This window comes from Anarhichas minor, unplaced genomic scaffold (genome assembly GCF_050575085.1).
Source record: "Anarhichas minor isolate MPS153535 unplaced genomic scaffold, ASM5057508v1 ptg000020l, whole genome shotgun sequence".
NCBI classification, from domain to species: domain Eukaryota; kingdom Metazoa; phylum Chordata; class Actinopteri; order Perciformes; family Anarhichadidae; genus Anarhichas; species Anarhichas minor.
Genome location: NW_027466466.1, coordinates 3,432,039 through 3,504,127, shown reverse-complemented (window position 1 = coordinate 3,504,127; position 72,089 = coordinate 3,432,039). Strand labels below are relative to the sequence as shown.

Below are 72,089 nucleotides of genomic sequence, written 5' to 3'. Positions count from 1 at the left end.
AATGAAATGAAAACAGCTCTGAGGAAATGGGCATGTTGCGCTAAAGCATAGGCACCAGGCAAAAACATAATTTTTCATTCACTGATCAATTTCAAGATTTTGGATCAGCTTCCATAACATGTCTTCTTTCAAATTAGTTCAATGAAAACATTCAGGTGTTTACATTACTACATGTCTGTAGACTTCTCTTAAATTCCCCAATAATAGGCATTAGATGATGTCTCGTTTGCATATTTAAACATACAATTTCAGAAAACAAAATACAACAACAAAAACAGAATACAGAATATATTTTTTAATATATATACTGTAAGTTATCAACTGGAGAAGTTTAATTGTGTTATCTATTAATAATTCGTTTGCTGCAAATGCTGCTGTGGGAAGTGAATGTTGAATAAATGTCACAAACGTACAATACTTGCAGCGGTCAGAACAGCAGTCAGCAGTCAAAAACAGGAAGAAAAAAAATCGGCCTGCTTGATCTATTTATAAAATGACTGTGTTTACCGACCCCTGCCCTTGCGGCCCAACCACAAACCCAGAATCTTCCCGTTTCTCCTGATAATCTACTCCGTCCCTGCAAGGCCACAGTTAATCCAATCCACTGTTGCTTCACTTGTATAAATTAAAAAACGGTGAATGAATCCACGAGAAAACAAATGGAAAACATCTGCGTGTGTGTGTGTTGTTGTGTTCAAGAGCACACAACTTTACTTGAAAGAGAATGTGAATGTGAAGACAAAACTGCTCGCACACTTCCGCATCCCGGGAGCTTCGATACACCCACAGCCAATTGATCAGGGACTGCAAGTGACCTATCGTGAGTTATCCACATTCATCCCCACTTCTCTTGTCATTTTCACCATTTTCTTTCATTTCTGTCTGTTGTTGAGGAAAATCTAGCAAATCTGCCTTGAGGGTAATCAAAAGGACTTTACCCCCTCTTGGTACACTGATTGTTGATGCCACACATGCAATATCATCCAAGGGTTTTATGGTCCTCATGGGATCAACGGACCAACTGTTTTATTTACACATTCAATAATTCAAACATTACAATTACTCTGAACATATAGTAATCTAAATTTGATGATATTAGATTGATGCATTTTTGATGCTCCTCAAATTTAAAAGAAGAAATAAGTGAGTGTATATAATAAAGTTGCTCTCACTTCCTGCATGAGGTCCATTTTCTAGTGTTCGGTGTTGTTTCTTAGTATTGCCTTTGCTTCTTGAAACATGTCTGTTTCTCAGACTTTAAACAGAAGGACCAACATCATTTTAAATCTTTATGTTTTGTGGAACATATTGGGGCCCATTTCCTGTATATCAATCAATTAATTTTATTTGTCACATGTTATCATATAAGAAACAATTCCAGTGTAATTTCATACTGGCAGTACCTTCGATTTGTGCACTTGTAGACGTGTTCCACCATGTCAGTGAAACAAAAAGACCGTTGGAGGATCATGATTGTAATTTGGATGTGTATGATTAAGTTCTCCTTTTGAATGTCAACAGCTCCTCGCTTAATTAAGAATAAATCATTACCCATAGAGCAATGCTTATTTTCCATATTTAATTTGTTTGTTGCTAGTGTGAGCGGCGTCTTGATTATCTGCATCACCTTAATTATGTCCCTCCCCCAGACATCAGAAGAAGCACTTTATTAATCTCTCATTGGGGAAATTCAATTTTTACACTCATGCTTGTAATGAATAACAATGAACATGAGCATGCACAAACAGGACCTGTAGACATGCATTAGTGGAGCTGCCACATCAACACATTCTCACTCCCAACTCGTCTAATAGAGATGCTTGCAGAGTGTCTTCTCAAAATAAACGTCCATACTCTCTCAGTGACGGCATGGGAGTGGGCACTGAAATAACTGAACTCTTGCTTATCCTGTGCAAAACCCCTGGTTATTCAGATTAAGACATTTCACAGGGCACATTACAGTAAATCCAGATTATCAAGGATGTACCGTGATATTATCGATTCCTACGAAAGTTGCTTACAATCACCCTGTAATCTTGCTCATGTGTTTTGGTTATGCCCAAAACCACCTGGGTGTTGGAATAATTTATTTTGCGGTTTTCTCTGAGATATTAGAGCTATTGATTGAACTGTCCCCAAAAATTGTCATTTCTGAGGAAGGCAAGGTAAGAAGAGAGTCCCGATTGTCATAGTCTTCAACCAATCAGATCTTTAGTTTGACATGTTGGGCGTATTCTTTGACGTGCCAGAGCTACCGAGGTAGTCTACAAGTACGTCCCTGATCACGTTTTTTTTGCCGCAGATACTAATTGCTGATCATTGACAATCCATATTGGCAGATACAGATCTCTTTGTTGTTTGATTATAGCAGCTGGTAAGGCTTCGGACCATTTTTTTTCCCACCGTCCCAAAAATAATTTTAACTGCTCTGAAGTCAGTCAATTGTTATCCTTCTACTTTGTTATAGTAAGTTCTGTTTTTTTTCTTCATAAAAACACAATTCAAATGATAAGGAAATAAAAGATTGTATATTTATTGATTTAAACAAATCTTGTCATTAGTAGTTTTTATGATATATCATAATCTGTTCAGAGCTAGTGTAAACAGGTCATAATTCATCTCTAATATCTATTCATGTTTTGTGAAAACATCTCTTTCAAACATCTGTATTTATTTAAGTTTCGCACCAGCACAACATTTGACGAGATTATATTTGAACGCATCATAACGTTAGCATATATCTTCGTCTAATACACATTTTCACTGAACAGAGTCTGAACGCATCATAATGTAACTGAACAGAACTATTTAGCCGTTAGCGATGCCAATTGAAACATGGATTGGTTGTTTACAATGCAACATTATCAGAGAACCTGATCGCATATTTTACTGAATATCGGTGGATAACAATTGTCAGTAAAACTTTATTTCATAGGATGATGGTTACCGTTAAACTTTGTAATTATTCTGCGGCTCGCATGCGTGACAAACTGTGAGGGGGGATTCATACGGATCACTGATCCACAATGGTCCGTTACACCACTACACTATAGCACTACAAACTGTGGAAAGTCATCTCACACGGAGGATATTGTTGGAGTGGGAGTTGGTAAGGGAAGTTTGGGTGTATGGGTTCAAAATATGGGTTCAAACGTTTTTTGTTACGCTAATACATCTGTTACTGTACTGTTGAAAAAAAACTAAACACTTTGGTTTTCACAGGAAACATACAGTTTCAGTTTGTTACATGGATACAAACCCTTTTCAAAATAAACTCAGTATCAGATGCCGAGGTACACTGGCCAAGCGGCAGTATTGGACGAGTATGGACTTAGAACCAGTTTGCCACATTATTGGGCACTTCAAGCATTTGGGGGTTCAGTGCCTTGCTCAAGGGCACATCTGCATTGCCAAGGAGGTGAACTGGCACCTCTCCAGCTACAGGACCAGTGCGAGTCCTTCTGTTCTCAATCTGAGTCCCTACTGATTGAGCTACTGCCACCCTATCAGTGTTGCACAAGAATACACTCAGGTGGTAATTCAATGAGCATGTTGATGGATACAAGTATCTACCTCTGTCACAACACAGAAACTCAAATAACCTGAAAGGTTCATGTAATTACTTACATGGCACACATTCAAATATGAGTTTTGACTCAAGCCGGTCAACGTCATTATGCTCCTCTCGGGAATAGTGTGACAAGTTTGAGCAGTGAGCAAACAACTGAGTCCATAACCTCATTAACACTTACTGTGGGGAAATAAGCTGCATTGATGCATGCATGGATGGTTCTAATGATATAAAAGCTCGAGATTTATTCACAGCTCCTCCTGCTCAGCCAAGAGACACCAGGACCATAAAGATAAATAGTGGTAATGACTCAATATATATGGATGGATGGATCAAACAAATGCAGTACTTTCACCCAGGAGACCCCAGCTTGTGTCCCGTGTAAAACTAGAAGTCAACCATTGACTTATTCACGTTAACTACTTAACTTACGTACTCCTATTTTAACCAAAACCATGATGTTTTCATAAACCTAACCAATTGGATTTGCTGCGTGAACATAACCAAGTAATTTAGTTTGACTACGTTAACTTAATGTTTAGAACTGTGACCGTGCATCCATTTTACGTTTTACATTGACTACTTAAAAGGTGTGTGTGGGGGGGGGGGGGGGATAGAGGTGAACACACAATGGGTTAGACAGGGATCCTGACAATTATAGTGCCTTCCCTCTGGTAATCAGGCCCAATACCTCACTCCACAAAGACAGTTTCTTCCCGTCTGCAGTCAGGCTAATCAACAATACCTTACATCACCAGGACAGTTACATATAATTACACAGCCCTGTACTTTTCACACAATTCATGAAATTGGTCCAGCACCAATTTCATCCCCATTCGTCACCTAGACACCAAAACATGGGAAAATAGGGTCCAGGTTGAAAAATGCTTAATGTTTGTTTTAAGACATTGAAGGTCATATCAAAGTAGTGGGTTTAAACACAGATCTACCAAATGCAGCAGCAGTAGCTTCAGTCCTCCATCAGTGACTAACCAGGATGCATTCAGACACAGTATTGAGTGTAAATCACCGGTGTTTTGCCAGCACTCAGAGCCCTACAACCAATCACTTTAGTTTTTCTTTAATTACATTTTTTGATTCTGCCTGCTCTCACAATCATTTTCCATTTTTGATACCAAAAAAACAGCTTGGAAAAAGAAATAAGACATTTTCTACACTGAATAAAATAATAAAATCAATCGATGATAAGCGGTGTTAAAGCTCTGATGTTCTGTGCTGTCTACCTTGATCACCCATGGCAAACCATAGGCATTCTGCACTGTTTCAGGGTCACCAGTTATTATTGGACTTGTTTTCGTGGCATTTATAGGAGGCCCGGAGGTCGCCGGCCTCTCAGACAGGCGGCTCAATGTTTCCACTTTCACAGCATTCACTCAACTGGCTTTTGTGCAACTGCTGCATGCATAATGAATAACTACGGTCAGATATCATCTCCATTGATCAAAATAACTTTCCCTTTTGCATGCAGAAAGGCAATTGAGGCAATTAGTTTTTCTCGTTTCAAATGTAAATAAAAGGGTTTTTGCAGGCACACAGACAAGATTGTTGGCAGGGATATTGTTAACCCACTATTATGCATGGTATGCAGATTCGAATGGACTGTGAATCAGAGTCCTTGGTTTTTAGCAGTGTAGTCTTTTGAGAGAGAAGACTCTGACGCTCGCTGTCAATTCAAATCATTAAAGCTCAGGTAGCTGCGGTTCAGTCCTGCTTTGTAAATGCCTCAGCCAATTTTTGAAACTCCATTTTCTTGCCGAGATCCGGTAGAAAAGTGTTGCCAATAAGAGATCAAAATGTACAGTCAGGGTTCAGAGCTCACCCCCAAGACTGCTTTCAGTTGCTTATTTTTTCGTCTTTGTTCTCAGCGATGAATTTGGGCATTACTGATCTGTCAATCCATCTTGAAATGTCATCTTAAACACTATATGGGCTCCAGTTGCACACACGGAAAAGCAAACAGTAAGATCAATAAGAGGAGTTGGTTTGTGGCATTAACTTTAGTTTCCCCTCATGATCCTATGTGGCTTATAAATAACATTTATTCAATCCTGTATGACAAAGATCAGTGAAGCTTTGTCTGTGCAGCCTGTTGGCATCTAATACTCAGTTTTGCTTTAAGGCAACACATTGTTCTAAAAACAGCAGGAGTCACTCGCGGAGTTTGGTAAAAAAATAATTTATTTTGAGGGCCAGCGCCTTTTTTAAATTGATCCCAATTTAGAGGAGAAAGCATTTGCGTCCGCCTTGACAAAAAACGCTGCACCCACCATCTTTTATTCAGACTTTTTTGTGAGGCCACTTCAAGCACTTATAGTTTAACATCTCTAAACTAAAGACTGGTGTTGTCACCGACTCTCCTTTTCAGGCAGCCAATTGCATGCCTGGATTTCCACTTGTCATGTTAGCTTACTACAGCCGGCATATGTCTATCACAAAAAATCCTCAAAATTAGAAGATACTTATTGATCCATGCCCTCTCTTAAAAAAAACAATAACTACAAATTAAAGCTGCGAGCAGCGATGAACGGGTCCTCGCATCCTCCCGCACGTCGGGGTTTCACACTCTGACACTGTAAAACGTCACTGATGAGGCATCTCTGGTGGAACGAGGTCTCCTATCTGGTGGACCAGTGCAGCAATAACAATCTGGAACTGAACATCAACAAGACTAAAGAACTTGTGATGGACTTCTGTAAAAAAAACAGGGAGAGCTACTACCAAGGGTCATCAACCACCAGGTGGAAGAGAGAGTGGATCATTTCAAATTCTCTGGACTACAATCTTCACTATCATTGAGAAGAAAGCTCACCAAGGACCACTCTTTGTTTTTAGACAGCTTAGGACATTTGATGTGTAAAAGGTTGCGATGGTAAAGTTTTACAGAGCGGTAATAGAAAGTGTGCTCACTTCTCAGTATGCAATGGCAAATCTACAGCCTACGAGAAAAAAACTCATGGACAGAACTTTAAAAACAGTTGGCTGTGTACGCTCCCCTAGTTCTGAACTATACCATGTCTGCATTCAGCGTAGAGGTTTATGAATTCAAAAGGACTCCTCACACCCAGCAAACCCTCTATGCAGCCTTCAACCTGCAGGTAAAAGACTACGCAGTATTTAGAGAATACCTCGCTTCACTGGTTGTACAATCAAACACATGCACTTCCACTTGTCACTGTAAGGGCGTGAGCCATTCGGCTGCACTATTGTATGCTTACTGTATTGTACTTGTGGCAGTGTGTTTTTGTTCTGTGTGCTATGTGATGATACGTTTTTGTGGTTGAGCGCAACAAAACAAATTCAGAAGGCACTGCGATTGATATGGCAATAAAATACTGAACGTTTTGGATTGGTGTCTGATGAACCATAAAGGTATGAAGCAGTGGAGGCTGGTCAATAGAGGCCGCTAGGGCGCCCCCCCCCCCCCCCCCCCCTTGAGCCACAAAAGATAATAATAATAAAAAAAACTATACAAATTGTCAATATTTGTGTGTTTGAAATATGGAATGCATCCAGTAATATGTGTAAAATATGATATCTGCTCAAAATATCTGCTTTTCCTGCACGTCCTCTCCGCCTGTCTGCATGTCTCAGCAGCGCTGGGGCTCTGGAGGAAGTTCCCACAGGAGGCGGGTCTATGAAGCAGCTTAGCCAATTGCTGATTAAAGATATAAATGTGTGACATACAATTTAGCCAATCGGTGTCCTCAAATAGATTTAACCAATGGGCACAATCTGTATTGCCCCAAACTGCGCATGCTCGTCAGAACTAGTGTCTACAGGCGAGTGCGAGCTCCAAAGACCCATTTGAGAGGAGAACTTTGGCAGAGAAACTACAGTGAAAGAGCTGATCCCAGATCAACCTGACCTCACAATCAGACAGCAGACTATCGGGAAAGGTAAGCGGTACATGCAAAGCTTCTCTAGTAGCTGGTACACCAGACAGGTTTGACTCGCTGGATGCAGTCATGTTAATAACTTATTTAGCTTTTTAAAACAACGGGGACAGATCCAGCATGGACAGTTACGGGAGTGAGGAATATGAAGCACCTGTCTGAGAAATGGATATATAGTTATAAATAAATAATTTTATAAAAATATATATATACATCCATAGATAACTCTGTCAAGCTAGCCATATTCAGCAAAGTGAACATCTTTTCTTCTACAGTTGTCCTCAGTCGCATCTGCTTAACTTGGTCATGGAGGCATCAACATTTAATTGAGATGGTAAATTAACAGTGAAAACTCATCATAGCTTAATTTAACATCAGTATTCATAATTACACTTCATGTTTACTTCTCCTGATCTTTACTTCCCTATAACAAGGTCCATAGGGGCATCTCAATAAATAAACACGTTACTATATTATATTATACATATATGTGTTTGTGTTTTATATTACACTGAATATTATAATATGATATATTTATTATACTGAATATTATTATGTGATATATATATTATTATATTATACCGAATTGCCTGTGAGGGTGACAAAAATAAGATGTCCTGACATGTTTGTCAAAGTGTTATTTACTGCTTTTTTTCGTGTTGGAATAAATGTTAAATATTTAACTGCAAAGTAGTAATGTGTGTTTGATACCTTACTTTTTTGCATTAAATCATACTGGGGTGTTTGCTGAAATTGATTGGATGTGGCACACACTCACTTCCACAAATAAAATGAGAATATTTTCAATGCAGAACATCTGTATGGAGCACTTTAGATTCACACAGTTCACCTGATCAATCAAATATAAATATGTCCAGATCAAAAACAATGTGCACTCACCAAGTCAATGCACAGACAATATCAGTGTGTGGTATGTTATTTCACAGAAACTAACTGCACATCTAAAAATAATAAACCTACCATGAGAAGGAGAGTACAAAGTGAATGTGGCATACACAGAGTGAGTCGATCCGAGCAGCAAAGCCATGTAGCAAAGACAAGGAAGAACCTCAGGCAGGACATTTGGGCAAAATTTTATTTATAGGCTTTATCTTTTCAGAACATCAAATCTCAACAGTCTCCACAGGTTTTGACATGTTCAGTTAACATCCGGACGGACTTGGGTTTGTGACAAAAACAAGGTTAATTGTGAGAGGGGGTATTTCTTCTTTTGGTTTTGGGAAGAAACTCCTTGGCACCTCAGACCTACTTTGCCGCGCGGTACCTTTTCACCATGTTTGGCATGAGGGTTTCGTCCTTAGCCACTGCCCTGTTCACTTGCTTTCCCACTATTTGGGACATCTCCTCGAACGGGATGCCCATTGGGTTGACCACCTTCCCCTTCATCATCGCCGGAGTCAGGGCAGTATTTATGGGGATCAGCTGACTGGCCACCACGGACTGACCGTTGTAGAATGGAAAATAAAAGGTCAGACATTATTATTGTTCTCATGGCAGAGTTGGAAAAAAACAATTCAAAAATGTTTTCTTAAAGGTTGTCTGTCTTTCTAAATAGAAAACTATTGAATTTTACTGTGGCTCACATTTTTGAATATTTTTTTGTGGAGCAAGAATATCTCACCTGGTTGGCTGAACTCATGTGGTCGACACAAAGGACGAAAAGCAAACCGGTTAAAATAACTGACTTCATAGCTGTGGCTGAGACTTAATTAATTAATAATTAATTCATTAGCGGAGAACGAAGTGAAAGCTGTAGCTGAGACTTCTGACAGGACAGGTCCATGTGCTGCATCTAATATACAGTATGTGGGAGGACTTAACCGGCATATCCCGTTTCCTATTGGCCTGAAAGTAGGTCACTGTGTCACACCTCCTTATGCCAATTGTAATGGAAATTTTATATTCTTATAAGTAAAGCATAACTTGTTTTTGTGCAAACTATCACAAGCTTGACAACGGTTCTAATAGATATACAATATTTGGGGTAAAAAGCAAGCTGAGACAGGGGAAAAACTCTCCCAATGCGCCATCCCAAAATCATATGAGAAAAGACAAAATAGATGCCTCTAATGAAGCTCTAGTGCAAGTTCAGTCAAGAAGACTATATTCTTGCATGCCTAAGTCCGTGGTTTAGTTCTCATACATCTGCCAATCACTCCTCACGCATGCACACTTGTTGTTTGGGGCTGTTGATCATGATATCAACTGTCTAGATCAGCTGGTCTCTTCTATCCAATAGCAAAATGTCCCGATGACATTGTTAGCTATTGGAAAAATACAGAATGATGTGTGCAAATTGACCAGCAATCAATTTCAGCAAACACCCCAGTATGATTTAATGCAAAAAAGTAAGGTATCAAACACGCATTACTACTTTGCAGTTAAATCTCATGTGTGAATAGGTTTTTGTCTTCTAAATACTAACCCTAACCACCTAACACCCCATTGACCCCTTAAGGAAATGGATGAGATAAGGGAAAACATTAGTAAAAAATAAAAAAAGACATCCTGTCCCACAGTAAACATATCTATGGTACTGCAAAGATACAATATGTACTATACATCCACTTATTCTTAAATGCTACTGGACACAAGCCAAACTGTGACCATCTGACAGTTATAAGTAATGCTATATGTTGTATTCCTCTGTGACAGCCTGTCAGCAAACACACTGAACCCTAAACGAGACATTGGCCGGAAACGTGGAGCTATTTCCTATTTAGGAAGAAAAGGTTTCCTCACAGTCTGAAGTATATCACCAGCAGGTTGTTGATGCCAAGCAGCAGAAAAAAATAACATTATACTACAGCACAAAAACACACCCATGCTTTAATACGTTACAGTAGGTGTGTGCGGCATGCAACGCACATGATTAATAATGAGCTCCACAACGGAGACGTGCCCACTAAAAGAGTTGAAATTTTGAAGAACATTAACTTTCGTTGTGTGTGTGTGTTTTTGTACTTGCACAGCTAACTTTGTGAGGACCGTAGTTTTAGACCTTCAGAGTGAGGACATGTTTTGGCTGGTCCTCACTTTGGGACTGACCTTCATAGGACATGTTGAGAGTTCAGGTTAAAAGCAAGTTTAGTTTAGGGTCAGGCATTTAGTTATGATGGTTGAGGTTAGGGTAAGGTGCCAGGGAATGCATTGTGTCTAGTGTCCTCACAAAGACATAAGTACAAGGGTGTGTGTGTCAGCGGAGGACCTGCTTTGCTACATTGATCCCAGCAGTGGCAGGTTCATTTTATGCCGAGAAAGAGTCGGTCGCAACATAAAGTCATGGAAATTGGAAACTAGATGATCAGTTCTTAATAATTGAAAGGAAAAAGACTCATTGAGCGGCACTAAAAAGATGAGCAAACTTGAAGCCGCTCCTAGGGTGCTACAGATGTGATGTGTTCTCCAGTGGATGGGTATCCCGTTGGCTGTGAACCTTGAGTTGAAATGATTGGCGATTCATGCGATTGGTCGATTGATAGAAAATGAACCTGTAAATATTTGGATCATCGATCAATCATTGAAGAAAAAAATGTTTCAAGCAGAAATTCCAAAGGTCAGCTTCTGAAATGTGAGAATGTGTTTTTTTGTCTCTACTTCTTGCATGATAGTAAACTGGATATATTTGGGTTTTGGTCTATTTGAATACAGTCACCTTGTGACACAACCAAGTGTGTGGCTCTCGAGATGATGGCATTCTGAAAAAAATATTTAAATAACAGGCATTCATTGAAAAACCCAGAAGGTCTCTTGACAGCACGTGCCACTGTTTTAAAGTGATTTCCAGAATGTTCAAATAAAAAAATCTGTCTTTTTAAAAATGAACATATTTTTTAACGTGTTTCTCAGCAACTGTTTCCTAATCCAAACAAAGATGGTGACAAGAAGTTACATACCCACGGTAAGGGGCAAGGGAATGCATTGTGTCTGGTGTCCTCACAAAGAAATAAGTACAAGATAGTGTGTGTGTGTGTGTGTGTGTGTGTGTGTGTGTGTGTGTGTGTGTGTGTGTGTGTGTGTGTGTGTGTGTGTGTGTGCGTGTGTGTGTCAGCGGAGGACCTGCTTTGCTACATTGATCCCAGCAGTGGCAGCTGCGAAGCAACCATCGGAGTACCATTTCCTCTCTTCCCTGTCCAATGATGATATTTCTTCACACAGACTGGTTCATTAGCGCTGAAGAAGACACGATCTTAACTTCAGCCTCGAACACAATGACACCGAACAGTTGTAACTCTCTAGCTGTTGCCTAACATTATTTATTTGTGCCCGAGTGAGAGAGGAGAAAGTGGAGAAACCCCGACGCACACACACAGACACAAAGAGAGTTCTGGGTGTCAAAGGTACACTCACACAAAAAAGTCTGTCAGAAAGTATACTTCAGATTAAATGCTGATTTTTATCGAGTTGTTGGTCTTTGCACGTTATTTCTGTTCTCAAAGGTGAAACATGAACGGAGAAAATATTAACGGCACCACTAACTGAATGGATGTGCGTCATCGAAGCAGATCCAATAGCGAGCGCTCCTCCGTGTCGTGCCTCATATAAAGAGCTCTTCTCCTCCGACTCTCAGAGACTGAACCTGTGTTACTCCGGCTTGAAGTGAAAGTCAAACAGATGGCCGCTCAGTTTAAACAAACATACTTTCAGTTTCAATATTTCCACATATAGAGCTGAAATGGATTTAAATCTCACACTCTCCGGACGCGATTTGGGCGCGCTGGCGCAGAGACTCTTTGGGAACAACTCGCTGTTTCCATTTGAAAACACCACTAAGACAGATGGGGAAGACTTGGAGGTCAACACGGATGTTTACTCCAGGGTGATAGTCACCGTCATCTACGCTGCTCTGTTCGCCGTGGGCTCTCTGGGGAACTCTGTCACCCTGTACACCCTGCTGACCAAAAAGACGCTGCAGAACCTCCAGAGCACCGTGCATTACCACCTGGCCAGCCTCGCCGTCTCCGACCTGCTGATCCTCGTGCTCTCCATGCCCATCGAGCTCTACAACTTCATCTGGTTCCACCACCCGTGGGTGTTCGGCGACGGCGTGTGCAGGGGCTACTACTTCCTCCGGGACAGCTGCTCCTACGCCACGGCGCTCAACATCACCAGCCTGAGCGTGGAGCGCTACATGGCCATCTGCCACCCGTTCAAAGCCAAGAGCATCATGTCCCGCAGCCGCACCAAGAAGCTCATCAGCGCCATGTGGCTCGCGTCCTTCGCGCTCGCTGCGCCGATGCTCTTCGTCATGGGCCAGGTGATGCGTAAAGGCGAGAAGATATGCACCACCATCGTCTCTCCTGTCACTATTAAGACCGTGCTACAGGTGGGTGTCTTGTTGCTGGTTTTAGTGTTGGATTTGGGACGTTACATAGTTTACATGTCTGCCATAACGCTTGACAAACTACAGTTTTACGCCCGAATGTGTCTCCAAAATCCCGTTTTTTTGCGCACCGATATCTGGTGATTTTTACTGCAAACTACACTAAAATACATCATAGCCTTCACTGAAAGGAGGTCAATGTTATTAAGATATTTAGGTTTTAATACAACATATTAAGATCATTTAGCCACATGTTTGTCACCTCACTGCAGGTTTATTTCTGTCAGGAAACTGGCATTCTCACCAACATCAATAACATGATGCTTCTTTCAGCTAAATGGAGAAATGGAAATTGCAAACTACCAGATGATCAGTTCTTAATAATTGAAAGGAAAAAGAGTCTAAAACTAAAATGCTGAGCTAAATTCGAGCAGCTCGCAGGATGCTGCAGGTGTGATGTGTTCTCCAGTGGATGGGTGTCCTCGTGGCTATGCGGGTAGGGCTGAAATGATTGGCGTTTCATGCAATTCATTGATTGACAGAAAATGAATCTGTAATATGGATCATCGATGACATTTTTTTTTCAAGCAGAAATTCCAAAGGTCAGCTTCTCAAATGTGAGGATGTGTTGCTTTTTTTTTTTTCTTCTTGCATGATGGTAAACTTGATATATTTGGGTTTTGGACTATTTGAATACAGTCACCTTGTGACACAAGACAGTTTGTGACTCTCGTGATGATGACGACATTCTGAAAAATAAAATAATAATAACAGGCATTCATTGAAAATCCTAGAAGGCTTCTTGACAGCACGTGCCACTGTTCTAACGTGATTTCCAGAATGTTCAAATGAAAATAATCTTTTCTTTTGACAACAAATATATATATTTTTAACATGTTTCTTAATCCAAACAAAGATGGTGACCAGAAATTAAATACCTCCTCACTCAATTTGTACAATATGAGCCAAAATTTAAATTCTTATTAATCTTATGTTGGTTTATACTGACGTTACTTTCCAATCTTCTGTCAAGCTAAATTTCACCTCTTTCAAATGTTTCATCACTGATGTGAATGATTTTGTCGTGGGCATTATCATTTAATAAAATGTATTTGATTGCATTTATCTGGGTTCACTTTTTAATGTATCATTGCATTACTGCATCTGCTTTGTTAAAGCACTTTGCAACTATGTTAAGAAAAGTAAAAATAAAGTCATTATTATTAGTATCATAAAAACAAGAGCATTTCATTTCTGGCTGCCTGGATTAGGAAATAAAACAGTTGCAACCTGAGAAACGGGTTAGAAAGGCTTTTATTTTGTAGCAGACTGAACATGTCTTTCCTCCACATGGTCAGAAGAGTCTTTGAGCAATTTTTGGAAATTCCTTTGGAAGCAGCCTTTTTTTTTGTGGAACATTTGATGCTTTCATCTCTTTGACTCGAATGTAATGGGGGAAAAAAAAGCTTAAAGACAGTACTTGCTATGGCAAAATAATTATTTTACTATTTAAACATATCACTGCCTTCATCTGAACATTTAATTGTTAACCAGGCCAGGGGCGTAAAGTGAAGGGGCCCCTTTCTCACTTCCTACCTCTCTACTTCCAGCTTCCTTGCTGGGACCCCACCCACCTTCGACCTAGGCCTTCATTTTGATCTCAACTACACACCCGTAAATCTTCACGATGACATCTTGCACATATGCAAAGCTATTGCCGTGACAGAACATTATAAACAGCTGGTGACTCACAAGGTGAAAGCATTATTACGCTTGTTGAGCTTGCAATAATGATAAAAGCCAAGGCCCTGGGTTCCCAGCTCCAGACCTCCTACCTGCCCATTCTCCACTCTTCTCTGCTCTACCACACCTGAACCAGCTGATGCCCACACCCTAAGCAAAGACACACCGATCTGTGGAATGCGGACGGGAGCTGTCACCCGTGACCAGTCTATTATGGTTTATAATAAGGGCAGGGTCCCTGCAGATACAGACACCTCAGTTTCAAGTGCGTCATGAGTATTGATCGAGAGGGATTGTTACTGTGTGAGCCTATACATCGTTTCTTCGTCATTGTGCCTTAAACGTAAAGAGCCTGAGTGATAAACGCGGAGAGAGTGACACCCATTCTTTCACATTCTGAGCACAGTGGCCCCCTCTAACAACAACAACAAAAAAAACATTTCTCAAGACTTTCCCCGCCGCTCGCCCGAGATAAATGGCTTTGTTCTGCAGGTCGTAGTTCCCGTAAATGATTAGGCCAATCTGCCCGTCTTTGTTTACCGTCCACATACTTAGCACTGCCTCAGAAGCCCCGACTGATGCGATTTGGGTTTTGAGAGAATTGGAAATGATTGGGTGAACTGTTTTGTGGATGCTCTGTCACTCTGGCGCAGCATTACTCAGCATGAGACAAAAGGGAAAAGGAAACGGGATATCAGCTGGTGCGTCTGTCTTCACCTTCTGTGTAATCAGTACAATCACCATCATCTGTCTTCTGTGTGTCTACTGTCTCCTCTCCTTCTGTGTGTCTACTGTCTCCTCACCACACTGATATTTGTTCCGTTTGTCTTTCCATGTCTTGTCTTTTGTTTATTCTTGTTTTTGCCTCTTCTATTAATCACTCCTGTAAGACAGTAACTAACTGAAGCATTGCCATGGCCAACAGTTGTTATCTTCCGTTGCTTTCATTGAGGCTATTGGCATTCGTGAGCCAGGCTCCGGCAACTACTCCGTGTTAATGGAGAAACGTTTTTCCCACACAAGAAGTCTTACCCTATAGGAATCATATAAGACTGTGTAATATTTCCCACTTGATGTAAAAAAGCAGAACAATAAATAAGTTGGGACGTCTGGGGACGTCGTGTGACGCACACCGACACGGGGGGAACCATCAAATTGCTCCCATTACGTTTTAAAAGTGCACCGTGCATATGTATATGGATGATGCAGTACAGACTGGTTCAGTAGACGTCCTGCTGCTGTGGATGGTCCCCAAACACTCTGCTTGTTTTGACAACAGTGTGTGACACTGAGGGGAGAGAGGGTGTGTATGTGTGTGTGTGAGAGAGAGAACTGAAGTGAAATGCAATGCAAAGATGAGGAGGTCAGAGAAGAAGTGGGGAGAAGAAGTGTGGGGGGGGGGGGGCTGATCCCATGTAGATTAACAGGAGGAGCGTGCACCACCGGGGTTAGGATTTCAATTCCCCTGTTAGTTAGCCTGCAGGCTTATTTAACTGTGGTGCTGGGAGTGAGACGGTGCTGTGAATGGCAGAGATAGTTAATGCAGAACATCTGAAAACTATCTGAACTTCTTGAAAAGACAAATGTTCAGTGTTGCCAACTCTTTTCTGTTGAAAGTAGCTTCAAAAGTTGCGAAATCTAAGTTGCCAAGTCGGCATGACTCAAAACCCATCCCTTCAGGCCTCCCTCCAAAGCCACTCCCCCAAATTTACCATTACGAACATAAACAGCAAGTATGGCTTTTATTCACACTCATAGCAGTGAAGCTAGCAGCTTGTGGAAGACTCCGGTCACAAGCAATGAGTGCACGTGCAGCAATGTTGCCAGGTGGGAAATGTAGAAGTTCAAAATTATTGAATTTTCAGGGAATTAACATACTCAAGTCATTACCACAAGAACAAATATTGGTAAATGTGTAATTTTACAAAACACATATTTAAACTACTTTTTCACATGGCACTAGGCCCAGTTTAATATAAAACACAATTTTATATAGTCGGGGGTCCCTGCTCCATCTCTCTATCAGTTTGAGGGTCCTTGGCCTGAAAAACGTTGAAGACCCCTGATCTATTCTAGAGGGTAATATTATCCTACAAATACGATCATTTTCATACATCATATACGACACATACATCACATTCATTTCCTGTGGCTGCTTCAAAATAAAAGCGAGCCAGCGTTTCGCTAGTTCTATGCTTTTAATGAGAAGCAGCAGCAGGAAAGTGCAGTGAGATCATTTCTGATTAAAACATTTTTGTGTAATTTTTCTTAATTCTGGAGCGGTGACCTCATCTTTCAAAGTTTATTTCTAGAAAATTCTTGATTTATTGATCTTCCTTAGGCACCGATTTAAAAAAAACTCATTGACATGTGCATGTGTGTAAACTATTTACTGAGACAGAGGAGGAGTGTATTGGGGGGGGGGGGGGGGGGACACCTTTCTCTCTTTTCTTCAAGGCTGCAAACTGGTAGTGAAGTTTACTCGCTGCAGTTTAACAGTAGGCTCATTTATTTCAGGTACACATATTCTTTACATGCTGTGCGTGTAGGTTGGTGCTGGGGTGTGTGCACTTACCTTGGCCGGTGTGACTGAACTCCTCCTGAGTGGTCTCCTGCTGTTCAGGAGTCTCTGCTTCGGTTTTACAAGGTCATGTTGTTTGTGCAGCAGAATAAGTTAGAACTGCAAAACTGACTGGTTCATCTAGAGAAGAACTTTATATAAATATATGTTAATGTATTTTTTTTCACTAAGTACCTCTATACTGTAGTCTGCTAGAGGCCATTATTGGGTTAATTCATCAGTCTGAATTGAATACTTCCCATACGGCGGGATCTTCGTGGCTGACTATCACTGATCTACCGAGCTTTCTGTAAGAGCATAACGGCCGTGTGTGATTTGAGACACCACTATGTAAGTATACATAGTGTGCACAGTGTACTACATGGAAGTGAACTAATGGAAGTATCCAAATTGAGACAGAGCATTTATGTTAGTGTGTGTGTGTGTGTGTGTGTAAGGCTATAGTAGGAACACATCTTTGTGTTTGTGAATGCACGATCGTGGTAACTATGCTTGTCAATGAACATGTTGGTCAAATCTAAGCCGAATTGATTTATTTAAAGACAATGGTGCACACGGCAGGTCACTTCAGATAAAGGGTAACTTAGGTATTTCAAGCTGGACCCTATTTTCCAACGTTTTTGTGGTTAAGTGACTAATGGGGACCTACATTTCTTAAATTGGTCCAGTATTGACGGAGAACCATAGTCTGCATATAAGAAGTGGATGCCATTTTCTTGCAACCAATGAACGTGAGTGAATATATTTGGAATGCGGAGGAGTGATGTAGTGACGACTTGTACGGCTCTGGTAGTGAGGTAGAGGTAGTGGCCTGTCAATCACGAGGTATCCACGTCCTAAAGCATACTCCGCTTTATGTTATATTTGACTCTCAATAGGACCATAATTTACGTTAATTGTAACATTTTGGTCACCTGAAATTGTCTTATTTTCTCCTCCCTCTCTTGTCACTTCTGGTTGCAAAAAAAAAAAAAAAAAAAAAAGATGGCGACGGCCAAAAACATGGTGACAGACAAAATGCCGAACTTGAGGCTTCAAAACCGCATTCCACAAACCATGGGTGAAGTCATGGACAGAGTCAAAGCTCTGATTTTACTCAATAATACATTCCTGAAATTGTGATGGCCCTTTGTTTGGTTGTGCCAAAAAGGCAGGTACATGTAATTGGTAAATGGGGCTGGACTGGGAGCACCTGGTCCCAATCATCCCATTCATTACTTAAGTCGACGATGATGAAGTGCTGACTTAAAGCTAGGATGTTTACAGCCGCTTCATGAGCAGTAGGTGTTTCACAGAATAGTCGACTTTCAAACCCACTCGTGGCTACTACTGAGCATTGCATTGTAGACATTGTAGTGTACATCTGTGGTCTGCAGTCAAACAGCCTCTAGCTCAGACAAGCCTGCTGGGAGATAAGCCCAATTTAGATTGCAATTCAGACCGCCTCTCAGAGCCAATCTAGGACTTTCACTTACCCCCAGGTGGGTCCTGCCTACATTAATTAACCCTATACTTGTTGTATTTGAGACCTTTTTGATGAAAATTAATCATTGATCAAAAATGATATCTCCCGCGATTAACTACTTTTTTGGGAGTAGTTAATGACTACTAAAATGCAGCAGTCCTGAATGCCCTAGCTAGCAGTAGCATTGGGTAGCCCTGTCTGCCTCCTCAGTACATTTAAAGCAACAGTTCCAACAACGCCACTTCCCTTGCACAGTAAATAGTTCTGCACATAACCCACATATCACTTTAATACCACAGCATGTCTGCGTAGTTCACAATTTAATTTGTAAGTGGAGATGAAATATCTTCACAAGAGACACTAGAGAAGAGTCAGATGTGGGTGTTTTTGCGTGTGAAAGCCCACGAGGCAAGTGGCATGTATCTTAGGCAGAGACCTTTCATCTAAACAATGTCACCATGATGTAAATATTTGGATTGGTCCCTGCTGAAAGTGGGATGGATGTTTATTTAGATATGAGGATATGAACAAGCCATGCATGGCAATTAGGAGTGCAGTGTGCCTGGGGGGAAAGATAATTGGGCTGTCTATGCAAACACTCACTAAACGGAAGTCAGTTACTTAAGGGTAATAAATATTTAATGAAAGAGCAGTAGAACTTCTTTCCCCTTTATGTGGAAAGGGGTAAAAACAAGGAGAGGCCAAATTGTTACATGTTATTACAGACATAAGGCTATTTCAGTTCTAGCCCTGGAACAAATTTTTGTGTTAAAATTGACAGCTTCTTTATGTGTTTCAGAATTGTCCACTAGATGCACAATCTGTTACACCCGTTCCCTGAGACCTCATCAGCCTCGACACCCTGCCTGTCTCCCCAGCTGCACCTCAGTGGCTCGTTAGTCTAGGGTTAATTCAACTTGCATAGTGTTAGAATTAATACCGCGCCAGTGTTTATATAATTCTCAGCGGTTGTGAGTTAAACAGAAGTGGAAATATTACAGGACAACGTTCCTTTTGCTTTTTGGTGACATAGTGCCAGGAAACCAAAACTGGATTTTGCTCTTCGGTCCACAGTGGGCTTTCCATTTGGGAAACACACGACCAGCCCATTTGAAGGTATTCCCGCTGGCGGGCCATGGATTTTATACCTGGGCCTTCACTGCTGTCCTGCAGCTGAAACACAGCTATGGTTATTATTTGTTTCATGTAAAAATGAAGCTCAACACCTATAAATACACTTACTGCAGAGTGCAGAAGAATACGCCGAGACTGTGCTGTGCTTTGCCTGTGAGTGCTTTGGGGCGGCTCACGGCAGCGCCCGCTGCTCGTACACGACAGTGCAGAACGGTACGTATATTATTATTTGTAAAAACAAGTTGTACAAATAATATATAAACAAGCATATTAAAGCTACTGCAGATGTAAAAACAAACGCAGTTGACTTACCAAAGCTGTTCACTTACAGACAAACTCCATCCTCCTTTCTTTGTTGATAAAGAGTTTAATAGGTCGGTCGAAGAAAACAGAAATGGACTTGTGAGGGTAAGAAACTGAGGCTCCCGATGTAACCTATTGTCTGGATAATTACTTTTCCAAAAATTGGTGTCATTTTGTTCGTGTAAAGTTCCAATAAAGTATTACTGATACCTATTTGAAATTTGCGTTGAGTCTCTCTAGAAAAGTCAGCAACAGTCAATGCGAGAGCTCTAAAAGTGTATCCAAAATTTTGTATCCACTTTACACTCGTTTTTTAAAAGAGAGTGCCATTGCTGATGTACATATTTACTGTACATTGAGAGAGACTGAACTGGGCTAGAAACAGTGTGAACACAGCGGACTTTGTAGGGAAGACAGTGTGAGAAAGGTTTGAGTGAACATGTCAGCGGTACTGTTGTATTTAATGTTGTTGCTCAGCCATTTGGGCTTTGTCTTCTCCTTCCTTTGTTTGTATTTTATGGAATCTTGACGAGGACGGCGGTTTCATTGCCTGGCCATGGCCATTCAAGCAATGGAATGTGTGCAAGGAAGAAAGAAAGAAGGATGGCACAAACAGGAAATGCCAGATGTTATGCTACCATGGGGAGATTGTATAAAAGTGTTCACATACACATTTGCGGAATGTAAAGCATGCCCTGCTGGCAAATCGATGGGCATCACTGAAATTGCATTATTGTGCAATGGCATTGAGTCCAAAAACCCATGTGACAGAATGACAAAATATGTGGTTACAGACGGAATGACAGTCTGACGTTCTGGTAAACATAAAAGGTTTACGAGACACTTTAATTGAATATGACAGTGGAGGTAGGAAACTGAATGATTCTTGTGGACTGAAGTTTTCGTGCCATTTTTCAATGTTAGAGACAAAGTAAAAACATTTTGTAACAATTACAGGCAGAGCTTGTGTGTGTTTTAAAAATGTTGTCTCTTTTGTACAAACAAAAAATGAACGACACTGCACTGCCCACTGAGAAAAGGAACCCAATGAGGAAATGACTCATACGCACTTGAATATAATTAGAAAAGTGGCACACTTTCTCTGGAGGACAATAATACCATCACTGCTGCCAACATGCTTCTGGAAATGCTCTTCTCTTTTTATTTCCCAATAGAATCTCTTAATTATCCGTAGCACTTGATCTTTATACATGTGCATTATTTTGAGCACTAAAATTTTTACATTATTATTTTCTCTGTAATTGCACCTACCGTGCTCTTTATGTAGAACCATGACATTACACTGTGGAAGGCCTTAGTGTTGATCAGAGCATGTGAGTGGACTGTGGAGCACGAGCGGAAGGATTTTGAGCTCCGATGTTGCTCGCCCGACCAAGTGTGTATCTGTGTATTCAGCTCGGTGACTGCAAAGGACTGTTTCAGACTTGTGTAATACAAAAAAATGTCACTATAGATGAGATTGAATGTGTATACATGAATAGTAGTGTGATTTATCTAGAAATCATCATTAACTCAGTTTATATGAGAACGAAATATAAGACTTCAGCCATGATTGTGAAATCAAATGTGTTGAATCAAGTGAGGTTTTGATTAAGTTGAAATAATAATGGTTCTTATAATGAAATGTTTAAGAATAAGACATGAGAGTATGAAAGTTTACCAAGATAAATGTAAGGATTTATCACTCTTTGAATTTATACGTTTGTGAAATAAGGAAATGAAGGAGCTGATTAAAAGTCCAGAGAGTTCCAAGCGGGCGCAGATGGCTGGTAAAAAGGGAAGTACCCAAATTAAAGTAGTAGTTTTTAATTAACAGAACAGGAGGGCATTGGTTCATGACTGAGGTTGTCCTGAGCGGATTACCTAAGGCTGGGGTATTCAATTAAAAGTCATCGAGGTCCAGTTAGAGAGAATTCCCTCAAGCAAAGGTCTGAACAAAACAATGTCTAACTCGAGTATGATTTAGTCCCATATGTATTGATGTACAGTTGTATCAACATCTGTATGTAATCATCAACTGACTGTGAAATCAAATAAAGAAAGTTCAATTGAATAATATGTTAATAATATTTACTGTCAGATTTCAAATTGAACTGGATGAATTATAAATACATAATCTAATAATAAATAAATGTTCTCTTAATTAATTAATTTAACTCAACCGTCTTTGCCCTGCAGCTTTAAATTCAGTTAATTCAGGGTGAAGTGAAGTCAATCAAAAAAGCCACAATTGTAACGGGTGTGGTAAGGACCCAGCAGCAGTACGACAGACACACGGAATAGTTGGAACAGAACTTTATTCCAGGCAGAACATACAACAGGCAAACAGGGGAGAAGGCAGACAGGAACCAGAGGAAGCAGAGGCAGAATCTCGTGGTCGGGGACAGAAGGCTGAGTTGTTTATCGGGGCCGAGGCAAGGCGGAGAAGTCCAAGCAGGCAGGGTCAGTAACGGGGAAAACAGTCGGAGGGTAAGCGCAGCAAAGTCTGGCATAATCCGATCTGGCAGTGAGTGTGTGTGAGACTGGGGTCTAAATAGTGCAGCAGAGTGAGCAGGTGAGAGTGATTGAGCTGATGAGGTGGGTGTGACTAACAGGTGCACTGAATGAGCTGATTGGTTGAGTGAGCGAGAGTGACAGGAGAGAAGGGGCACAGCTGTGACAACAATATTATATTCTCATCTTCTAAAAAGAGAAATTTGTGTGCAGGGACTCTTTTCAGCCGCATTCCCGTCTCTGTTAACATCATTGTTGGGCAGTGAATTCATGTGTTTGGATTCTGATCATATTGGGCTCTATTTTCTGTGCCTTCATTTTGGATGTGAGTGGGTACGTTTGCTCAAAAGAGTTGTGCTTTGTCTCGTAGCGGCGCTTCACCTTGCTGCTTTTAATAATCTCCACGGTCTCTGAACATGAGGCATACTGGTTTTGAACTGCCCATGTTAAGAATGAAGATATAAGAGTCTGTCCATTATTGATTGAAAGCTGTGGTTCAGCTGTCCACATTTCTCTTTTTTGTGTGAAATAACTTCTCTGACTCACATATTTCTCCTGTTGGGTCTCTCTCCAGTCTGTGTGAATATCTCCCTGGAGTTGTGACGCGTATCAGAATGCACATATCTGATTGGCCGAGTATCATCATGTGATGTAATTTACAACCCATGTAATTGGTCGGTGTGTTTCCTGGACCGCTGAACGAGTGCCGTAAAGGCTAGAAAAAGGCGCTCGTTAAAATAGAAGCACTCCGTCAAAATTAAGTAATTCTCAATTATCTATCAGTTGTAGGTCCAGGTCCAGATACAACGGTGTCTGGGTCCGGACCTGGGCCGTGGTCCGCCTATTAGTGACCCCTGACCTGAGGCATGAACTTGTGAGAAATGGGGTTGATGTTCAAGTCAAGTATTTTGTTTGTTTTAGGAAATCATGTCACCTGGTCTGCCTCATGCTTACTGATGAGCTAATGTAGAATGACCAAATAGAAATAGTAAGAGATGAATAAGAGCCCTAGATTTTAGAGAAGTAACCGAGACCTCATCAAGTGCTGGGGGACACTGTGTGTCTCTGAACTGTGATTGAAGATTCAAAAATTCTTTTTGCTTGCAGCCTTGTTCTTTATAATCCAAGGAGGTTGTAAATAGAACAGCAATAGGAAAATAACATGGGGACAGAGTTTAATTCAGTTGAACTAATTCTGAGATGATTGCATTTACAACATCTGATTGATGTCGCTGTTTTGTTGCTGGAAGGCTCTGGATTTCTGAAAAAAAGTAATCCATCTCCGTTGAAGGAAACGTTTCTTTGTATTCATTATAATTAAAGTGAAACGGGTTTCATTCAAGTGTCAATTGGCCTCTCTGCAGTAATGTAAAAACATGGATTGTGTGGCTAAGCCAGGTTCATAGACCAAAGCTCTTGTCGGAAGTTCTAAACTCAAAAAGTTAATTCCCCTGCTGCAAAAGTATCCTTGCAGCTTAAATAAGGAATCTGTCATTAACTTAAGTGTTTCAACGTAGTTTCTTTAACATCAAGTCACTTCAGGTTCTATTGGAAAGGATGAATCACATTTGCACAGGTCTATTTTGATTAGAAACTGTGACTAAGTAGGCAGTCTAATCTCTACCAAGTATATGTGCGGGCTGGTCTAAAGTCTTGAGTGTGAGTTTCAGGGTAACAACAGAAATAATAACGCTACCTTATTCAAACGGACAGCTCACAGGCGCGCAAGCAAGTCTGTTGACACCGACCAAACATCCACCACCGTCTCCTGTGAGAGTTGTCAAACCGATAGAAACTGAAATCTGAGCTGTGCAGGGAAAACAAATCCAAAGGTGTGAAGCACAGTGATCAAAACACACCGTACCAGTGGCAGATGGAGCTATACATGTGTTCGTGTATACATGTATATATATATATATACATGTGCAAGTTTACCAGCTAATAAGTGAGTGAGATATGTCAGCCAGACATAACAACAAAAACAAGGCCTGCACAAGGAAACGCAAACAAAATAAACAGGCTCGTGCATGAAGGCTGAGGAGAGAAATGCTTGCAAACATGTAGACTTTGTTTGCCCTCATCTCCAGTAACTGTTTGGCCTAGTGCTGCGTCATTATGTGACATCTCGTCAAAAGAGCTGGCATGCCTTTGCCAGCACTGTGTGCATCATTCATTCAAACGGAATCAGCAGTGTGTACCTTACGTCTCCATCTGTGTTGAGTTCAGGTTGTGAAAGTGGTGGTGATGAAAACAAAATGAAGACATGAAGATCATTTTATTGTTTCCAGTGTTTCAATTTGTGGCACATGTTGCTGTTGTATGAGTTACCTGCTTTAATGGATTTTCCGGATGAATATTTGTTTTGCCCCAAGGCAGATGATGTCAGCTGCTCAACATGTGAGCGACTACATTTGTACCAATCTTGTTTGTTATGAGCTGCAGCTCCCTCATCCCCCCCCGTTCAGCAGGCAAACATTTCGCGTTGCAGCCTCTCAGGTTTTACACCTACACATTAAAATGTGAGCAGAGCGCGTTATAGCTCCTGCTGGGATGATAACACATAATAATACACGTGCTTTGGGGTCTGGTCACAACAGCAAAATCTGCCATCCTTCACTTTGCTCCTTTAGGCCCTCTCAACACTGGTGCTTATCAGTAAATCTAAGTTGTTGACATATTTCTCGGCACAGCACAGTAATCAATAAACAACATTCTTGGACAAGTGTTTCTTTTCAAGGTGGACTGAAACATTATTGTCACTGAGAAAGCGCTATTTACAGATCTATTGGAACAAGAGGTAAACTGTAGTGGGTCAAGGATAGTGGGGATGTTACATCTAATGTATGATGTGACCAGGTCAAAGAATCTGGACGACAGTCATCAAGGCTGACTGAAACATGGTTCCTTCCTAAGATCCCCAATAATGTCATTACTATAAATAGATACAATGTTTTTTAGATGTGATCGAAAAAGTAAGAGATTCAGAGTTCTGATCTGTGTAAAACACCTCATGATCAGAGCTCTAGAAATATGTATATATTGTTTTGGACCTCACACACTAAAATCCCAAATTATCACCACAATGATTTGCCAATCTCTGGAATTGATCATATTTTCTCTATTACCAATCCTGCACTGGAAAACGTCTCACAATTTTGCAATGTTATTGCTGAGAGACATGCCCATTATGAAAAACATAGAATTTAAGCAACAGTTACAGTCCTTTGCTCTCCCCACAACTCTCCAATGCCACCCACAACAGAGCCAAATGCTGGATCCAATGCCACCCTTGAGGACTGATGAACCTTTTGTTAACAAAGAAGCATCTGCACCAGCATGATTAGGTAGTCAGCTCTCTGCCTGCGATGGTTCCACTAAATTTAATATAGCATGGTCACACCCCCACCTCAAGTCAAACAAGTATCTGGTCACATATATTATGTTCAGTTTGAGGCGTCTCAATTGTTTTCTTTAACAATGGTGGTCTATGGGGATGATACAATATGAATGATATACAGGGAGTGGTCATTGGAATACAAATGTAAAGCAATGCTGAGCAGTGGCACCGAATCCAGTTCTTATTGTACATCTGTGTTATGTACACAACTGCTATGTATAGGTAGGTATTGATGCGACATATCTTTGAAAAGCTAAGATTCTTGTGATTCGATTGATGCAAACCATTTCAAGATACAATCACAACAGCAGGTACAATCAACGCCTATGTCAGACCACCAAAAAACAAACAAACAATTACAAAATTGAGGCAACTCACCTATGAAGCCTCATAGTATTCCACCCATTGATAATATTCAAACAATGGCAAAGGTCCAGACGATCCAATCCAGTAAAATATTTAGTCCAAAACATATTATTACGTCAATAAATACCCACGGACTGCTGTTGCATCATTTCAAATCAGCCGGCAGATATGCCTAATTATTTATGTATTTTCCGTAGTAACTCCAGTTCGCATGTCAACATTGCCGGTATCTGGATCTCAAAATGGCGGCTGCACTCTGACCTTTCGATTGACACCTCACTTGACCCAATAGGTGCTTCCATGTCCTGTCCACAGCCTAGAATAGCCAACGAGAGTCCGCGTTGAAGGAAAGTGCCTGTCCCTCTTCTTTCGTGTAAAGACCGAGCCAATTGCAACCAATCGTTCTGATGACGCTTCGTATAGCCAATGAAATTTTGAAAATGACGATGTGTTGCTTCAGTGGGTAGATTTACAGCCACGACACGGGACGTCACTGCGTAACAGCGAGAGTCTGGTGCCTGCTGCCGTACGTAAAATGCAAAGTGTGTTTTTTGAGAGTTTTGGAGACTTTAGGAAAGTGAATAATGGCGAAATAACTTATAAATTACTGTATTTCGACATAAATACGCTTTAGTTTGAATTATGAATACACATTTTGTAGATTGCCTTTCCCCAGTGAGTCTGCTGATCTGTTGGGGGAGGGAGGTGTTTGTGTGTGTGAAGTTTTATTACCCCTTTGTTTCACCGTGTGTGTGTGTGTGCGTGTGTGTGTGCGTGTGTGTGTCTGTGTAGGTGTTACTGCTGATCTGGGGGAGGTATATAGATAGAGTAGATATATAATTTATATATATATACACCCACATAAGGAGGTGTGTGTGTGTGCCTTACCCCCCTCTGTATTTCATTGTGTGAACTGCTGACGTGTGAGAATGCAGAAAAGATGGAAAAGTTTTGTAAATGACGAACTGTTATTTCTTTATTTTCACATAATAGCCAATCATCTGATGTAGATTCAGATCAGGAGTGGGTTAGGCCTTTTTAGCCTAGGTATGTGACCATGGTTATGGGTCTCCAAATGGCCTTTTTTGGAAAATGCCTAGACATACCCTTAGAAAAACATGTGTCAAATATTCATTTTCTGTGATATTGTTATCAAATCTGAACTTGGACTAGGTAAGGCTTCATGCTGTGGTCCCAATGTGTTTTCCAGCTAATAAGTGCCAGCTATAGTCATCTGCAGGCAGCTGTTTGCAAAAAGATATTCAGGCGGAAATAAAAACCTTCTACTTCAGTGTGTTCAAACTTCTATTACTCAATGCCAGTAGCACTTACAGTGATTCTGATTCTGACTGTTGGGGAAAAACTTCAGTGTTACCTTTCAAAAGAGACCAAAACCATGCATGTACTCTAAATGGTTCAAGAACAGCTTTCAATTTACTTTGGGTATGTCTTGGATAGGTGTTTTAGGCTAATTTTACAGTAATGGTAACAGGGTAACTATCTAAGACAGATTATTTTTTCTCTGATCCCAGCTTGTGTTGATTTCCTTCTCTGACAGCATCGAGTCTCCATCGTGTCATATCCCTGAACCCCACCAATCCAGATGTGAAAATGAAATAAACGAATGCACCCCTACAGCACAAATGCTTACCTGCACAAACCTCGTTCCCAGCAAGTGATGCCCAACTCCTGATTTACCAATACATTTTGTTTGCTTTAAAATGTATTGGTGTTCTTATTCAGGGTGGGAACCTGCCAGCCTCTCTCAGTCACATCCCAGAGGAAAGACAAGTGCAACAACTGTTGGTCGTAAATCTCTGGTGACAGGGAGGTGAATTAGAAAACACTTAACACTCGATAAGAGTTATATATTGGACACAGTTGCTGCTCTGGCAGCAGTCAGCGAAGAGGACGTCACAGTCCTGTTGTCTTTGTGACCCTCCAACATTCATTTTCAAGATTGTGTAACCTTACACCCCTTTGTATTTTCCTTCTGTATGCATAAAAATATCAAAACTTATCGTTAAAATTTTCACGGTGTCACATTTTCCCCTCCAATCATTTTTGCATAATATCTCAAATTCCTTGCACTTCAGTCTCAATTATCCACAATAGCTCTGACAGTTTCTTTGGCTGCTTCTCGTGTTTTATTTTATTTTTCTTTCCAACCAAGCTGAGGTTTCGCCTCACTCTGAAGCAGGGGTTTGCCTCGCTGCGTCTCTTCTGCTCTCCTTTTCAGCTTTAATCAGTCAACAATGTCTAGGAGGCAGGGGACCCTCAGGAGTCAGCCAGCCTGTTCGTTAAAGCCATTAACATTTGTCATCCGTGATTATCCCTTGGAAAAACAACGGCGCTGCGTCTGTGTGTGTGTGTGTGTGTTTAGTAGGAGGAGAGGGAATGCTGGAGGGAAGAACTGATGTAAGAGCTGTTAGTTACATTGATTAAGGAAGTATCTACACAAATTAACACCCCACACATCCCTCCACGTTTTCTCTCTCCAACGTCCTCTCACGCCAGCTCCACGCAATCACACGGTAGCTCCACTAGGAAGTCAGCTGACATAACGGATGTGAGCAGCACTTCCTCGCTCCTCTTTTTTTTTTCCCCTCCTGGCTCTCGCTCCATTCTTCTCTCTCATTAATCTTCGCTGCTCACTTTATTGTCCCTCTTTTATGTTCCAGCAGCGACGTAGCTGAGTGTGACGGAAATAGTTTGAGCAAGACTTTCCATACTGAATTTGATCAAAGAACTCATAACATGTAATTTCATCTAGTGTTTCTCAAAGGAACTCTTGAATTGCTTAAAAAAAGAAAAAAAAATTGAGTGGGAAGTCAGAATGTTTTCATCGTTCCTTTGCCGGGGAAAACAAAGTTAGGACACTATTGATGTGTTCATATGTCTGCTAAATTGATTTAATCAAAGGAGGATTACAGTGGTTGCAAAGAGGTTTCGAAAAGCACACAAAGTGGCCAGCTCCATAGTTTTGGTGCACCTCTGATTTTGAGTGTAAGTGATTCATCCGACTGTCACCAAGTTCGCCCACAACTCTCGTGCCCTTTCATCCTAAACTGTTGTCCTCCACCACTCTTTTAACATTTTCGAATAGATGTCATGATTGGACAAATTGGATGCTTTCAAGTAATAATCAGGATTATTTTCATATATGTTTATTTTGATGTGACAATACTCCTTCCCACTTCGTCAAAAAGCTAAAGTAAAAAAAGCTTGTGTTTTCTGTTGTTGTGGCCTCTTATTAAGAATGAAGCTGTGCACACATGTGAGTATAACATACACACGGTTCGTCAAATAATTGATCAGTAAGTCGACAGAAATGTATCTGCAACTATTTTATACATATTTTTATACATTATATATATATATATATATAAATATATCACTGAATATATAGAACATTTTTTATCGGAAAATAAAAAGAAATCTTAGCATGTGATATGTTTTACATTCTATCTTTCCTCCCCTAACAGGTCAACGCGTTTCTGTCCTTTGTGATACCCATGGTGGCCATATCTGCACTGAATGGGATCATCGCCAATCAGCTGATGCGGATGTTCCGTGAGGCGGAGCAGGACAACCGTGTCTGCGTCGTTGGGGGAAATCCCACCATGCTGAATGTCACCGTGGAGCCCAACCGCGCTCAGTCGCTGCGCCATGGGGTTCTTGTTCTCCGTAAGTGCACACCAACCCACTTTACACACAAACATACACGTACTTCCATATTTTGGTACACAGAAGGAGAGATGGTTATTTGATATTTATCTATATAATCGAACACACCGTAAGAATCAACAGTTATCACAGTAAGTAAAGTTATCCGCTTAATGGAGGCTTCAATATTTTAGGATAATGAAACACAAATTGGTTTACTTCCACTGTTATCGGCCCTCTTGTTGCCTAAGAGGTGCATGATAATGCTTGATAATGGAAACGCTGAACTAGTCATAAGCTTGATGTATTCAGAAGTCTATGAACGGAAACAAACAGAACACTTGAATTTCCTAACACTGGTTATTGTTCCCTCAAAGCTCACCACTGGCAAAACAGTTAGCAATGGTCAGTAGGATGAATTAGCATTTCAAAGAGTTGAACTTTATGCCAAAGATCTGCATGGGTGGCTGGTTCTGAAAGGTGACGCCAATGAGAAAGTGCCTTAAACTTGCATTCCTGCTAATGCCCATCAGGGGGCGATTCCTGGTAGCAAATAAATAATTGTTATATTTCTCAGTTTCACCCTTTCTGTGTCACTAAAGTGAGGTACGACGATCCCAGTCCCTTTTGCCTGATGGTGGAAGCTGTTTAGCTGCTCAGTCAGATTGCACATGCATGCAGGAAAAGCCAGTAAGTGATCCATCATGGTGTCAGTGATCTGCACTTCACTTACTCCAACTGAGTAAATGCACCGTATCCCTCACTGCTATCAAGTCAGTGATGTAGTGTGTTACCACCTGGCTCAAGGCTGGCAACAAAAAGGGAGGCCACATGCAGATATCTAACCCAAAACCGTTTATTTAAGCTCCACAACTTCAGCATAGTTGAAACAAGGATGAGGCTGGTGCAGCAGGCCCTGCTGAGAGAGTGCGAGACACTCCCAGAAGTGCTGTCTTTTATGCCTTTTTGGAGGCTCCAATCCGATGGGCTGGTATGAGCAGGTGACTGTCCCAGCTCCTCCCACCAGGAAACCATCACAGAGCAGGAACACAGCCAGCCGAGTGGGAGGGTCGTCACAAGTGGTACATCAAACCAACCAACACTATAATTTAAAATGCTGATTTATTTTGCTTGAAACCATTTTCATATTTGGCTGAAACAATACACAAAGCTGACTGCCAACCTCCCTCTCAAATTTTGATTCAAATCATACCGCTACAATGTTTAGAATTACTAGATTTTTGTAATTGCCGAGATAATTCTGACAATCTCTTGACAAACAGTATAACTACAAGACTTAATGTAAAACATATTATAGTTACTCAAAAGCAGGGAGGCGTATTTGCTTAAATGGCCAGTTTGGGTATTTTGAAGTGGGGCTGTACGAGGTACAAATCTTTAGTTAGTGTATTACTTACAGTACACGGCAGTCGGCACGCTTATGGCGTATTTAAACTGTTACTACTTATACATGAAGAAGTTTCATAAAATAAACACAACAACAAAAAAAGCTATATTTTATTGATACAAAAATAATCAAGCATTAGTTCCTCAGCAAGATTTAGCAAAATGCACAGTGGAATAAATCAGACAGCGTAGCATACTTCTAATCATTCTTGTCCAGGTGGCTGATCAGGTCTGAAAACAGCGAACAAACCACATAGTCCGTCCTGGTGTTGAACAGTCGTATACTGTTTCCTCGTCAGTGTGTTTCCCCCAAACTCAACCTGAACCAACCCTTGTGCTGCGTTCAGGAGAACTTGGAGGCTGGAATTTTCCCCCGTTGAACTTCCCGCCTCCGAACGCTCAAGGGGCAAACGGCAAAACATAAACAAAAACCATGTCATGGCGTACACACAATTGCCGAATAACTTCTGTGCAGAGAAGAACTTCATGATGTTTACCGTAAGCAGGTGCCTAATAAAATGGTGACATTTTTGGACGTCATTTCACTTGCAAACAGGTTTTACTATATGATGGTGTGTATTGTTTGAATTAAATACATGCAAATATACTTTAAGTTGCTTTTTAGTTGATGGTTTATCATTTAATTTGTGTACTTCCATCCTTTTTTAAACAAGCATCTAGGAGCATAAACCAGAGCATAAACCTGAGCAATAGAATAACTCTACTTTTAGTATGTGACGATATGATGTAAATATTGTATATTGTTTCCTTTCAACTGCAAGAGTCACTGCAAATGCACGTCTCTGTATTTTAGCCCCCGTCTCTTGTTTAACCAAGGGCATGTGTAATAAACTCTTGGAGAGCTCAGCTTGACATTTCTGCCATTTCATTCGGGACTTGTAATGAAATGGGTAATGTCTTTCTATAATGGTTCTGCTGTCATTGTTCTGAACTATGTAGCATATCATATTGATTGAATTGAAAGCATAAATGGGTCAAAATTAATGTGGTGGCCAGATGGGTCCAGTTCTGTCTCTCATACTCCCAGTCACAGCAGTCGATGTTGAAATCTGTCCTGATGAGTGAGGATCTGTGTTGCACTTCAGCGTCAATCTGATCAGATTGATAATGCCATGCAATTTCAATTACGGGAAGAGGATTCTTGAAATGATTTCTCATACTGTCGCTGTGATTGCCATCTTTATCACGCAGACGTAATGTAGAGAGACTGACTAATCCTCACTGTCATGTGCTTCAAGGTCTGCACTCATCAATTATGAAAGCTGACTGAGACATTGACCAGAATGGGGCGCAGATCACCCCTCTTGACAGGCCATCCCTCTCTTTCTCCGTCCTTCTTTAACTGAATTAGATCTGCTCTGCGTGTGTGTGTGTGTGTGTGTGTTCCTAACTTAGGTTAAGTTTGGGGATACATTTCAGCCTAAAAAACTATTTATTGGGGATGGCTTGTCCAATTTGGGACAAAAGCTGTGTCCCCATTTGGAAAAAGTTGATTTTGACGTCATTGGTTAGGGTTAGGCAAGTGGTGGTTATTGTTAGGGTAAGTTTGAATGTAAGTCAAAGTTACACCCAAACGTGACCTAAGTATGTGTGTGCATGCAGAGGACTAGAGGACATTTGGAGGTCCACTGTTGATCACGTTTTAATATAAAGGTGTAAAACCTCAACTGTAGTCCTTCCATTTAAACTTCACATTGAAATGAAATGAAGAGCTACCCGGAAGGCAAGGGAATGTAAAACATTTTCAAATCTATGAAAGTAAGGATCTAACAGCAGACTTTTACCAAAATGTAGAACCAATCCTGTTCATTTTTGCCTCGAAATTGTTCCACTTTTCACTTCTGTTAATGGCCTCACTGAAATCCGTAAATGGACTATTCAATTTTCTTATTAAGCTTAAATTCCAAAGCATCTATATTACAATTTGTTGTTCATTTTAAATGTTTCATTCAGTACTCATCCAAACACTTTATGTGTATCCTTGTGGTCAGAGACCGATCTTTTGAATCCTGCATTGTTTACTACGATACCACTGTCCATCGCCGATGGCTGACAGTCACCGATCCACTGAGCCCAGTGCTGACTTTCCATCGGGACTTACTTCTTAATTTGTGTTTTGGAACAAAGGTAAAACATTTTAGAGTTGAAGTTGTGGGGGTGTCATGTTTCAGTCATCACTAGCGGTCCATGGTTCCATGATTCATACGTAAGAATATTCAAAAAAGGGTGGATTGCCAGGGTTTCGGAAATACTGTCTGATAAATGGCTGTGTGTGTGTGTGTAGGCATGCGTAATGACTGACTGACAATGACAAATCACAGTGGCCAGAGCGCTAAGGACGGAGCTGCCACGCTGGAATTGACTCTGGTCAAATGAGATGTCTGGCTGCCGCTGACTTTTTAATAGACTGAATGCATGCAGCGCAAAGACACACGCATTAATGGAACTGGCTCCATCCTCTCCCACTGATTTCACAGCTTGAGTGCGTCTGGGTATTTAAGCATTCCTTTACTGTACCCGTACGTTGATGTTCTTTAATAGCTCAAAGTAACCTTTTCCTACAGCCACCGCAGAATTGAAAAAACGATCAGTGCGAAGTGATGGCGACGTTGTGGGCAAGAGAGTTGTTCTTGCTGCACCCAAAGTGTCATCTGATGAATGCCATCTGTAATGTCACCACAGAGCCGCCAGACAAAAGAAGAGAAAGTGTGCATCAGACTGTGATAATCTCTCCTCACAGGGATGTAGATTGGGACACACGTATCTGTTCAGTCCCCATCGTGTCCCGAATAAGTTTCCTGTAATTTCTAAGATTGGACACTGGCCCCAAAATAGCAACATCTAAGTGAAGTAAGATAAAATGTTCCCATTTTTTTTGTTTTCTGCATTGTAAAATAAAGTCCTTGTAACATGGAGTTTGTTTGCTTTGAATTCTGGAAATGACAACAGGGTTATTTTAAGAACTTACATGGAAACTAGAATTTTACAGCATTTTTCCATAACTAAGGAAACCTTCTAAGGGATTCTATGCAACACCCTTAAGTAAGTCTCTCAGCTAAGGAGAGAGTAACAACCTGTCCTCCGACGCAGTGTACCGCCTTGTCATCCAATAACACGAGCATGGTAGATGTATATGAAAGAAAAAATCTGAAAACCCACAAAGAAACCCAACAGTGCTGTTTGAATGAACTATTGATTTGTGCCAAATCAAATGGCTTATTTATAAACCTTTTGAAACAGGTTCCTTTCCTCTCTGGTGTTTGTTTGAACAGATAAAAGCAGTTTTTTTTGTCTCAAGACTCAAATCAGAACACCGACATCATACACACGATCGAAGCTCATTATGTTCAGTGGATCTCCATAAATCTTTTAAAAAATCCTTTAAGAAAAATATATTTGCTCCTTATAACTTCAGATCATGTCTCACGTTTTCTTCGGTATCAATTGCCCGGGCCCAGAATTCAACCTCTCCACCGAGTTCGAGTCCACTGCAACAAGTTGACAATTCTGTCTGATATATAGTCATTTGGGTGATTGTTGTCAAATGGAACACAAACAGAAAGATTTTGTTAGGTTCAAGGAACCTCTAGACTGTGGGGAAACCGCATGTAATCCAGCCTCTTACACAAAGAGAACCGGTTTCACTTATAAACAAAGCATTTAATACCTCTCATGCTAAAACAATTGCATAGTGGAGTACATTATTTACAGTTACACCGAATATGACCTGCTCACCCAAAAAAGCGACTAGACACACGTATTATTGGACTTATTGTCCTGTTTTATTCAACCTTAAGTCCTCTTGTTTAACACGCTATTTAACTTTACCAGACCCGAAGATATTCATGAAAACTCAAGGGAGTTTGACTCGACCAGTTAAGGCATCACTACTTCAGTCCGCCCAGCTCCACTAAATGCTTGTTATTCTACTTCTCTTAATTGCCCACACGATGTCTATTTTAATACACGGCAAAGGCCCGACGAGAGAGTCCCCGAGCGTCGGTGTGACATTCAATGACTGTCTTTTATGGCTTAACACTTCTATGGTAAACATTCTATATAAAGATAAGGATTTGCAACTTTTGGCAAAAACCTTCACAAGTTTCACAAGCAAATATAAAAGGTGCTACTAAGATACACTTCTAACTACAAATTCTAAAACACTTCTACAATTATGATTTCTTATTTATGAATCAAACTCTTCTATTATAATTTCTTAAAACATAGTTCTAAACCCAAGTTTCCTACAATTTCCACGATGCAGATCGATGACGACCATTAACATTTACCCGGCTTTTATTTTGACTTGGGCTAAATTGGTCTAATGGCACACATAGTGGAAGATATCAAGGTACTTTAATACCCATAGCAACCCTATTGCCGCAATTTGTGTCAAAACATCACACGGCTTCGTCTTGGAGTTATAAGTCAGACAAATCTGAGCGCACAGACATGATATTATTAGATTCAGTGAGAGGTTTTCCTCTGCATCAAAATCTGGTTATAGTTGGATGTCTGTATATCCATGTGTACCACTACCTTGCTAACAGGAACTGCTAACTGCATACTTTTAATGGTACCAATTTGCTGGTGGGGTCTCAGTTTGGTCTGATTTAGTAACATGGTTAAGGTATTATGTTATTTAGTATGGTATGTTGGCAGTTGAACCTGTACAGCCATCTGATGGCTGTGGAAAAACATTTAGCAAAATTGAAGGAATCTAGACTAACTTACTTCTGGTATTAATGCATTTTGTTGTGACACAAAGAGATATCTACGATTTCACTCCTATTCGTGTGTTTTCAGGCTTTACATTTTATAAACAATGAAATACAATTTTAAATGATTTCCCTGTAATTTGCTGGGGCAATTTATCCACATTGTCACTGGGTTGTTGAGCATGATTGCATGGCGGCGCATACTTTGTATTTTCCATCAAACACTTAAAGATGTCATTATTGTGCATGTCCTTGTGTCCTCAATACAAATATACATGTCTGTTATTTGTTCAAGTCTGGTTTTTAAATATGCGCATCATAATCTGCGTGTACAATTTTGCAAATGTTCCCTTTCTGTGTGTTTTATTGCTCTGTATCTGTAGCACTATATCCTTCCTCTTGCCCTCTGACGCTGTCTCTCTCCCTTGTGTGTTCAGGAGCGGTGGTTATAGCCTTTGTGGTCTGCTGGCTGCCCTATCACGCTCGCCGCCTCATGTTTTGCTACGTCTCCTACTGGTCCGAGTGAGTTACGATCCTTCTCCACATCTCACACAAGGGAACCTCCAGTAGTTTTGGTTGCTCTGTGCAGAAACACACCAATGCTGCATACACAGTGCATGTACACCAACACAGACTTTCATATGCATGCACATTACTTTGACATATGCAGAGACCGTAGCATGCACACACGCTAATATTGGCAATAGTTGCATTTACAGGGTCATTAGTTAAGAGCGTCTGACAAAGAGGAGCAGGTCAGATACATCTTCCTGATTAGAATGCCTTCATTAACATTCTCATCCTCGCTCTCTCTCTGACACACACACACACACGTCTCCCTTTCTTTTCTTTTTTCCTAAAACGATTAGTCCTTCCAAACTACAGTGTTGTCCCTAATTAAATCAAAAACACACTTTTCAGTAAATGAGCGTTAGTGCTGGGAAAGCCTCGTATTCTCCTCTATAAGGATGTACAAACAGCAGTTTTTAAGGTTTGCACAGTTCCTCTCTGTCATTGTGGCTTATGAGAAACATTAATCATATTTAGTCAACCTCTTCCTGTTTTGTTTTTGTTTTTGTTTTTGTACATATTGGATTTTTCTTCGCTTTATTGCTGATTAATATTCACGTCCTCATGACAAAAACAGTTGAAAAGAAATGCATTGCTGTGCAAATTAAATGTGTGAAGTTTTTTTTTAAATACCCCCAATGTCAAAAAAAACTTTAGATGTGGGAATAAACATTGTATGTTTAGTTTGCCAATTCTGTCTCAAAAGCCTCACAAGCGTTGTGTCATGCATAATTATATGCATGTTAATAATAAAAACATTCAGTCACATTTACCTTGAGGCAACCAAACTAATATGACTCAAATTAGTGTCTTATTCATAATCAATTGGTATGATTGTTGTTTCACATCATTAAGCAACTAGTTGCCAAGCAGATTATGAGAATACTTTGTTGGTGGGTGAGTTTTCTGCATCATGGCTGCAGTGGAGACATTATTTAGAGGCAAGCACTGTTATTATTCAGACACCCAAGAAAACACAGTGTACCTAACTTAGACACAGTTAGACCTAAGACAGGCAGAGATAGTGAAGGAGTGGGTGTGGTGTGTGACTAAAGCAGCATCCTGTACACCTGTACCCTTTTCCCTCCCCCAACAAGGAGACAGGACACCAGAGATATGTTTCCTGTGCAAGAAATTCCCTTCATTGAGTAGTGACGTATTAACAATTAAAAAGTCCTGCAATGTGTCACTCAATGTGTGTGTTTGTAGACTGGCCCCTAACTACAAATAGCAGATACTGATTGCAGGAGTCCACTGTCTAATTTGAATCCTTTTCCTTTGGAAGTTTGTTGTCATTGAGCTAAGAATCACCTGTTTCCATGAGACAGTGACAGACACAGGGCTCCCCTTTCCTAAATCAGTGGTGCAATGCGCAAATATCAGAGAAAAAAAAGTATTTTGCGGGGGGCTCAGGGCACATTGACAGACTTTAGCCGATTTTGTGCCAAAAAGCACCCGGTGCAGATGAATGTGGATTGGGAGTAGGAGGTATCAGTTAGTGTTGAAGGGACTGGAAGCAGTCCTGACCAGTTCAAATATTTGTCTTTTCTTTCCTGGTAAGAGCAGTTCTCTCTAAATAAAATCGGTCCTTAGTGGATCTGCCTCAAGAGGAAATTGACTTATGTGCAGGAAGCACAAACTCAGAATGTACAAATGCTGCACTTGTCCCACGTTGTGTCAAGGGAGTTCTGGACAGGACCCAATAGCAGACCACGAGACAGGATTGAGGAAACGAAAATACTTTATTTTTACAAGGTACAGCATGCGGGATCGACGGTGTGGTTTTCCGTGGACCGATACCGGAAGACAGGCAGGATACTGTGTGGATCCCTTGGTCCGACACAGGGTTGCAGGCAGATTAACAGGTACTCGAGGCAAAAGATAGTACCGGGTTAAAGCGGGTCCGGGAATGAAGCCTGTATGACGACTGTTCCGGCATGAAGGCTGTACGGACTGACAACACAGGTCTGGAGGAACAGGGTTCAAATACTGCCCAGATCTCATTAGTAGGATCTGGGTCTGGTGTGTCAGCCCGCATGAGGTGATTAGCTTAAGTGTCTGCAGCTGTGTGGCCATGGGAGGTGTCTGGTCTGACAGGGATCCTGACAGTAACCCCCCCCCCCCCTCAAGGAACGGATTCCAGATGTTCAATGTCTGTGGGCGGAGGGGGGTCTGGAGGAGGGATGTCCCAGCAGATACAATGCCAACTAGGGTGGGTGGAGGTAGTCCGGAGGAGGGGTGACTGGATTTGACCGGCCACGGGGCCACAGAAGGCTCCGGATACAAGTGCTCCGGCGGACGGCCGGACTTGCTCCGGACACTGGTGCTCCGGCGGACAGGCAGAAGGGCTCCGGACACAGGTGCTCTGGCGGACGGCCAGACTCAGAGTCGGGGCTCCGGGGAACAGGATGCTGGCCCAGCAGTGGGAACTGGAGGTCGCTGCGACTCGAAGGCGGCAGTGGCGGGAACTGGAGGTCGCTGCGACTCGAAGGCGGCAACTGGAGGTCGCTGCGACTCGGAGGCGGCAGCGGCGGGAACTGGAGGTCGCCGCGACTCGAAGGCGGCAGCGGCGGGAACTGGAGGACGATGCGTCTCGGAGGCGGCAACTGGAGGTCGATGCGGCTCTGAGACGCCGGCGGGCGGGTCCGGGGATAGCTGCTTCGCTGAGGGGGCAGGAACAGGAACTGGAACTCGCTGCGGCTCCGAGGTGGCAGCTCGATACGGAGTCGGGCGGAGCGCCGTCCGAATACGGGGAGCCGGAGTCGGCCGGACCACTGAGTGTTCTGCTACACTAGCTTGGCCCCGTCTCAGGCGGACAAGGCGCTGAACCGCATCATCGGAGTCCACCGGGGGGTCAAAAACCCTCCTCAGATCCTCCACAAAGTCCACATAAGACACGATATTAGGCCGGTCAATACTTAATGTTCTCGTGGCCCAGTCCAAAGCCCTTCCCCACAGTAATCCAACCACGTAGGAAACCTTGGACCCATCCGAGGAAAAAGTCTGAGGCTGACGGTCAAATACCCGTTGGCATAGAATCAGGAAGCCCCGGCACTTCCCCAGTGTTCCGTCATAGGGCTCCGGAGACGGCACGGGGGATTCCCGGACCGGCGGAGCGAGGACTGGAGGGAATAGTGCGGGTGCTGGAACCGGTTTAGACTTGACTCTCCGAGCTAGTTCCTGCATGCTACAGCCCATCTGGGAAACCGCAGATGCGATGGATCTCTGTGATCTTCTCATTTCCTCCAGCAGAGTGTTATGACCGGACAGCGTAGCTGCTCCTGTGGTTGCTGGGTCCATAATGGTCAGTCCGTTCTGTCAAGGGAGTTCTGGACAGGACCCAATCGTAGACCACGAGACAGGATTGAGGAAACGAAAATACTTTATTTTTACAAGGTACAGCATACAGGATCGACGGTGTGGTTCTCCGTGGACCGATACCGGAAGACAGGCAGGATACTGTGTGGATCCCTTGGTCCGACACAGGGTTGCAGGCAGATCGACGGTGTGATGTCCCATGGATCGACACCGGAGGCACGCAGATTAACAGATACGCAAGGCAAAAGACAGTACCGGGTTAAAGCTGGTCCAAGAATGAAGACTGTACCGGGTTGAAGCGGGTCCGGGAATGAAGCCTGTATGACGACTGTTCCGGCATGAAGACTGTACGGACTGACAACACAGGTCTGGAGGACCAGGGTTCAAATATTGCCCAGATCTCATTAGTAGGATCTGGGTCTGGTGTGTCAGCCCGCATGAGGTGGTTAGCTGAAGTGTCTGCAGCTGTGTGGCCATGGGAGGTGTCTGGTCTGACAGGGATCCTGACACTTTGCGTGTCATTATAATGAAAAATGCAGGGTTTTACTATCACAGTAAAAATTGTACCAGAGCAAAGATTAGGATCTTCGTCATTATCTGTCGTCCAGCATAAGCAGAGCTTACAGAATTACCTTAGTATATGTAATGAAAAGGTCAACTATTTCTGTTGGCCCTTTCAATCCTACCCCTCATTCATCTTTGATGATATCTCTATATACAGACAGATACGCACATCATTGACTTTCCACACACTTCAGTGACCCTTGTCCACTGCAACAGCAGAACAGATCGATACACCATATTCCAGTAACTGAGATGCTGCTTGGGAGTATCTACACTATGTGTGAGGACATTGATGTGTTATGACTTATAACCTTTCATTTTCCCCTCAGTGTGCGTTGTTTCCGGGTTTTAAGTTGTCTTATCTTATCCCCTTGTTTCTATGCTACATACCCTCCTATTTAATATCCATTCATCCTTACTTTGCCTATACACATAAAAACAACACAGTAACATCTCTTGAGAACCATTTTGTTTGCTCTGGTGATCCAGCAGTGCAACACTTAAAGTGGAACTGAAATTACTATATACCTCATATCATGAGTACATGTTATTTGTTTTGCATTGCTATTTAAATGGCAGATTGGGCAAACGATTGGTCTTCTGCAGTGCAACTGCAAGAATTATAGATTGAAGCAGAAATATTTCGTTGGATAAAAACATGTGAATTTTAGAGATGATTACATCTATCTTTTTTCAATAAAATGTGTCTTTTGGACTTTACCACACTAAGTGTTTGGACAGAAACAGTCCTACACAGTCACCACTGAAATCTTATTCTACAAATCTTATTATACTAATAATATTAGTGAAACCTAATCTTTATCTGCAACTGTGCAGAAATTCCGGTGTTAAAACAGAATAAAGAGACATGCAAAACAATTTTTTTTAAAAAGCTGCTCAGTATTCAAATGTTGATTTGGAATTCGACAGTCAACATTATGAATGAAGTTTCAAAGCTTCCAACTATTTGGTACAGTCCTTGTCTTATATGATGAGTCTCATATTCTGTTTAAGGATTAGGAGACTACTCTATTTACTATTTGTCGCTGTCCATTGACGGGGGGGGGGGGGGTGCTGAATTAATGTTGCCTTCACATATTGGGAAGGGAAGGGACAGGTATGAGGTCCAAAACGGGTTTTTTTTTTTAACGATAGATGCCTGCACTTTGCATTTCTTTAAGTGTTTTCCCACTTTAGTATCTTTATCACACTGACTTGCTTGATTATATATTTATACATGTTGTAGTCTCTTTAATTCTCCACCATGCGTTTCTTTCCTTACCATCTCTGTACCCCTCCCGTCTCCTGTCACATCCTATGTAATCTTTATATCCTTAATTTCCCTCGTCCTTCTCCTCTTCAACAGCAATAAGAGGGACCGAGTCAGATCACTCAGTTAAACACTCTCACCCAGGGGCCTTTGTTGGAGTTGAGCCAATCTGGAGCCAATTATTTTTCTGTGGCCCCTGCTGTTCTGTCTTGAACACTAACGCCCACTTTTTTTGCGGACACAGACATCTGCAGGGTAGCTAAGAATTCGCAAACCTATAGCACCAGTGTTTGTTGCCTTACTCTTTTTAGTCCTTTTTTTACATTTATATTTAACTCCTGTAAGATTTGGCCCTTTGTGTTCTAGAAATAAAATACACCAGCACCCTGAAGATAGTTAACTATTTAGTGACTATCAGGTGTTTAGACCATATTGCTTTTCTCCAGTTACCAAAAACTCCACAAGTATCCGATATCTTTATCTCGTGTCTTCTATGCCTTCAAGACAAAATCATGCTTTCTCTGAAACAGCGGATGTGCGTCCTTTCCAGCATCCTTTTTCAGAGCACTCAGAGCCGCCGTCTTATTTGTGCTGCCGCTCTGAATATCTGAACTTTTCATATAGTTAGCGCTATCTGCCAGAAAAGAAAAAAAACTCATGGACACTGTGTGGTCTAAAATCAGTACTTTTGCTGTGTGAGCCTAACAGCTGAGCAGAAACAATGCTGAGCTTGTGAAGGCTAAGAAAAAATTACCCAGCCCCAATTTCTACATCAGGGGTCACTATTAGGCGGACCGCGGTCCAAGTCTGGACCCAGACGCTGTTGCCTTAGGACCCGGACCTATAACCAATAGATAATTAAGAATTATTACATTTTTACGGAGCGCCTCTGAATTTTAATTGACTACCCCTGTTCTACATCAACCCGCACAGGCAGCAGCAAGGGTCAGTGTGGTCTGGAATTGAATTATTTACATTTTATGATGATTGTATTTTTTAGACAAAAAAACATTCCCGGCTAAAGCCCCGGAAGCCTGATGCTGACGATGCCAATGATCTCAAATTGTGTGTAATGCATTCCAATTCCTTAATGGATTGAAATTGAAATCAATATGCTCCCTTTTCCTCCCTTTTTACTCTCCAGTATATGTTCATCTAATTGAGGCATAGAAAATGTTTCTTCTTCCTTCCAGAGGCTGGTGGAAAGCCCACACATACAACTTCTTGATGCTTTCTCATCCTTTAAAAAAAATAGTTTTACTGGTTAAAAACATTAGCAAACAATAAACACACTGTACAGGTACATTCTTTACAGTTAATGCGCTCATGCATAGTTTAGAGGGTATGATTTAAATTTTGTTTCATATTTATTCTCATTATTATTCAGCCAAGATCTTCCTAGTTGTAAAAAGAAAGAAAAACAACTTTAATGACATCCTAGGTAAACAGGTAAAAATGAAACACCAAAGTATGGTTTACATAATGTACTACCTTGTCATTTGCAAGTGCCTTGATCATTTCAAGTGTTGATTGTAAAGAGAAATGTTTACCCACACCATGCGTTCATGAGCTTGCTTGCCCGTAGTAGCCTAGCCTAGTAGCCGCAGCATCTAGTGTTTGTTTATGAGGCAGTGCCAATCGTTATGTGCTGACATTGCATTGGATATATTGTTGAATAACCTCAACAGAATTGCTGAAATTGGGCTAAAAACCATGGATGTATTAATGATCCAGCATCGTATTACAAAAATAGGTGGTAACACTTAATAGGTGGTAATAACTACACGCTATGAAGCATTAGTAAACACTTAAATCATCATTTATAAAGCATTGTTCCTACATTAACACTCATTAGTATACAATTCATAACAGCAGTTATAAATGTTTTATTATTGATTAATAAGCTCGTCTATTATGTGTTTCGTGATTGTGTTTTCATACTTTATAAATTATGGATTCCCCATTTGTAAATTAAGTATGATATATATTACAAACCAATTATTAAGGAGTTGTAGATGATTAATAGGATAATTTATAAAGTGTAAGTAAATGATTAAGAACTTATTTAGATGTACATTATTCATGCTTTTATATTATATATATATATATATATATGCTTATATATGCACTGATGATTAGGGACTATGTTAATTTATGCTTTGTAAATGCGTATTAATACTGCAATTCATGATTAATTCAGGTAGTTACTAGTTGTTAGTTAAGTATTTTTTATGAAGGATGTTATTAATCATCTACAACTCCTTAATAATTACTTTGTAATATATATATAATACTTCATTTACAAATGGGGATCATCTATCAATCATTTATAAAGTAAACACAATCATGAAACATAATAGTGTAGTTACAGACTATTTTTGCCTCTTTTTACGTGGCAGGAGTGAAAATTAGTCATTGTCAACATTTGTTCTATTATGGTTTAGAATGATGAAGACAGTTGGAGAACAATAGGATGTTGGCTCTACAGGAGGACTTGTACTCCTTGGCAACTGTCATGTTTTTGCTAATTAATGTACAGATCTTAAGGCATTCTCTTACGTATCTCAAATGGCTTAAGAAAAATGTTCATATAGCTACCCCCGGAGCCCCCTAGGTTTGGAGCTGAGCCCTGAATGTTTACAGTGTCTCGCTCCGCCCCTGAATCCACAGTACAAGTGATGAATTACAGCCAATATATCCATTATTAAAGCTTCATACAGCTAGAAGGAAGCTGAAAGATATGTCGTATATGATATGTTTAATATATCTATTCAAACACATAAATATGTCACATGTAACAATGGCTCCCTGTCTCCTGTTTTCTCACAGTGACTTATACGACTTCTACCACTATTTCTACATGCTGACCAACGTCCTGTTTTACGTCAGCTCCGCCATCAACCCAATCCTCTACAACCTGGTGTCGGCCACCTACCGCCAGATATTCTTCTCCATGCTGCGCTACTTCTGCTTGCCCTGCCGCCGTACACCCAGGAGGCACCCCCACCCCTTTAACCGCCACTCCATCAGCATCTCCAGCAACCACACCCTCTCCACCAACATCATCAAAGAGACTGCGTACTGATTAGGCTGCAACGGAATACACTTCCTCATGCTATGAACCCATCTGTGCCACATTGTGAATACTTGTCCAACTTCATCCAGGACATTCTGGAACTGGTTTGGAGCCTGTTGGCACAGGCTGATCCAGTACTGAGATCGCTATCATTTGACATGTGGCACCAAGTGCTCACTATGAGATTTCATTTCAGATGCACACTTATTATGTGTGATTCTGTGTTGTGTCTTTGTTCATTCAACATGAGTTTGGGAAATGAAAAAAAAAACGACATACGACGATGGAAGTATGAAAAGGGGAAGGAAACGGGTGAAAGAGCATCTTTTAAATGGAAACAGATATGTAAATGTTATATACGGTATCGATGTTTGTATTGTGCCAATGATTCACAGTGGCTTGGTGCTGTACAGTGCACATGATTCATTGTTTTCAAGAATCAACTTAAAAACCTCTTGAAAGTACTTTGTCTATAACTATGGCCTCTGGCAATACTTTCACCACTACTAAAGTGCTGATGCAACCTTCCTTTGTGCTACATTGGGTGAGCATCTGTGGATAAACTCAGCTTTGATGTTGGGGGAAAGAAAGTTGCACAGAGTTGGTATTTCTCTTTCTTGAATCCAAGTTGCATTGACTGCTGTGTGGGAAGAATCCCTTGCGTCATTACCACTTACCTCACTTGCCTTTCTTGGCTTTGTCCCGAGCTGCTTTTAAGCACAACTTTAGTCGAACAGAAGGTGAGTTCAAATAGCTGGTCCTTAGACTCTGAAATATAAGTGTACATGGAATTTGTAAATAGTGCGTACAAACCATATGAATATTTCTTGTTAGTTTAAGTGTGTAGACAGAGGAGTAGGGATGTCGCGATACCAGAAATTTACTAATCAACACCATTACCCGTGAAATCCTAACATTTTCAATACCCAATTTACTACCATTGTTAAAAAAATACAACACAATAAACACTTTGAACTAGTCTTATTTTATATTGCTGTGAAAAGATTCAGACAGCTGTATTTATTCAGGTTTCTGGCCAAACATGTCATGACGTTATAATTTACCTTTACCTAAAACCCATTTTAACTGAATATATCTTGAATGAATGATAAATAAACTCAACGCAACCTCCATTAACATTAGCTGCAAGCTCCGCAGGACTGTTCTGCCATCTGCTAACAGCTAACGTTAACTAGCTTTCCCTCTGCTGATTTCAACATGTTCTTGTTGTTCACATTGTAGCCAATCGACTGGAGGCTGAAGGCGTTGATAGTTAGTTGAATGCCTCCTATTGGATTTTAGACTCCATTAGTCTAGAGGTACCTATGGTGCTTGTGGTACTGTAGAAAAACGAGCACCGTCACATTTTTTTAATTCTGGCATCGACTGGACCGACAAGTTGCTGTGATTGATTATTTGAAGTATTTGTACATAGTTACCATGTGGAGCAAATAATAAAATGTAAGGATGAAAAGGCACAAGCATGCTTACCTGAAACGTAAAGTCGAACGGAGCAAGGACCACTTCAACAGATACAGAGAACCCACTCGATTGCCTCCCCACCAGCTGCTGCTGGAGCAATCGGAGGTAATCTGGAAGAGATCTGGGCACTCCAACTATTCCATTAGGAGCAACGGCAAGATGTGAAACAATCTGGACTCTCCCTCAGTTAAGGCACACAATAAGTATTACGGAAGGATTACAGAAATGCCATTGCCATCATTTATTCATGATTTAGCAACAGCATTCTGAAAGACCAAGAGAATGGAGCTAGTGCAATGGGCCACTCTTCCTCTGAATGATGTTGGGTAGCAGAAGAATGCTTTGATTAGGTCTTTATTGTAGTCTAATTCTGGAATACGTTTTTAACCAGAAGGGAGATTATTCGCCCAGAGCACCAGCTCAGTACCCCTAGAAATTACATCCATCGTGGGCGATTCCGCACCTCATGATTTATGTCCAGCTACACATTTCGGTGCCAATGCAAGAAGTATTGTTTGTGTATAATTATTAACTGTAACCATGATCCTACCCCAACCATAAGCTATTACTGTTAAGGCATAACCCTCACCAAAGGGTTATGATCTTTCCCCAAACGAAACAACACCCTAACCTCAAGCTTAACTGTTTTAATTTATCCTTTTGGCTACTATGCTTGAAACAAACTAGTTTGTACTTTGTGTCGTTCGAACACATCTGAACGCAAAAAGCGTTTATAACTGTTCCAAACAGCGAGACTCAACGTCTGGGGGAGACGCCAGGTGTCATAGAGAGGGGATAGGCCTGATCATCGTTGAAATAAGAAGAATCAATCCTGGACAATTTTTTCTTGCACTTCTTCGTAAGTACAAAAAGTGGCATGTATAAATAACGAAAAAAAGAGTGCTTGTAAGAGAAGTTTAAACCCTACTATGGTCTAACCTCTGCATGCTTGGCCAATTGCTGCTACATAAAGGTGTCGGGGGTGAGGTTTCATTCATTTTCCAAAAAAGAACCTCAATTCAATAAGTGTACTTTCACCTTGACATTTCAACTCAACCCTCTTCATCTCAACCAGAGTAAATTACCTCATAATACTGAAAACATAAGCAATGGACCTAAAACGTATAGTTGCGGAATGTAATCAGTGGTTTGCAGATATGTCCAATATCAACATTCTTGTCTGGCGATGCACAGAACAGCAAACACAATTGTTGTCAACTAAGTTCCTATCCAGGTAAATCAAATATCAATTCAGGACCAAGACTGAGAGGGGTCATCGTAATCATATTAGTTAAAGGTTTTCCTCCGGACTACCTGTGGCTTGTTGCTTGTGTTGTCAGTATTATGTGACATAGGTGTGTACAGTATGTGAGGGTAATGCTTTCTCTATGCGTGTACTTGTATGTTCCCCAAAGAGTACATGTAACTTACAATGTATGGTACTATTTTATGTGTTTTTGAACAAATTACAGATTCTATGGTATGTTTGTTTTTTTTGCTTTAAAAACATCATTGAATCAGCAGCACTTGAGAATTTTTTATCCACAAGGTTATCTTCCTAGTTGTAAAAAGAAAGAAAAACAACTTTAATGACATCCTAGGTAAACAGGTAAAAATGAAACACCAAAGTATGGTTTACATAATGTACTACCTTGTCATTTGCAAGTGCCTTGATCATTTCAAGTGTTGATTGTAAAGAGAAATGTTTACCCACACCATGCGTTCATGAGCTTGCTTGCCCGTAGTAGCCTAGCCTAGTAGCCGCAGCATCTAGTGTTTGTTTATGAGGCAGTGCCAATCGTTATGTGCTGACATTGCATTGGATATATTGTTGAATAACCTCAACAGAATTGCTGAAATTGGGCTAAAAACCATGGATGTATTAATGATCCAGCATCGTATTACAAAAATAGGTGGTAACACTTAATAGGTGGTAATAACTACATGCTATGAAGCATTAGTAAACACTTAAATCATCATTTATAAAGCATTGTTCCTACATTAACACTCATTAGTATACAATTCATAACAGCAGTTATAAATGTTTTATTATTGATTAATAAGCTCGTCTATTATGTGTTTCGTGATTGTGTTTTCATACTTTATAAATTATGGATTCCCCATTTGTAAATTAAGTATGATATATATTACAAACCAATTATTAAGGAGTTGTAGATGATTAATAGGATAATTTATAAAGTGTAAGTAAATGATTAAGAACTTATTTAGATGTACATTATTCATGCTTTTATATTATATATATATATATATATATATATGCTTATATATGCACTGATGATTAGGGACTATGTTAATTTATGCTTTGTGAATGCGTATTAATACTGCAATTCATGATTAATTCAGGTAGTTACTAGTTGTTAGTTAAGTATTTTTATGAAGGATGTTATTAATCATCTACAACTCCTTAATAATTACTTTGTAATATATATATAATACTTCATTTACAAGTGGGGATCATCTATCAATCATTTATAAAGTAAACACAATCATGAAACATAATAGTGTAGTTACAGACTATTTTTGCCTCTTTTTACGTGGCAGGAGTGAAAATTAGTCATTGTCAACATTTGTTCTATTATGGTTTAGAATGATGAAGACAGTTGGAGAACAATAGGATGTTGGCTCTACAGGAGGACTTGTACTTGTACTCGCAACACAATTGTTGTCAACTAAGTTCCTATCCAGGTAAATCAAATATCAATTCAGGACCAAGACTGAGAGGGGTCATCGTAATCATATTAGTTAAAGGTTTTCCTCCGGACTACCTGTGGCTTGTTGCTTGTGTTGTCAGTATTATGTGACATATGTGTGTACAGTATGTGAGGGTAATGCTTTCTCTATGCGTGTACTTGTATGTTCCCCAAAGAGTACATGTAACTTACAATGTATGGTACTATTTTATGTGTTTTTGAACAAATTACAGATTCTATGGTATGTTTGTTTTTTTTTGCTTTAAAAACATCATTGAATCAGCAGCACTTGAGAATTTTTTATCCACAAGGTTATTTTCAGTCTCAGAGAACCCAGCATGATACTTCATCTTAAGAGAAGCCTCTAAATACTGATTTCAGTTTACTACAAATGGATAGTAATTGATTTCATTATAAGAGGCTGTAGTAATTATCAGGGTCGCATCAGCTGAGTCCTTCAATGTTTGCAGTTTGCACTGCTTATGTTACTGCAGTCCCACATTCTTCCCACATTTATGTTTGCCAGGTTCAAAACCAATTGAGGTGATGTACAAAGTTTCAAGTCTTGTCATCACAACCGTCTGCAGCCATGCTAGCGGCTCTGTGAGGCTGTACTTGGGCTAACATAAACATCAGCATAGTAACTGTACTAACATGTTGACGCACAGCAGGTACAATGTAACATTGCCACCACCTTAGCATGCTAACACTAAGCATTTGCTAATTCGCACCAAACACAAAGTATAGCTGAGGCTGATTTTAAAAAAAGGCGTTCAATTTGCAAAAATTCAGAAAATCACAAAAGTGTTTGGGATTCATCCTGAGGGGTATAAAAAATATATCCAATACCTGTTGAGACATTTCTACAAAAACAAACAAATGTAAACTCTGTGGTAGAGCTAGAGGAAAAGTGAAGGCCCACCAAATGTATTAAGATACATTGTCTGGAAACCAATAATATCTGTCCAAACGTTCATGGCAATCCATCCACCAGCCATCCATAGAGCCATGTCGCTAGTGTGGCTGAAAATGCAAAATATTTACAAAATATTCTACAGCAATTTCACTTCTGTGTATTCAGTATTTACCACCTTATGCATTAGGTCCTGATCAGATCAAGCGCCTTTTAGCAGCCTGGGGCGGCTTTCTGTAATTGTTGTCAATGAGAGTGAAGCGTTTTGCAGGAGCACTCTGATAGCCTTAAGTTGGAAAAAAAAATCAACTTGGAGCGTAAAAGCGCCCAACGTCCCCAAGTTTTTTTTTCTAATCGTGGTGAGTTTTGCTGGATAACCAGAGCTATGTGACTTCACCAACCATAGCTACCATGATCTGAACAGAAAACATAACATTAGTGCTTTACTTGAGATTTGTGGTTTTCAGCCATTTAAACTGTACTATCAACTATTAGCTAGCCTACACTTCATGGTTTATGTAAAGCAGACATTATCACTCATTCGGGGGTTGTCTAGCAAAAAGTAAAAAATAGAAGCAGCAAAAAAAACCTGCTGTGATCAGGCCCTTACACTTCCTTTTGCCCACTAAACCCACAATGTGACCCGGCACTGCTACCACTTACTCAATGCATATCTCAGCAGTACATTGACAAAAAAAAGCTCAACCTCTGTGTACTATTTTTATTACCTAATGGCTGGTCATTTTAATATCATGTACTTTCTTAGTGTAGGTGACAGTTACAGTATTAGCTGTGCTTTGTATCGGATGATATGACTCTGTGTTCCTGTGTGGTATCTGTGTTCCTGTTGAATCAATGGAGGCTTTAGCCACCTTATATACGTTCCATCAAAACTTAATTCAGCCAAACATCAGATTCCCTGACACAAAGATCCACCAGACATACTGAATGAAATATATGAAAAAGATACTGTATATCATTTGTATAACATTTCTCTGACAGAATGTTATTTCATTTCATATTAAAAACAAATAATAAAGGAATGGAGATATATATTATGCTGATGTACTGACTTTGCTGTTATGTCTCTCCTCTGTCTTCTTCCTGCCACACAGGCTCCTCCCACATTTATGCAAGACAATATGCAAACAATGAGAATTGCACACACACACACTCACCATTAAGCATTGGTTGATCTTTTTTTACAGGTTAAGGATTGATATGGGTCTGTAACAAGAGCAGGTATTACTGTTCTTTCCCTTATGAATCACTGTAATTACAGCCTCCTTCCAGGATGGTGGGAGTTCACCATGGTTAACTGTATAGTTAAATGACCGCTCAAGTATTGGTATTTTGTACCACTCCGCTGGTAAACCATCAGTGCCGGGGGATTTATTTCTTTTCAGTTTACCCATAGCTTTCTCTATTTCTATTTTTGTAATAGGTGAAGTCAAAAAGTCATTCTGGTTTTTCCCCAATTACTGGTAGGTCGCGGGTATTTTTGTGCTGATTTCAAGCAGTTTTTCCTTTTCCTTCTTGTATGTTTCTTCTTTAGCTCTCTTGATAGCTGCTGTCTTAGCAATAAGTTCCCCTCTCATAACTGCTTTAAGAGCGTCCCACAAGATGGTAGGATTAACCTCTCCATTGTCATTTTCTTTTTGGTATGTTTTAATCTCCGTTTTGATCTTCTCAACAACCGACTTGTAATTTAGTATTCCAACATTTAACCTCCATAATGTTTTTTTCTCCTGTTGTTTTAGCTTGACATTAAGATAAACTGTGGTCCGACACGTCTGCTGCTCCAATTTCACAATCCATAACTCCGTATCGGATTTTATGCTTCCCGAGGGACGGCGCGGTTTTGATTCTGACTGGCTAACGATTCTGTCAATCAATACCACGTTGTCCCAGCTCAATTCTATGGACTCTGACGCATCTAAGGAGGGTTCATTGACTGAAATCGACCAATGGGCTGCTGAGTTAGGTCTACATAGACACAGAGAAACTGCAGTCAGACGAGAATGGATCCATGAATCACAGACACAAACAGGGCTCAGATAGGACTCTAGCTCTCAAAATGAAGCCAAACTGCTGTATTTGGATAGATTAAACACTATTAGTGATAACACAAGTGAAATATATAGTTATATAGTCTAGGAAATTACAATGGAACAGCTGGTTCCAAAATGACCATTTTGGTGACCTCGCGTGACCTCTCTGTACTAAAACCTCTCTAATTTTGTTCTGCTTCACTTTATCAAAGTCAAACTTTGCACAGAGACTGTTCAAATATTGTTTTATGATTTGGGAGTGTTTTTAGACTTGCAGCTGCATTATGCCAAAGAAATAACAATAAAAGTGCTTTTTTTCCAGGTGAACCTGAAACCTTTCAATTTGAGCTGTGTGCCATCTTCATTTACTCTTAACCAGTAACATATACACTGACATCAATCTTCTGCTGCCATGCTTTCTTAAGTAGCAGTTTTTTAACATTAAAGTGTAGAAAGTTAACTATTATTGATCTCGGGGTTGAGGTCGCAGCCGGCTTTGGGATCATTGATTGATCTTTTTGTTTTGTCGCCCTATTAAAACCCAAAATAAAGTCAGTCTTAAGATGTTAATTGAGGACGACATGGGACATTACCAAGTTCTCCTCTGTGATCAAACCCCGTAAAAGAGAGGGCAGTAAATATCAATATCTGGTGCTGTTTTTTTGTACACAGCAGGCCTGGCCAACAAAACCAGACAAAAAAAATGAAGTCAAGCCTAGTTCTTGTTGCTTATTTATTCTAGTCAACTGAAGTTTTTATATGATATTACTGTTTTTTATTACCTGAACATTGCTGCTGTTGTAGTCATTTGTGTCCCACAGGGATTGACAGCCGACTACGTATTTTAAAATATGCAGGAGTAAATAGTATTCAATCCTGTTTTTTTATTGTTTTGTTTACATTTCACTCCCTGACTCTAATCATGTGCACGCTGTGTTAGTTATTTTCTGTGTATATATTAGACCAACCTCTATGGAAATTGTATTTATTTGGGACAACTCATACAAGAGGAAGTTTCAACATGCTTTACAAACAGACAACGCATTGGAATACAACTTCAAAAGATTGAATAAAAGAGAATGTGAACATGTACACGTTTAGGTAATCCTTAAAATGAAGGAAAATAAAGACAAATAAACAAAATAAAATGAATCAGCATAACATGAGAAACTCAACACTGGCATGGGGAGGGACGCGTAACAGCATGAAGGTACTGAAGGTAGAGAAACAATCATGTTTAAAAGCGACAGCAGCAGGCTAACGGCTTAAATGTGTCGCTGTGCTATTGGATAGAGGACACCAGCTGATTAGAACAGTTATGTTTGACAGCCCTGAACAATTGCAGCAAGGAAATTATGAGTGAACATGAGTGAGTAGTGAATGGTAGATGTATGAGAAATAAACTACAAGCCTAAGCTTATTAGCACATTAGCATGTATAGCATAGTATACCTGACTGAACTTACGCTAGAGCTTCATTTAGTCCGAATGAAAAACAGCTTTTCACTCTTTATTTTGGTTTTTTGCTTTCTTTTGTTGGTTACTCTCTGGTCTCAAACTCAGTCAGATGTTATACCATTAAATGTGCCCCGGGGAGTTTTCACTGCAAACAAACAAGGTTTGTTTTACATTCAACGTGCATCTGCACAATGCAGTAAAGTGTATCATGTCCCCATGCTTACGTGTGCATCCTTAAGGGCATGCTGTTATAAGATATAAGAAGAATATGCTACTGCAAAAATGATCTATAATTTGGTTCAAATCAATGGCTGACTTGAATTTCTTTACCTTTTGGTTACATGTTTTGCCTGAGAAAAGGGTTAGAAGAAGAGAAGAGAGGCGGGGATGAGGAGAGTCCACTGCTTCCCATATTAACCAGCTTTTCTCACATCTGACCTAAAGTATAAATTCCTCGTGGCTCTGTGGAATTCATCAGTACTGGGGGAAGATTACACAAATAAGGAAACATGGATCACAGATTTGGGGTGCTGGGAATAGCCTGCTTATAAATTAGATAGGAGGAACCAAAATCCCTCCATTCTTGGTTCTTACTTGCATGGCTAGTCCTACTCACATAGCTCTGGGGAACATCTTAACCCATTCCCACAACCCATTGATGTAGACATCAATGTTAGCCACAATGAACTGCGTGCCAGTTTATAAAGCAGCCGGTGAGCAGTGATACGCTGCTGTTTGTAGCTGGCCGACACCGAGGCGTGACACTCATGATGATGCATTGCAGCCTGCTAGTGTTGTCACGCAGAGATGCTAATCACCACGTACCACAGTGAATTCACATTAACTGAAAAAGAACTGTAGCACAAGCTTTTATTTTCCTCTATCATGATTTAATTCATCTCCAGCTGTTGACCAGATGAGGGAAGGAGGATGAGGGATGTAGGGATGGGAGTCGAGGGATAAAGGAATGAGGGGATGAAGCGTGAGGTATGAAGAGTTTGGGGCAGAGGGATAAGGGGACGAGGGGTGAGGGATAAAAAAGGATGAGGGGAGGAATCAGGGTCATGGAGGAGAACGATGTTGGACCGGTGTCAGCTGGAGGCAAGAGGGAGCCGGGGAGTTGAAACTCAAAGCGAGTCAGCCATCTCTTCATGAGCTCTGATTTTTGCAGAGCATCTAGTGGTTCCTGTAGAACGGGAGGGATGTGGAAACTGAGTAAAGGTGAAGTGAACAAATCAGATGTGCTTAAATACTTTTCTGCAGAAATGAGATATGTTTGAGGCATGGTCTTTTTTCCCAGAACCTATTAAAAATTTGATTTCACTAACAAAAACCACACCAATGACAATATGGTTTTAGAATAATTTATTATATATGGCCGATGGAGGGGAGCCATGATCATGAATGATTAAGGGTCCAGGATCCGGACAAGATTTTGCAGAAGTTGTGGCGACACCAGAGATGAACAGAAGGTCTTGAGCAAAAGCTTGACTTAGGTTTCTTAGGATTAGGTTGGGTTGATGCCGGAAAAGATGCCAGTAAGTCAGTCAAACTTTGTATAAGGAAGCTAAAAAACTTGCATTATGCATCTTTAAGGCAGTAGCTAGAGCATGGCTGTTAATTTGAGTATTGAGATAATTACACAGTGTGCTAGGTTGTATAATGAGGGTAAGTTGGTCTGGCATGGGCTCCGCCACGGAGGGAGCAGGTATGGAGGAATCGACAACTTGACGCAGAGGGTGCATGTTGATGGTAAGCTTGCAAGTCAGGGAACGGCAAGCTGCAAAAACGTGGCAATACAGCTCAGGATCTAGTCCCCCCCAGTAAGTTCCCTGGTTGTATTTCTGCAGGCAAACGACAGCTTGGGATAAGAGAAGAGAAAAGAATGCTGGGATGGAGGGTTAGTGAAGCCAGGGGCAAATAAGCGAAGAATGAGATATCACTGGAACAGAGAGAGGTATGAGGGGATGACTTATAACCTGGCCGCCTGAAAGGGCTGATGTGGAGGGCGGGGCTTCTCTGGCTGTGGGATGCGCCATGATGTCACCAGAGTTAGCGGATGCTGATGAGTGGTGTTGTGTGACTAGTTTGAAAGGTTTTGCTCTCGTGTGATGGAAAGGGATGTTTCGCTGGATATGTGCGTTCTTAAAATGAATTACTGTCAAACAAACATGTCTTTTGGCCAGGGGTCTACTCTTCAAGTCCCTGGCGAAACAGAGTAAACCTTTACATAATTTTATGCGAGGCATTTTTCACATGGTGCGTAAGTCACTCAGAAGTCACGCGAGTCGTTAGTGAGTCAAGTTAACGTCAACCACGCTCTTTTCCTTAACCCAACTTCCTGGGAGGATGAGAGTTTATTTTGATGACAAGATGCATCATGTAACAGGTGGAAACTGACAAGCAGTCTCTGACAAACTGACGATGGGGGTACCTAGAGCGGCATTGTTTTAAGTTTAGGGCCACTGACCAAGTGTTGTATTTGACGAGTTGGGAGTTAAAATTTGTTGGCTTTTAAGGTAAGCGTATTTCATTTTTGAACACGTCTTCATGTTAAAAGGGAGTCAATGTGAAGGGAACTGATCAGGTGCAGAAATGGGATGCGTTTGAGGTATGGTCATTTTTCCAAAACTAGTTATAAAACTTACAGCAACAAGTCACCTCTCGGGGGATTTTAGAACGAGACTTCCCCTTGAGTGAAACACATTGAAAGTGCAGAATTGCGCAAGGGAATACATTGCAGCCAGTTTCACAACTGCCAGCTTTGGAGCTCTCGTTCTATAGTGGACCAATATCAGAAATGGTTGTCTCCACAAAAAACATCGGCAAATAGGGTCCAGGTTGAAAAATACCAAAGCTCATCTTCAAGAAAGTCCTGAATCCTAAAGAAGAGATATGTTCATCTAAGGGTGTCCTTCACAGCTTCACATTCCCAAATAACATGTACTGTCAGTCTTAAGAAATTACTCAGTTTTCAAAAACATTGTGGAGGATTGGTGGTTTGAATTAGACAGTTGAGGTAAGTAAATTGATGACATCATTATTATGGATCCAGTTCAACTAGGCCTAGTATTTTGCATTTAGGATAAGGAGAGCCAGCGACATGCCATAGTTCTTAATTTCCTTTGACTAGCTGGGTGAATAAGCCATGACTCTTCTCCTCCTCATCTCCCTGAATAGAGTTCTTCACAGTGAAGAAATGACAGACCATCAGAAAACTGCCTCTAAACACTCAAACAAAAAGATGAATTCATGCAGAACAACTGAAAAGTGTTTGAAGGTATCAGGGAAATAAAAGGAGGCATGAAGTAGGGTGTGAAGAGAGAAACCGGTCAAGTCTGGGAAAAGGGAAAGAAACTGAGAGAAAGAGACAGAGATTCGGTCGAGCGTATGAACAGCATGTTACTGCCCAGTCACTGGAAGTAGGTAAACCAACACAGGAGGGATCCAAATCTAACCTCTGGAAATTTGCAGAACAAAATCATTCTTAGAGCCAACACAGGAGCTTAGAGATGTTTTTCCCACAGGTTGTCACGAGGGAGCCTTCGCTCTCATTAGCTGCAGTCAAACAGAGGAGGGAAAGCAGTCAGATAGAACGGCCGGGTCATGGACAAAAAACTCCATTCAACATTCCTTACTCACTTTCTTGCTTGCTTTTTTTTTTAGCCTGCAGGGTTTCTACAAAAACTACACTAAACATTGGAAAGTAATTTACATTCGCTACCGAATATACAGAAGAATTTTACAAAAAATATACCAAATATCTGTATTAATATTGTTAAGCATTGTACAAAGTGGTCACGTCATTTGATTATCAATACAGTAGAAGAGCACATGATCACATGGTCGACCTTGTGATCTACCTCAACCCTCCATCTGTCCAGTTGTATGTAAAATTGTAGTTTTACATTCGATTTGGAAACGTCAGTTTCCACTAGTTGCATGCATACAGTCTTTTTCAAAATACACTTCCAACACAGGTTTACTTTCTTTTTAGGTTTTCTTGCACAACTGAACTTCTTGGTTAGGTTGAGCTAACAAAAGAACTTGGTCAGGCTTAAGAAAAGAAGGTGGATTGGGTTAAAATATGTATACAACTCCACTATGTCTTTACATTGCATATAGTTGTTTTCTGCTATAATAATGTTCAGAATGTTAAATACAACACCTTTAAGGACAACTTTAAGTACATTGATGTTGTGACCATAATTTGCAGAAACGGGTCAATACACACATTCATGTGCACAAGGAGAGCACACTCATTTCTTTCCACTGTCAAAGTATAATGTGTTATTACAATCAATCAAGTCCAATGTTATAATAAAATAAAGATGGCAAATTTAGAAGTGCAATCATCAGGCGTGTAAACAAAACAGAAGTCTTTGTTTTCAGTTCATTGAGGTTCAGTGGCAACATTCCTGTCTGGGGAAAAGCATAACTTTTCTGTTTTCAATGTAATAAAGTCACTTATAACCAAATTACCTGGCACACATAAACAAACACACAGGTGAACTTCACCCACTACATGCCCCACCTGCAATTTCATACATTTCAGATTGTGTGTGCATGGTTTAATTTATATGTGTAAGAGTTTGAATTATGGCATATATGCAGCCACTTTTTACAGCCCTTTTTTAAACACTCATTTATGCATTGTTGCATCCTTGTAGTCTATTAAATCAGTTTGAATGAATTTCCCTCAAAAAACATTTACAAATTTATGTCGGGCAGATATAAAGAAAATACTTTGATAAAGCAAGAAGATTACAAGAACACTCCAGTGGCCTGGGGGCTGGACAGGTGACCAGACAGATGACAGGAATAGCTGTGTGGTACCCGTGGTCTGACACCAGAAGGCAGACACACTAGCAGGCACTATAACCCGTAGCAGAGAGGACAGAGATCAGAACAGGAATCTTCAAAAGGGAAACTTACAGACGGCGGTACCGGAACACTGAGGCAGAAGACGGTACGGACTGACAACCCAGGGCTGCAGGACCAGGGTTGATATACTGCCAAGATGTGATTAGTGGAACCCGGGTCTGGTGTGTCAGGCTGCAGGAGCTGATCAGCTGGATTGTCTGCAGCTGTGCCCCAATCAAGGGTGTGGCCATGGGAGGTGTCTGTAGACAGACAGAGGAAAACACAGATGCATGGCACACAATACCAAACATGGAAATGACAGAACACATGAGGAGAGGAGATCGGGGGAAACAGAGGTAAACACACAACGGGTCAGACAGGGATCCTGACACTTTAGGCACATTAGTTGCCTCCTCCTCTGGCAACTCCACGTAGCTAGAGAAACAGTACTGTACGTTGCGTCATGCACTTTTTATCGTCGGTTTTAAGTCCGCCAGCAAAGGAGGATGAAATGCTCTGAAGCAGGATGTGACTTCTTCAATTGACTCCCCTCTCTCAACCCCACACCCCTCTCCTTGGACCTCCTCACTTCTTTTCAATGTTGTGTTATTTTTAAACGGAGTATAACCATTTTATTAATAAATGGTCAGAAATGACAGGAAAATGTATAGATTTCTGACAAATAAGGTACACAGACTGGTTGCCTTTACTGTACACATGTGGATCATGCTTACGTATGAAGTCCCCCCCTAAAGGCCAATTCTAAGCTTACTTTATTCTCGGCACATTTTCTGTAAGTCCTTTAATCATAAATGTTGTTCTTTTGTTTGTTTTTAAGTTATGCACAGTTTCATGATCTATTTCAATCATTCTACCAATTAAAACGTCGCTCTTGATGCACGGACATTTTCTTTGATTTAATCCAGCACCATGATTTTACCATATCAAAGAAGAAGAATAAATAACAAAATCACTAAAGAAAGAGAGATGAAGAGAGGAGGAGAGACAGTGTGTGGGTTGCAAAATATGGTTACACAGTTGGCAAGAATAAATGATGGCAATGGAACAAAATCCAACAGGACATCTGATCAATACAGACTGACCTGTTTAATGTGACATTGATGAAACATCACCGTCTGAAGTGTTTTCCTTTATATTTATTTTTCTCTTTTTAAGTTGAATAAGAAAAAACGGAAAAGACAAGAAAAATTAGCAGACCAGCTCTGTGGTTATAAAACTTGTTATCACATCTACCCTGCCAGGTATATGTCATATATATTATAAGGCAGAATTAGGGGCTGTTGTTGCAACATGGCTAATCAGTCGATCTCTTTAAATGTAGACAGACGTGACATCAATAGACATAATTTGTGGTGTTAACATGGTAGGAATGAGAGCTGTCACCACAGGTGAATATACTCTGACACCTAGTCAATAGTAACTTCCCTTCCGTGTTTGTTTGTGATTCCTTACACACTTTTGGTGCTTGTGTGTTCTCACTGCGGGTGAGAAAGGTAAAGACAAGATACTGAAATAAGGAAGAAAATAGCTTGTATTCAATGTGGAAAATATACAGAAAGAAGTGAGTAAAAAGATGCATTCTTGAGAGTCCCATTTACTGCAGCATTACATTCCACTGTTTGCTTTATCCAAATTGTTTTGTCAATAATACACTTGTAACAAGTAGGTACCATGTATGGCGCTGATCTTGGATGTGGAAACACGGCTTCACTCACAACTCGTCAAATACTAATGCTGTCAGTGGCCCTCGGAGTCTTATAGAGACACATTGAAGCACATTGGATGGGTCAAAGAAACACAGGAGGCCGCTGTTTGTGTACCATGTGAAATTAAGTCAACGTTGACTTTTAACTTAATCCTTAAATTACATCTTAACTAATGGCAGTTATGTAACAAACATAGTTATTTCATGTAACAGACCTACTTGTTTTCATCCAAACCACAATCCTAACCAATAACATGTTGCCTAAACCCAACCGAGTTTGGAAGTTTTATTTTGAAAAGAGACTGTAGGCTACGTTTCCTGAACACAAACGTTTATTTTGAAATAACACTATAGATGTAACATGTGAATACTGACATGCTGTCCCCGACAAGGCCAAAACTGACACTAGAAGGTTATCTAGAGCGTCATAGTTTGAAGCGTAGTGCCACTGACCAAGGAGTCGGGTTGGGAGTGAGAATGTGTTGGATGTGTCAATCCTGTTGGATAATGAGTTACACAAGACTGTGGTGACCAATGTATTTGTCTGTGGCTTCCCGGTTGGAGCACATCCTGACCTGCCACCACAACTATAATAACAGTAACATGACCCGCTGATCCCAGAGCTGTGATGGAGAACTGATCTAATTAACGGTCGCTGTTTGTCAGACTGAGGAGGAACACCTTTCTGGGTTAACCCAGTAGCCATGAATAGAAAACCACTGAGTCACCAATCAAAGTCAAGCAAATGGGTTGTTTTTTTTCTTCATATTACCGTTTTGGTAATCAAAATAATTGCTGTAACCACACCCAGTTTATGTAGGTGCGCCATGCCCTTTGCATGCGGGAGACCAAACTATTTTTTTTTGTGCCTCAGTAAAAATGTTATTTTTTTTAAAAGCTTAACGCCAATGGAATACGGCAAAGTAATTCGTTAGATAAAAAACATGTTGTGAATTTTGGAAATGATTATAAATGTTGACTTTTGGACTTTGCAACGCTCACACCAGTCGGTAACAATCCTACCTGCAGCCAACACTAATCTAAGTCTACTACAATACTAATATTAGTGTAGCCTTATCTTTATCAAATTTGGATGTCAACTTTTTGAATGAAGCTTTGAACTATTTGGTACAGCGCTACATGAAAGTAAGCCCACTTACCACTTTGAATACTGTTCTCTTTTATTTGATCTCAAGTCCCTTTCACATTCCCGGGGTTGCAGCTGAATACTGATTAAGGGCGCCCGTGTGAAGCTGTGGGCCGGGTTTATATGGGTGGCTCGTTAATCTGCTCACTATCTCCCTAAACTCCCTGACACAAGACACACTTTTTGCGTTTACTTTATTTCATCCTATTTTTTCTTTTGTAAATACATTTTGTGTTGTAATACATTTAACCTGGTGTCGTGCCCATTTTTTGTATTTTAGTTTGTATAAACAACCCAAAACTAAGACAAAAATAATAATTCTGGGCTATTGCCATGGGTTTTATTAGTGACCCAAGGGTTTTCTACCTGTGGGTTGTGTGTAAAGTTAACACAATATTGTGTCAATGCTATATTGACCCAAGGTGGATGAGTTTTCACACTGTTTTCTCTTTGTGTGTGAAGTTAAAGCTGCAGAAAGAGAAAGGAAAATTCATAGAAATGAACAGACAGACATGAAAGCAGTATGAGCATGAAATAAATCACAATCAAGTGCAGCAATTCTGAGCAACAACAGGCATACTAACTGTGGAGAGATGGGAACAATGCAAAGGATGGGTAGACGGTGAAACAGATGGAAGAAGCCCGATGAAGCAATGGCCCATCAATCAATTACAGAGGCCCGTTCATGCCAAGTCTTGTCTAACCCTTGGATATGAAATGCCTGGTTGACCTTCACTATGGCAGTCTAGCTCACATTGATACGGCACTAATGAGACCGCGACTGGGTGTGATGAATTGCATGGCTTGGCGTTGTGTTTACGAACCATCTTATAGAATAGACAAACAAAAACACGCAGTAAGAAACAACGAGAGCAAATTCACAAATGAGAGAATTGAGGAAGATAAGCGGCACGCAGTGTGGCATGAGTCAAACCAATGAATGAAAAATGAATGTTTTGTATGATTGCTGTGTCCACAAGCAGCTGCAGAGAGTCAATAATGGGACTTGTGTGTAATCCCTGAGGGTGCCGTGTCACATTCCTTCAGGTGAGTACATCTGTTGAATACCTGCAGATTCGGGATGCCTCCAGTTAAACTGGGGAAAAGTCGTTAAAGTTGTCATAAAATGTTCACAGACCTTCAGAATAAAATATTTATTTGGTTTAAATGGAAGTAGAAATCATTATCATTAGAATTTCAGCATGTTTTTCCTCTGCTTATTGAAGCTTAGCTCTTGGCCTTGATTGAAGGAGCCCATCAGCAAGCAGGGCTGTGTGATTTGAATATTTCGCTGACATTGATGTGGACATGGAATAGTAAGTGGATCCCACACTAAGCAAGGACACAGCAACTTCTTCTTTGGTTTGTCTAAAAAAACGATGTTGCAGAGTTCTGGACAAGCTGAAGACGCTGGAGGACACTGTAATAAGGAGTTGATGACATCTTCTGAATCCTACGGCTCTAATCATTCCATTTTGTGGAAATTTCACATTGCGCTCAAAGTTAGGGTTGGTAATTGCGCATGAGAGGAATTTTATCACTGTGTGTAAACATTACAGTCGACAAATTGATCATTGCTGAACCATTATTATGAAATAAATCTGCCCCGTTACATTTTAAATTCATGGTAATTTATAAATGTAGATGTTATGTTAATTCATGATGTATTTTTGTATGTTTGGGTCCCGGTGAGACACCAAATTTGTCCTCTTAATCAGAATCGGAACAGTTTATTTGCCACGGTATGTTGCACATACAAGGAATTTGACATGGCGGGTGGTGCATAGCATTAACAATCAGAAGAGTGCAAAAATAGAAACATATTAAAATGTACAATTGTTAGAAAGATTCACTCGAGGCCGATGTAAAAATCATTAAACAGGATATTTATTCTTGCAAGAAGGAGACGGAGTTGATTCACATACAGAATATGCATCAAGGCTGCTCAGAGGTCTGTCTCTGAGTCTCTGCTGTATATACTTGAATAACAACAGGCAGTGTGGGGGCACAGGGTAATTTACGATAAGTTCTTGTCACAAAGGATAACACACAAATTACGTTTCAGACAGCGTAGTCTGCGTAGAGTATCTGGAACATCACTTGTTAACAATTCGTTCTAGTACAAAAGTCACTTTATCATAATATTGACGTTTTCTACAGGTCCTCTTAATTAGGACAAACAGATGAAATGCTCACCAAGTAGTCATCTGTGACACCTAATCTACAAACCAGCTGAGCTTAGTGTCAGAGGAAGTTCACACAAACACTCAGTATGAGAACACAGGCCTGTGCCAACAAAACATTCCTTAGTCATTAGAGTTTTCCCAACAAAAATCAAATATAGAATAGAGTGAAGTGCACAAACAAACAGATAACAGTAGTATAAACAGCTGATAAATTGCGTACATAATTCAATTAAAATTGAACATGAATTGTTCCCATGCTCAACTATGAGACCAACAAAAGTAAACACAGAAAGCAACGTCCTAATAGGGATCTGCACCGAGTTCATCAACCGGAGTTGGAAGGAATACATCGTCTAATTGTGTAATGGATTAGAGTTAACAAGACACCACATTCTTTGGATATAAATTATCTGGGCAATATTTTTTTCCACACAATCAGGACTTTTTCTCCCAGCTAGCATAGTCATTTTGCACAACGGTATTAAACAACGTATGAAAGCAACTGTTCCGATTCTCTTTTCCTCTGATTCCTAATCATAATCACTTTCAACCCTTCCTTTCCTCATCTTCTCCAAGTAACCTAATAGGGTAGGTGATTGTTAGAAAGAATAGGCGGAAATGAGCAAAAAGGAAAGACAAACACAGAACACCCAGGGAGCAGTGAAGTAATCCCAGTTAATGGAAGTCTTTGGTGTTCCTGTCTTCCACCAATAATGACCTCGAGCTTTCATTGAACTCGCAAAATAAAATCCCTTGCTTGGCTCTCAGCCCAGACAAACGCAGAAATTCCCACACCTCCAAAGAGGTACTGTGGATTTTCCACCAAGAAAAGGTCTCATACATTTTGTCACCCTGTTCCGATTCTCCAGGCACCTGCTTATTAACAGATAACATATTTAAGAAGTACATCACCAACGGCATCAGTGACATTTAGAACCGCACAGCTGTTCACCCACAATATAAAACCAATACAAGATGTATGCAAATATCCACTCACACTAAAACAAGCAAGCTGTTGTGTTGTGTCCCAGTCATCTCCCATGGCGCGTCAATCATGCAGACAATTTACTTATCTTTATCAGCAAGCTCTGTAGCTTCAATCACTTTTAAAGACTCGGCTGGTGGTATGTCCGGATTTTCTTTGTTTTATTACATATTAATGATAATGTGGAATAATTATTTATAGCAATTTTCTTTTCAAGCACACTTGAGAATGTTGCCTTGGTGAGCAGAAAAATACCTCAAATACACCAGAGTAAGGAAACTAATACATTGCACTATTAAAGGTCAAATGTGTAGCATTTCAGTGGATAAGATGAATTAGTGTTTGATCCCCCGAAACTAAAAATCGTTGTGTTTCTATTAGCTTAGAATGAGCCCTTCATATGTACTGTTTCTGCAGTAGCCCAGAACGGACGTACCAAACACCCGCTCTAGAGAGCCTTTCACATTTCTATGTTACTTGCAGGCCACCGTAGTTCTCCGACATGCTTGTGAAACTGAGGTAGCGTGAGCTGCAGAGTACAAAACTGTCAATCAATGGCGTTACCACGATTTCTGCAGCTCACGCTACCGCAGTCTTGGTGAGGGAGGAGTGAGCGAAGGGGAATTCAGTTGGTGGTAATCTGCAACATTGCAACATTTGTTTAGAATGGATTTGGTATTTAAAGTGACTAGGAGTAGCTTAGCCGATGTAATGAAGTGGAAGTGTTGCTCAGCTCTCACACTCCGAAATTATATCACAAGTGGCTTTTAAGGGTATTTGTTAGCGTGTACGCACTTGAATGTAATTATCTGGCATTAACATTCATCGCTACTTAGAATTATACTGCATTTGAATATCTCTATATTGAAACGAATGAAAATGAAATGAAGGTGTGGGTGGAGAACAAGTGAGACCGAAAGATGAGAAACTGCACCAATCAGTGACACATTTAAATAACAATACATGTTCTTAATTTGTTCCATAAGGACATTTTGAAATATATGTAGAATGTGCTTTGATGTTTTATTATTATGGCTGTTCAGAAGGTGGGTTGAAATGGAATAGAATGAAATCAGATGCTAAAAGATGTTGGCCATGATTACCCCCTGAAATGTATCTTTCAAAGAATTGTATTTCTGTTTTACTTCTCTGTCCCCTTTACCTCTTCAAAGATTTAGATTGCATTCAAGTTTAAATTTACCATACAGAATAACATGACAGTTGACTATGTGCAACTAATGTAGCTTCTTAAAGGCAACTTGAGAAAAGCACGCCTCCAGGTTTTAGATAAATGTGTGGACATTTATCAGGCTTCACACGGCTCCCTCAGGAGCCACAAAAGGCTTTATATAAACTTTTCACATATGCAGTAGGACTCGCAAACACTTGTAAAAACTTTGATGTGTAAAATCGATGGATCCTATAAGGCCGTTGTTATACTTTTCAACGCGACGTTTGTCATCCGATCGTGCCAGGACACATAAACTGTCATGTCTGTACGCTCCAAGATCGGATCTGGATCCAATCAGCCAGACGGCACTGCCTCGCAGTGAGTTCGGATGAGGTATGGACAGCATGCGGGCACAATCAGGGATTACTCCACTATGTCTTTACAAAGCTGATGCTATATTAGTGCTCTAAATATATAGAGAACCTTTAACTTCTGTCTTTTCCAGTATTTGGGTGGGTCCTCCAATCGTCCAATATTCGGTTCTCCTAGACTGCATCACGCTGTCGTCCAGGTGACGCCACAGTTTGTTCAAATAAAGGATAAAGAATTACCCGGTGTTACAAGTTCATTACAAGTGTGATGTTGATGGCTATTCTGTTGGTGATTGGAGGGCTTGAGCAGACCCAATTTTGACACGACAATCACATGTTAGCCTTTTTATTGCTTCAATGGCATTTGTACGACTGAAAAATCCTGCAGCTTTGAACCTAGGGGCAAGTGGCGTAGGGACATGATGCTCATCGACTGCAGTGTGTGTGGGTGGGTGTAGCCTCTCCCTTAGCTGCATTATGGCATGTGTTGTGGAATATTTCTATGACTAGTCGGGAGAAGAGTATAAAGGTTTTTTAGTCAATATCAAATGAACAGATTCTTGATGAATGATCAAAGTGTGTAAAGTCAATTTATTGCGTTGCAAGCAAGGAGAGCAGTTTCACAGATACGTATTGCAGTAACCTGTGAGAGTGCCCCCAAGAATCATCTCCGTACATTCTTATTTATACCTTTACAAACAAAGGAGACAGTGAGAAGAAGGGGGGGGACATGTGGGGGACAAGTCATACGTGTGCATCAGTGTCTGGTACATGTCCTCTTCATTACAGGAAGGCGCCTCATTCTCTGTCGCTGCCCTATATGGCTTGCATGTTTCTCGTCTTATGCTATTGCCCTATATGGAATGTTTTATGTCACAGCGGGCACTTTCCTCTTACAGAGTCTATGCAGAGAACATGTTAAAACATATTTTACCGTTACACATGTTCTCCCTTTTCCCTTGCCATGTGTTTTTACATTTCTTCCAGCAGCATTTGTTCCTGCATTTTAAGCTGTGGCACTACCTGCGCCAGAAATCTATCTTTTTCTCCTCTGAGAGCTCCTCTGTGGCATTGTTAAAGCTGCCCAAACAGGCTCTCTGCGCTCCACCAGACGGTGCAGCATGTGGTAGGCGCTGTTCCAGCGAATCTCTACTCCTTAAGCAGTTTTAGTTTTGGGCCTCCACATTTGCTGTTGCACCTGTGTAAGCTTTAAAAAAAATTAAACAGAATAGCAATTAATTTCATTGTCACAGCAGCAATAACACCAAAATATAACAATATCAAAAAATGTGATAAAGTCAAGGAACATACCTTAGCAGGGGTGCTGCTTCTAAATTATCCCACCAGCGTCTTTACTTTGGTCCAAATGTCAGAGCACAGGGGTTAGGTCAAGAGCCTTTCGGGTTCAATGTATGTGCAAAGCAGACTGTGTCACGGAGCTCAGTTCCCTGCTACAGGCAATCATATAAGAGGCACGATTGGTAACATTTAACCTTATTAGTTATTCCCAACACACTATAAATAAGAAATGGACGTAGTTACAGTGACGTCACCCATTGGTTTGAGGACTGCAGTTCCAAGCCTCAAGTTGGGCATTTCGGTTGTCATCATCTTAGTTTTCTTGGAGCCGGAAGGGACTATATTTGGACGAGAGGATGGAACTGGAGAGGAGCGAGGTTTTACTGCAAGTATAATTAACTGCACAGCTAGCCATATTATTTGTCAAATATTTGCGTGAAAAATTCTCCAAAAGGCATCACAACAAACATGGTCGAGAGGTTGCGACTCCAATAAGTTGAGGTGATGCGTAGCAGACAGCTAGTGGCTAGTCACCAGGTACGGCACCACCATACCTGGTGACTAGCCACTAGTAATGCTCTTTTGGTTTATCCATGCACCCATACGCACCTGCCTTGGGGGAAGAACATATGTAAACCATCGCCCATTGTGCCGAAGACCCATTGCTCGGAAAATACAACAAACGGAATCAAATAGCTAACTATTAAGCAGAATGGTCTCACCGGATGTTCCCAGGGCCAATATTATTTTCCTACTATGGGAAGGCATGGAACATAGGCCTGACCCCCTTTTTACTATGGCATATAGGGCTTTCAGTGCACCTTATTATCAGAGGTGAAGCGAGTTACAGAATTTACTGTATGAGTTAACAGCTGAAAGCAGCACAGCAGGGACTTGGTTTCTTCTAGACAGTTGAGCCAAAGGGAGCAGTCGTGGCGTCAAAAAATGATTGAAGCTCAGTGGGCTTGATGAGAGTAATATAAAAGACAGCCAGGATCCACTTGTCGTATAGTCTGCTATGCAATGCATCACTGCTCTACTGGTTTCCCATTCAGACTAACACAGTAACATGAACATCAAAAATATGTATTTTTGCCCTGTTTAGGGTTGTGTGTTGCTCTTCATCGTGGTTGGGGAAGTTAACACAACATCCAATTGCATACGTTTTTCCCTTCATCCCTGTGAAGCCTCTTCTCCCGTACAACCCAAACACACAGTTTGAAAAACATTATAATAAGGGACTAATTGCCCCTTAAATCTGACCTTTGTTAACTTCCCCACCTTTGTTAAAGTGCAGTACCAGGCGGCAACTTCCGGTTCTGCCAAGGCAAACTTGCATTCTCTCTACTGACCAGCAGGGGGCGACTCCTCCATTTGCAAAAAGAGGTCAGATTGTATGGAAGTCTATAAGAAAATGACTCTACTTCTCTCTTGATTTATTCCCTCAGTAAACATTGTAAACATGAGTTGAGGGCCTTAATTGCTAGTTTCAAGTCTTCTTCAATACAGCATGATGTTCATTTAATAAATGATTTCATTTAATAAATGATGGTCTCATTTAGAGTCAAATAGACCATAAAGCAGAGTATGCTTTAGGGCGGGCTTACTGTGATTGACAGATCGCTGAAGCTACCAGAGACGTATACGGTGTCTCTACGTCACTCCTCCGCATTCCTAATATGGTAACTTTCTTTCACCGGTTCAAAAAGTCAAGATGGCGACAGCCATAATCCAAGAAAGCGACGGCCAAATCGCCAATAAAGGCAGTCCACAAACCAATGGGTGACGTCACGATGACTACGTCCACTTATATACAGTATGCAGTACACAGCCATTTCCCTAATCATTTCAATGGGAAGCATCCAGGACTGGATGGAGCTAGCTGCCTGTTTCCAGTTAGAGCTTAGTCCATGCTGGGCTGTTGTGCACCTCTGGAAATGCCGAGCATTAAGGGAGATGAGAGGTGGCAAAATAAACCAGAGCTGTATAGGTCTACCAGTCATTAGAATGTGGCATTGCAGTACAAGTATTTTATAAGCTGCTTAGTTGGCTTCTGATTGGTTACTTTAAAGTGAAAGCCCCCAATCGGCTGATTATGATTATGAATGAAAAGGTGTGTAAAGATAGTTATCCTGACTGAACTTACACTTAAGCTTCATATAATGCCCACACGGCAAAGGGCTGAAGAAAGTATCAATAACTCTTTATCATTATCTGTTATAATAGCTTAACCTGACTTGGAAGGAATCACGTCTCTTCTCCGCACCAGCGGTGCTCCAAGCATGCCAATGCTGCTTCCAATGCATGCTGCTACAGCAGGAAATAGATTGCACCATGGTGTCCTTAGGGCCTAACGGGAACAAAGAAAATTGGGTTTACACTTTCAAAATTTCAAGTCTCCTTCCAAAACAAAAATCATCAATGATACAAGGGGGGTGCATTTGATCAGAAATGTGAGATATAATGAGCAACGGATGAAAATGAAAAGGTTTTGAGAGCCACATGGAGAGTAAAAGCTAAAATTTCTGCCAGGAATTCTGCCACGCTCCATCTCAGTTTCTCTAATCTCATTACTCTCAGACATGGAAAGGGATTAAGATTTCATCCTGTTGTCGAATCAAGGAGCTTAACATTCGCCATCTACTTTACTCCCTGCAGATAAAGTTCATTCTTTAGCTATCAGCTCCCAGCAAAAGCGCTGAGCTCCACTGCTCTCAAGAGTGCTTTTTTGCACTGGGCCAATGAGCCATACATATTACAACACAATCATCAAAAAACAAACCACATTTGAGTCTTTATATTAATATCTCTGTGCCTCTCTGGACTCAAATATTTTATATTTGACATGTTACATAATAAACGGAACTGCCGTTTGAACCCCGAGGAGTTGTTCAATGGAGCGGATTTAATGAAATGTTTTACTATTCATAAGGTGTTGTTTGGCCATACAGTCTGATTGGAGAAAGACAAATAATGATGTTGAAAATAGAAAATATTTCTTTGCCAATTGCTTATTCAGAACAGGGGTCATTCTTTCATACTTTTGCTTATCTGTTCTTATTATTTTACTTTATGTTGAGATGACTTTATTACCAAGTAATGTAGATTTAGTGAATGTACAGTACTTGAGAAATCCAAAGCAAACCTTACAAAGCTCTTGTCTTAGAAAATGTTAAGTTTCAAAATAGATAAACAAATGTAACATTATAAGTATAGAAGAGCCTGCATTATATAAATTCTTCAGGCTCTCTGGGTTGATTAGCTGAACTCACTGCTGGGAAAACAGCAATTACTAAAAGCAATTGTGAAATATTTACAGCAAACAAATAGTCTGTTTTAACTGTAATACTTATAAACAATCTAAAAATCTATGACTGACATGCTGCATGTCTCTATTCCCTCAGCCCTATGTTCTTTGCTCCATTACCTCCGCTGGTGCCATGCCAATATTTGCCCATTATTAAGAAACCCCAATAGTTCGAAAAATAAGAATGAAAGCTCTCCTGTCTTGTATCTCGAAAACAAACGGCCATTGTTCCGATGGCCCATTGCTCACAAGATTCAACAAACACACATGCACAGCACATGGCAAATAACTCTGTAGTATGACATCATCGAACCCTCCTGGTTGCAATGTGTTTTTCTTACTTATCATCTTATTCTCTGTCTGAACTTGGGCACTTCCGCATTGCGTCATTTTATAATCTTACTTCCATTTTCGCTGTTCTTCTTGGAAAGTTGCAATACAAAGACACAGGAAAATGAAATCGTGTGGCCTAAGTGTAGGATCTTGTCTCACTGAAGGTTTCGTTATTATATTTATTCATTTATTCTTGCTTGATTCTCAAAAGGAAACAGACATTGGGATACTTTGGCATTACACAATGTGTTAGTATTAATAGAACTTAATGAGATCTACTTCCCAAAATCCCTACAAGCTTGTGTGTCTGTTGTTAAGATGGACATATCACCATGGATCCATTTATTCTTCTCCATACCTTTACCTCCCCCAACTGACTACTGGGATAAAATTCACTCTTTAGTAGTTAAATTTATTTTGGGTGGGAAACGGCCTCGCATAGAGCTGACAACTCTCGAATGGCACTGCCACTTTAAGCAGTAGCTAATATAGTGAAGTGGTAAATGGACTGTACTTGTATAGCACTTTTTCTATTCTTCTGACCCTTCAAAGCGCTTTAACACATGTCATCATTCACACACTGATGGCAGGGGCTACCATGTAAGGTGCCACCTGCCCCTTCATACTCGGGGTGTAACAATACACGTATTCGTATTGAACCGTTCGGTACGAGGCCCACGGTTCGGTATGCATTACGAACCGAACAATACATTTGAATGATACTAGTGCATTTGGAAAATGCAGAAGCTTAAATTGTGGGAAATATGATGTTCTCTCGGTGGAGCTACTGCGCTCAACATGGCAACCCACCCAATGTAACAGACAACGTGCTGTCTGACACGCCCACCACGGAAGAACAACATTCTACCCTGGTGAGGAACGTGTGTTCTGGGAGGAGTTGCTGCAGCTTCCTGTACACAAATTAATCCATCATTGTTCAAAGTAAAAAAAGAACATACCTTATGATGTCATTTCTGCTTTTTTGCTGCATTGAGCTGTGCCGTTGCGAACCTTGGCACCACTGTATCGTATTGAACCGAACCGAGAATTTTGTGATCCGTTACACCCCTAATTCATACCCATTCATTCATACCCAGCAATTTGGGGTTAAATGTTTTGCCCGAGAACACATCAACATGGACTAG

The 72,089-nt window shown here is 40.6% G+C and overlaps 1 protein-coding gene across 1 annotated transcript; it reads left to right on the top strand.

Moving 5' to 3' along the window:
- Nucleotides 1-12,181: 12,181 nt before the first annotated feature.
- ntsr1 (neurotensin receptor 1 (high affinity)) lies at nucleotides 12,182-44,951 on the top strand. The gene is made up of 4 exons (XM_076095535.1): nucleotides 12,182-12,832; nucleotides 29,818-30,019; nucleotides 36,582-36,666; nucleotides 44,696-44,951. The coding sequence occupies exons 1-4, from the start codon at nucleotides 12,182-12,184 to the stop codon at nucleotides 44,949-44,951; spliced, it is 1,194 nt and encodes a 397-aa protein (XP_075951650.1).
- The last annotated feature ends 27,138 nt before the right edge of the window (nucleotides 44,952-72,089 follow it).

Excerpts from the sequence above, each read along its gene's own strand:
- ntsr1 (XM_076095535.1), top strand. The coding sequence starts at position 12,182 with ATGGATTTAAATCTCACACTCTCCGGACGCGATTTGGGCGCGCTGGCG. Across the intron at positions 12,833-29,817 it reads CTATTAAGACCGTGCTACAG|GTCAACGCGTTTCTGTCCTT; the intron begins GTGGGTGTCTTG and ends CTCCCCTAACAG. Across the intron at positions 36,667-44,695 it reads TACGTCTCCTACTGGTCCGA|TGACTTATACGACTTCTACC; the intron begins GTGAGTTACGAT and ends GTTTTCTCACAG.